Source organism: Artibeus jamaicensis, unplaced genomic scaffold (genome assembly GCF_021234435.1).
Source record: "Artibeus jamaicensis isolate MK-2021 breed Jamaican fruit bat unplaced genomic scaffold, CSHL_Jam_final scaffold_1964, whole genome shotgun sequence".
Lineage (NCBI taxonomy): Eukaryota > Metazoa > Chordata > Mammalia > Chiroptera > Phyllostomidae > Artibeus > Artibeus jamaicensis.
Window position 1 is genome coordinate 19,813,626 of NW_026522030.1, and position 70,306 is coordinate 19,883,931.

The window sequence follows — 70,306 nt, forward strand, 5'->3', positions numbered from 1 at the left end:
GGTTGGAAACCCTCACTTCTGAGCTATCCCTCCCAATATGTACCCACCACGTGTGAATGTGGGACTGCCTGTTCTGCCGCCTCCCTGCACCACTCCTGCAGCTCCGCCTCTCTCCCCATGTCTGCCCCTCCTACTTGTCTGGAGCAATGTGGCTTCTGACAGTTCTGGATGACATTTGTTTTGTAGACTAGTTGTAATTTTTTTTGTAGTTGTGTGAGGAGGTGAAGCATGTTTACCTATGCCTCCATCTTGACCAGAAATTGCCCCAACTTTTTCATACATTAAATTCTCTTACATAGTTATGTCTTTTCTGTACCCTCTGTTTTGATCCACTGAGTTGTCTACTTATATGCCAATATGATTTTTTTATTGTGGTAAAACAAATACATATAATATAAAATTTACCACCTTAACCATTTGAAGTATACAGTTTAGTGATATTAAATACATTCATAATGTGCAACCATCATACCATCCATTTCCACAGCTCTTTTCATATATAAAACTGAAACTCTATACCCATTAAACAACAGTCCATTGTCATTTCACCCAATTCTCTAGCAACACTCTACTTTATGTCTCTATAATTTTGACTACTAAAACCTAAGTAAAAATTTTTGACTACTCTAGTTACCTCATATAAGTAAACTCATACAGTATTTGTCTTTTTGTAACTGGCTTATTTTAATTAGCATAATGTCCTCAAGTTTCACTCATGTTATAACACACATCAGAATTTTCTTCCTTTATCAAAATAAGCCAGGTGGTGAAAGACAAATACCATATGATCTCACCTTTAACAGGAACTAATCAACAGAACAAACAGACAAGCAAGATACAACCAAAGACACTGAAATAGAGAGTGGGCTGACAGTGACCAAAGGGGAGAGGGGAGGGAATTACAGGGGAAAAGAGGAAGGGCTCACAGGAACAAATATGGGGGACACATGGACGGAAACAAGCAGGGGCAGGGTGGGGGGGAAAGGAGAGAGGTGGGGAGGGCTGGTGGGGTAGGCTAGGATGGGAGTAAAAGGTAGAAAACTTTACTAAACAACACTTAAAATAAAAAATAAATAATACATTAAAGTATTTTCTTCCTTTCTAAGGCCGAACAATATTCCATTGTATTTATATACCACATTTTGCTTATCCATTGATTCACTGATAGAGATTTCGTTTGCTCCTATATTCTATCATGAATAATGCTAATACGAACACAGGTGCACAAATATCTCTTTGAAATACTGCTTTCAATTCTTTGGGGTATATACCCAGAAGTAGAATTGCTGAATATGATAATTCTATTTTTAATTCTTGAGGAACTGCCATTACTGTTTTCCATAGTGGCTGTGCCATTTTACATTCCTACCAACAGTGTGCAGGGTTCCAGCTTCTCTTCACCTTGCCAACACTTATTTTTTATTTTAATTTTTATTTATAGTAGCCACCCTGATGAGTGTGAGGAAATACCTCATTGTAGTTTTGTATTTTGCTAATGACCAGAGATTTTGAGTATCTTTTCATGTGCTTATTAACCATTTGTGTATCTTCTTTGAGAAATTCCCACTTAAGTTGTTTGCCCCCTTTTGAGTTACCTTTTTTGCTTTCTGGGGGTAGTTTTAGTTCTCTAAATCTTATGGATGTTTATCAGATATATGATTTATAAGTATAATCTCCCATTTTGTGGTTTGCCTTTTTATTCCATGGGTATAGAACATTTTAAAGTTTTTGTGAAGTCCAGTTTGTCTATTTTTGTTATTGTTGTCTGTGTCTTTGGTATTATATCCAAGAAATCATTCCCAAATCCAATGTTATCAAGTTTTCATCTTATGTTATTTCCTAAGGGTTTTATAGTTTTAGGTCTTACATTTAGGTCTCTGACCCATGTTGAGTTGATTTTTTAAAAATCATGTTAACTAGCCATGGCTGGTGTGGCTCTGTGGATTGAGTGCTAACCTGCAAACCAAAGGACCCCTAGTTCAATTCCCAGTCAAAGCACATGCCTGGCTTGCAGGCTGGGTCCCTGGTGTGGGGCACGTAGGAGGCAACCACACATTGATGTTTCTCTTCCTCTCTCTCTCCCTCCCTTCCCCTCTCTCTAAATATATTTGTTTGCTTTTTTTTTTAAGATTTTATTTATTTATCTTTAGAGGGGAAAGGAAGGAGAGAGGGAGAGAACTGGCCTGCAACCCAGGCATGTGCCCTGACTGGGAATCGAACCGTGGTTGCTTGGTTCCCAGGCCCACGCTCAATCCACTGAGCTACACCAGCCAGGGCTAAATATAAATAAATAAAATCTATCCAAAAAAATCAATAAAACTTGTGTTATATAAGGGTTCAATTTTATTATTTTGTATGTGGATATCCACTTTTCCCAGTAGCATTTGTTGAAAAGACTGTCATTTCCCATTGAATGGTTTTGGTACGCTGTCCAAAATCACTTGATCTCATTATGTGCCAGTTTATTTCTGGGCTCTCTATTCCATTCCATTGGTGTACATTTGTCTTTATAACAGCACCACATTTTTGATTACTATGAATTCATAATAAGTTTTGGAATTAGGAATGTGAGTCTTTCAGCTTTGCTCTTTTTTTAAAATACATTTTATTGATTATGCTATTAATAGTTACCCCATTCCCCCCCCACTTTAGTCCCCTCTGCCCTGCACACCCCCTCCCACCCACATTCCCCTCCTTAGTTCATGTCCATAGGTCATATATATAATAAGTTCTTTGGTTTCTACATTTCCTATACTATTCTTAATCTCCCCCTGTCTATTTTCTACCTACCATTTTTGCTTCTTATTCCCTGTACCTTTTCCACCATTTCTCCTTCCTTTCCCACTGGTTATCAGTGATCTCCTACACATGATCTCAATTTCTGTGATTCTGTTCCTATTCTAGTTGTTTGCTTAGGGTTTTGTTTTTTTAGGTTCATTTGTTGATAGTTGTGGGTTTCTTGTCATTTTAATGTTCATAGTTTTGATCATCTTCCTTTTCTTAGATAAGTCTGTTAACATTTCATAAAATAAGGGCTTGGTGATGAACTCCTTTAACTTGATTTAATTTGGGAAGCACTTTGTCTGCCCTTCCATTCTAAATGAAAGCTTTGCTGGATAGAGTAATCTTGGATGTAGGTCCTTGCCTTTTGTGACTTCAAATACTTCTTTCCAGCCTCTTCTTGCCTGAAAGGTTTCTTTTGACAAATTGAGTGAGTCTTACAGGAACTCCTTTTTAGATAACTCTTTCCTTTTCTCTTGCTGCCTTTAAGATTTTATCCTTGTCTCTAATCTTGGGTAATGTAATTATGTTGTGCCTTGGTGTGTTCCTTCTGAGGTCCAACTTCTTCATGACTCGCTGAGCTTCCTGGACTTTCTCAAAGTCTATTTCCTTTGCCAGATTAGGGAAGTTCTCCTTCATTTTGTTTTCAAATAAGTTTTCAATTTCTTGCTCTTCCTCTTCTCCTTCTGGCACAACTATGATTCAGATGTTGGAATGTTTAAAGATGTCCCGGAGGTTCCTAAGCCTCTCCTCTTTTTTTTGAATTCTTGTTTTTACATTCTGTTCTGATTGAATGTTTTTCTTTTTTATGCTCCAAACCATTGATTTGAGTCCTGGTTTTCTTCCTGTCACTGTTGGTTCCCTGTAGATTTTTCTTTATTCCACATAATATGACCTTCATTGCTGCCTGGGTCTTTTTTATGGTATTGAAGTACCCAGTGAGTTCCTGGAGCATCCTGATTACCAGTGTTTTGAACTGTGTATCTGATAGTGGGCTCTTTGTCACTTAGTTGTATTTTTTCTGGAGCTTTGAACTGGTTTTTCATTTAGGTCATTTTTTTGTAGTCTGGTCTTTTTTTTTTTTTTTGGTCTGTTATGTAGTAAGGAGCGGAGCCTTAAGTGTTCATCAGGGTGGGGCAACCTACTTCATTGCATTGTGATACTGTATGTGGGGGAGGGGTCCAAGAGGGAACAGTGCCACTTGGTCTGCTCTCTGCTAGTTTTCAGTCACTTCCCTGGCTACCCACAACCAAATTGAGCCCTTCTGGTGCTGATTCTCAGTCGGTGGATTTGTGTACATTCTAGGACTCTGTGGGTCTCTCTAATGAACTCTCCTGTGAGGCTGAGAGTTTCTCCCATTGCTGCCTCAACCCCCACAGGTGTTTTCAGTCAGAGGCTTGAGGCTTTATTTTCCTGTGCTGGGAAATAGGAAAGTTTGTCTCTCTCCCATGTTGTTCCTCCCGGTTTTTATCTGCATGTGAATGTGGGACTGCCCAGTCTACAAGCTACTGCCTCCCCCGGTCTGCCAGCTGCTGCCTTGCCTTGAGTCCTCTCTGCCCGGCTGCCCATCTCCACCCCTCCTACCGGTCTGGATGAATGTTTCTTGTTTAACTGCTTGGTTGTCAGATTTCCAAACAGTTCGATTTTCTGTCAGTCCTGGTTGTTTTTTGTTTTTTAATTTGTTGTTGTCCTTGTTCTGGTTGTGCAAGGAGGCACAGTGTGTCTACCTATGCTTGTCTATCTTGGCTGGAAGTCCTGTTCTTTTTTTAATGGTAAAAATATATATGTTTATATTTTTCTTTATAAAAGAAGACATTTAATAACAACACAAGACTGGATTTAACTCCCCAACCCCCACCATGCCAGCTGGCACAGGTGCATTAAAGCAAAGGCTCTTGGAGAGGCATGTCCACCTTGGCTGTGGGCTAGAGACTCAAGATGAACACACTTCACTCCTTCAAGATCAGTAGAAAGGTTTCTCCCTCATATTCACTGAGCCATTCCGTATCCTGAAGTAGACTCTCTCAGACGTGTTCACCACATCTGAGATCGTTTTGATAGCTATGTTGTTTGCTTCACTTCATTTGTGCACCCACTCAAACTTCCAGTCCAGGATAAAATTACCATTATCTGTCATCATGGGACCTGCCTTGGTGACATCCTTTCAAAGTTTAACCTTACCACCAAACTTCTGAGTCACAGCTCAACTCCCTGGGACATAGCTCACTGGGATAACCTTCACGGGGATTCTTTTGTGCCACTGATCCCTAGGGTTTTTTGAATCTTCTCCTAAAACTGACGATCAAGATCAAGTGATTGGCATATCCCACTACAGTCTTATCCTGGGTCAGGTAGCCTCCAGTGCTCATGATGAGATTGAGATTAACATCTACTTTATCATCGCCATAGATGGTGAGGTCAGTCTCTGGGTGTTGGTCCAGGTCACTGAAAGTTAAGCTATACTGAAGGATGAGGTGAGAGGCCTTGAAGGAAGTGGGATTACCGAGGTCACATTCTATTATTTCACTCTTTCTGAACAGCATGGACAATTTGAGAACCACTTTCAATTCTCAGCACTTGCTTACTCTTCATGCAAATATCCACCTCTTCTCTGATTTCCAGCTTTTTGGCCTCTTTAGCCTTGGACATCATGGAGAAGGCTGGGAGGGCTCCGTTAGCTTCCATACCACTGGTGCTTTTTTGCTTCATGCTGCCGTAGGTCCCCAGACTGTGCTCACCCCAACAGCTGCCTGTGGGAACCTGGGATCCAACTTTGATCTTCTTTCTAAAGATCGTTTTGGCTAATTGGGGTCCTTTGAAATTCCATGTAAATTTTTTGGTGGATTTTTTGGGGGGGCAAAAAATATTGAGATTTTTTAATAGCAGTTGCATTGCATCTGTACATTGCTTTGGGTAATATTGATATCTCAACAATATTGTCCTTCAGTCTATGAATATGAAATGTTTTATTTCATATTCATATGAAATATGAATATGAAAATTTTCATATTCATTTATGCCTTAATTTCTCACAGTAATGTTTTGTAGCTTTTTATTGTATGTCTTTCACTTCCTTGTTTAATTCCCTAAGTATTTTATTATTTTAGAACCTTTTATAATTCTCATAATTTCCTTTCGAGATTGTTCATTTTAAGCATACAGAAATGCAACTGTGTTCTGTGTGTTGACTTTGCATCCTGGTACGTTGCTGAATTTTGTTAGCTCTAATAAATTTTTGTGGAATCTTTAGGGTTTTCTTTCTTTCTCAGATTTTATTTATTTATTTTTAGAGAGAGGGGGAGGGAGGGAGAAAGAAAAGGAGATAAACCCCAATATCTGAGAGAAACATCAAGCTGTTGCCTCTTACACACCCCCACCTGGCAACCTGGCCTTCAGCCCAGGCATGTGCCCTGACTGGGAATTGAACCTGTGACTTTTTAGATGGTGGGATGACACCCAATCCACTGAGCCTCACCAGTCAGAACTAGGGTCTTCTAAATATAAGATTATATCATGTGCAAACAGAGATAATATTACTCGTTTCTTTCCAATTTGAATGCCTTTTATTCTTTTTCTTGTCTAATTGCTCTAGCTAAAAATTCTAATATTATGTTGAAAGTAGGCATCCTTCTCTTGTTCTTGATTTTAATGTTGTCTTCAAGTCTTTCACTATTGAGTATGATTTATTTACTGTGGATTTTCATATATGGTTATTATGTTGAGGTAGTTTCCTTCTATTCCTTTTTTTTTTTTAAGGATGTTGAATTTTGTCAAATGCTGCCTGCGTAAATTGAGATGATCATTTCCCCTCTTCATTCTTTTTTTGTGGTGTATTACATTGATCAGTTTTTATATATTGAACTATCCTTGCATTCCAGGAACAAATCCTATTTGGTCATTAGTGATGAAGGAGCCATAGAATATATGTATCTTTATTTGTAATCCTCTATAGATGCATATTCAGCTTTTTTTTCTTCTAACAAAGCTGTGATCAACAGCCTCGTATACATTTCCCAAAATGTGTGTATTTAATCCAGGTTAATATGTGTATTTCAGAATACACAGATTTCTAGATAGGAATTGCCAGTTAAGAAAATGAATGCACATTTAAAATTTCGATAGATACTACTAAGTAATCTTCAGACACTGTGGACTATATAGGAGGGGGCCTATAGTACTACTAAGTACTGAATATGCACATCTTCTAAACTTTTGCTAGGTTGTAAATTTGAGATGTCTAGCTCACAACATTTTGTAAGGATCTCTCATACCACCTGGCTTATTCTCAGCATTCTTTATCTTTTTATTTCACTGCCCAATCTGGCAATAAAATACTTCTAAGGGCTCTAAAATGTCAGGGAATCTTAAAGAATAGAATTTACCATCAGATTTCATTGAGCCTTTAAAGAAAGAAACCCCAATAGCAATATTTCCAGCCTGTAACATCTTAAGAGATGCAATAGCTGTAATAATATTTGCATGTTAAGTTCTGAGGCAGCGGGGTCAATTAAAATAAAAATTTAAAAAGTCTACCCTCTCCATCCCTCTTCCCCAAAAGAAACTAGAGGCGTTCCCCAGCCTGCTTTGTCTCTGGAGCCAAACCGAGCTCCCAAACTGCTCCCTCACCCTGCCTCCCTTCCCGGCAAGGCCCCTTTGGATCTTTCCTCTCTCCCCTTCACCGGAGGAAGGAGGTCTTCTCCCTGCCCTAGTGTCCAGTGCCCTCGGAGGCCACGCCAGCCAGTCTCCCTTCAGGGTTCGGGCTCTCCATCCCAAAGTGCATCAGGGATCCCGAGAGCCACCAGCGATTGTTCTTTTCTGACACAAGTCTGCAACTATTGCACGTGTCCGATTTTTTTTTTTTGGGGGGGGGAGTTGGTTTTGGAGACTTTTGTTTTGGAGACTGGTCTTCTAAGGTCTTCTAAGACCTGTGGCTCGAAATGTGGAGCAATGTTCGAGTCCGAAGCCCGACCCGCTTGTCATTCTGACGTCACAGCTGCAAGAAGCCGCTCTTGAAGCTACTCCTGGGACTGGACTTGGGGCACTGTTGGATCCAACTGCCGTCAGCGTTGGATCAACCTTGTTCACCTGGATTTTGGCTAATTTATCCTAAAGAGCTTTTTTTGAATTTTATTATTTCCAAAGTCTACCACGTGAGAATTCAACTTCTAAGGCGGTGCGTGTGCGGGTTCCTCAAAGAGCACTCTCCTTCATCAGGGAGGTGGGGGTCACCAAAGGACCAGCACCAGCAGAGTGGGAAAATCCTTCAGGTCCGGTGACCATTGGAACTACCCTGAAGGCCCGCCTCTCAGCAGTCGGGAGAGTGATCCACGGAACTAGGCAGATAAACCCTCTTGCCTCAATCTCAAAGGGTCTTGACTGGCTTGACACACGTAAGCTTTTTCATAGCCCAAACCTAGAGCCGCTTAGGTGGTGGATTCCTCCTTAAAGGAGTTTGATAGCAGCTTTACGTGTTGTAAGAAACACGGAGATTGGTCGCGGCGCTCGCGGAATCGGTAGGTAGTAAACACAGAGACTCCCGGGACCGTGGATTGGCCACCGTTCCGAGGCCTGGTAAATTCTTCCGGATTCCTCGCTGGCTGGCTGCTCTGCTTCCCCGCCCCCGATGCCTCCCCTGCTAATTGGTCACTGTTCTGCCCTCTATTGCTCTGCGTCACTTCCGTTTACTGTCGGCCGCCGCGGTCCGCTCAGAAGACCGCGGCGAACGGGCCAAGGGAGCCGGGGGACCAGCGGCGGGGTGGGCGGGGAGGCTGGGCGGAAGGGGGAGGAAATCCCACTACCGAGACCCTGCCTGGACGTTCCCGCCTCCTCAGACACAGTGGAGTCTGATCGGAGAAGGGCCATTGCGGTCTCCTGCGGGAAGGGGGGCGGAGCCCGGCTCAGGTGAGGAGACCCTGTCAGCCTGAGTGGTGGTGTCTGGTGTGTGCTCGTGGGCTCGCTCTGGTGGAGACTGTTGAACACTGGGGGTGCTGGGCTAGCGGCGCAAGCAGTGTCGCGACAGGACATCTGGGGAGCGTGCAGACTCGTACTGGTGCCCCTCAGTTACCCTGCCTGTCTTTCTGAAAGGGTATTGTTACCCTACTGAGTGGAGGGGCCAGGAGGATGGGAGGCGGGTTCTTCTGCGCAGGCGTCCCCCGTGTCCTGACGCCCGCCTGCCCGGCTGTGTGTCTGTCGGGTTGGGCGGGGGCTCTTGCCCCCTTCGATCTGGGGGCAGAAGAGGTAGGTTACGAGGATGCGGTGGGATAGGTCTCCGCACCATCAGCCTAGAGGATCTGCTGCCCTGCGGAATGGGGTCGTGTGGCTCCCTTTCCCTCGTCTTAGGTCTCCTTAAGCGACAAGGTTTCCTTTCATCATAGCAAGGCCAAGGCGGTCTGGAATCGGGAACTGGCTGCTGACTCTGGAGGGGTGGAGCCAGTGTTTTGGAACGGCCCAACTAGTTATCAGAGGACTGAAGTGGTTATGGGCATTTATTGAGTGCCCACCAAGGGGCTTCGTGGAAGTATAGCCCCTCCACCTTCTCCTCGTGTAGATTTATACATGAATACGTAAGACTGTGAATTAAGGGGGAGTTGAAGTTTAGGAGGTTTTTTTTTCCTTCCAAAATGGGTCATTTGTTTTTAAGTGAGTCTGCATTCTGGAATAGTGGAAGGTACCGTAGAAACTAATTTCTGAAAAGAATACAAATTCTAATTTGTATTCTAACGTCATTTGGAGGAAATTTTAAAATTAAAGCCAAAGTAAAGTCTTACTTACCGATATACTCGGATTCTGGTTAATTTGAATGAAAAAAAGTAAGAAACTCTTCACATTCAAGAATTGAACAAAATTTTTTCCCAAAATTCGTTAATATATAGGGTGGAGCAAAAGTAAACTGAGTTTTTTTCTGTATTATTTGTTACTTGTATTATTTTCCATAGGAACAACTGTAAACCTACTTTTGCTCCAATCTGTACTTTTCAATTGTAGTATATAACATACATTGAGATTTTTAGATGTTGAAGTGCTTTCCTCATGATGATGGCTTGTTATTTTTGTATGGGCTCTTGTGCCTTAGATAATATAAAAAATGTGGGTTGGGTGTCTATTTTCTAAAGAACTTGCTTTTCATGTGCTAAAGTCTTAGGATGTCCTTGTTGAGGGTGGTTGGCCCTAAGCTAAAAGAGTAGAGGTTGTGGGAGGGCGGGGAAGAGGTCAGATGGGGAGAGAAAAAGTTTTAGAGAAAAGCCTCTAAAGGGAGCAGAGACCTCCCATTATTGCTTTAACTGCCTCTGGAGATTCCCAATCAGCAAACTTGGGAAGACTGGCCTGGCCACTGCAGCCAGCTTGATGACCTGCCAGGTAAGACTGATTGACTGGAAACTTGTTCTGGGCCCTTAATTTTGCTGAATAAATGAACCAGAACTTTTTAAGGAGTCCTGAAATCAACTTGTTTTTCAATATGCAATTTTCTTCTCCTAAAAGTTGTGTAAAAACAGTGTAATTAGCTGAAGATACTGGCAAGCTGTTTTCTGGTTCATTGAGGTGTCTCTAGCAAAATTCTGAGATTTGGAAGAAAGGCATCTTATAATTGAGTGTTTTTCTAAATTTAGGGTCAGCAATCTCAAAGGAGGCTTTCTTCCAAGACCCTCATGAGAAGTTGAGGTAATTTTTAAAAGTCACTGGATACAAAAGTGCATGTAAATGTTTTAGTATTTAAAGTACTTAGCATGAATTATATGGAGTTCTTCAGCATGGGAGAGACTGAGTACAATCTCGTATACAGTCAGATATGACAGTGCTTACTGTAATGCTGACAGAGGGTCTTGAATCTGCCTCAGTTTCTTGGAAGGGAAAAGAAAATCCCAAGGTATTGATTCCATGTTAGTTTTCAACTTTTTAGAAAAAGGTACATTTATTATAAACAAATACTTTTCCCCTCTGCCAGTTTTAAGCTTATGACTTCTATTTTACTGTACTTAACATTTCTCAAATGTGGATGTTGTCTAGTAGAGCCAGCTTTTGTTGGTGCAGCAGGTGGGATGGAATGTAGCACTACACAGCACCTTTTGTCTAAGTGTGCAGTGAACTTCTCATGCTAAAAGACCAGCTGTTTCTGAGTGAACTATTGTTCTTTACAGTTGTTTTCAGCATTCTCATCACTGAATAGTGGCTTTTCATCTCCAGACCAACTTGGGAGGAGGGGTGACTTTCTACATAATAGATAGATGGGTAGTTGATTTATCTTCCTGGCAGTTCAGACATATCGGGTATTGTGTTGAGCACTAACTTTATTGTAATATACTGGGCATAGATAACTTTCTTAGTATTCAGGATTATATTTTTGTCTGTAGATAATTTTCCTTCTGATCTTCTAACATATTTGAATGATATGTTTAAGATTCTGGTATTTCCTTGATTCTAAAACAGTTTTGCTCCCATTTTAATCTTGAAGACAGGATGCCATCAGTGAGCATTGTGCTATAGCCGGAATGACAGCTTTTTTTCCTTTCCTACTGTTACATGGAATACGTTGCATCTTATAATCACTGGCACCTAAGATTTAATGACATTTGGTACACTTAAAAGACTTTTGTTCCAATTGATTCACTGTAATTATAACCAATTCATTTTCCAAATTTGTACTCTGAAGAAAGTTTGTTATTACCCTGACCGTGTGGCTCAGTTGGTTGGAGCATCATCCCGGAACCAAAAGGCAGGGGTGGGTCCGGAGGCAGCCAGCGGATTGATGTTTCTCTCTCACATTGATGTTTCTCTCTCCCCCTCACCAAAAAGCAACAAACATTTTAAAAATTAAAAAAAATTGTTATTGAGGCAATCCTGCTGGAAGTGATACTTTTGTTTTCATATAAATGGAATTAACAAAGTGTTTGGTTTCTTTTACTAACTTTGAAGGATGTTTGAGGGGTGAATCTCTTTTTAAAAATTAGGCTTGGTAGTCTGTTACTTTGTGTACTTGATAACAAGTTTACAAATGCTGTATTTCCAACTTAAGTTTAAAATGATTCGGCTGAATCATGCTAAACACGATTCTGAATATATTATTCTGAACATATTATTTTTTTGGTGCAATTGACTTTTCACTATACCTTCATTAATCCATTATAATTTAAAATCCATGCAACAGTCTTCCTCTAAAAATGTAAGACCTTCTGTTTAGTCATTCTGTTTTAGTCTACTGCAGCAAGGTTTTAAGGAAAGATAGGGAGAAGAAAACCCACAGTTTTGGGGTTCAGTTGTGAGCGGAACCCACAGATGGTACAAAAATCTAAATACATTTAGTAACATACATTGTGGTCTTTATTTTGAGTGGAATGTATAAAGCAACTCAGCAGGAAAAGTATCAGTTTCTTGCTGAATGCTGTTGATTTGATAAGTGATTCTGAAGTGAAAGACTATACTACTTTGAAAATAAACTAGGTACAAAAATGAATGGAATCTATTTTTTTCTCTATTGGAAAGGTGCTATCAATAATAGTGTCTACAAAGCTTTGGCATGGCTTTTTTCTTGATAAAGTGGTTTTGTTTGTTCAGAAATATGTTTCTTGATCTGTCATGGTGAAAAGGCAATGAAAGCTTTTTTTCAAAATGATGAAAAGGTTGTACGTGGGGAGCATAACTGAGGGTGGCAGGCAACATTTTCTGAAAAATAGAGGAAAAATACAATTAGACTTCTTAAGCAGATGTTAAAATAGATACACTTCCAGATTTGTAAGTAGCTAAAACAAGCCATTTCTGGTTGGTCTTTTATACCTTTGTGAAGTTTGTGTGATCTTTAGAGCTTTAACTGGCTACAGATGTTCTTTTATCCCCCTAGATAATTGGCTAGCTGGCTATTCATTTTAAATTTTAGGAAAATGTAATACCCAGGAAAGGGAAATTTCTAGGCCAGTTACAGTATGAGTATAAAATTCTAAACAGGATAAAGCAGTGAAATTTGTCATAAATTACTTTTAAGTTTAAAGGTAGTGTTTTCAGTCAGTCATGTAAGTGGCTGTCCTGCGCATGCCCATCTTTCAGATAGCACTCTCTGCTGGTGGGCTGCCACCCTGACAGACCACCTCTCTGACAGGGTTGGACAGATCAAGATTTTCACTGTATGTCAGGGAAGCCTGCTGCCAGGAATGGTGACAGAAGGTACTCTGTCACCCTTGCCTTCTCCCCAAAGCTCTGATCCCTGATTATTGTTCTGCACCAGGCTCATGGAAGGCAGTGTTGGGGAGGAACCAGTAGGAAGAGGCAATGGGAGGAGAAGACAGAACTCATCCTGTATTCTCCTCACCTTCCAAACTGGGGTCTGTTAGCCATGGTGAAGGCTTGTCATTGGCATTAAGGGAGGATTTGAGTAAGAGAAGTCCCTCCTGCCACCTCTTCCACAACCCTTGCTCTAATTTTTACTCCAGTAGCTGTTGTTTTACACACCCGTCTTTTCACTCTCACGGACCTCCATCCTTGACCTTGAGCCTGCTTTTCAGCTTTATCTCCTTACCCCTTCAATCTCTTAATCCTTATTCCTAGCCTTGCTCACCCTTGTAACTACATACTCTTCTCTCCTGAGTATTCTGTTTTCATCCATTTAGGCTGGATCTTACTGGGGCCCTGTTTCCAATTCAGCAAAGTGAGGTTTTGTAGTTGGACTTGGGTTTATAACTCTTCTCTTTCACTTACAGTGCTGGTTGGGTGATGTTGGCCCTAGTCATGGGGATGACAGTTACTCCTTGACAGTCATGCATAAGAGATAATATATGTAAAGTATCTATACAACCTGGATTTTAGTAGGCATTCAACCCTTGCATCCCATCCAACTAACCCTCCACCCTCCAACTAATAAAATTATAATAATATGTGTGGTACATCGAGCACGTGCTTTGACAGTTTGCTACCATAGCACAGGTGACGGCATACTTTGTGATGATCTTGGAAGGTAATATTGCTGAAAAAATATGAGGCAATTAATTTCACAAAATTGAGCAGCACAATATATGTATAAATTGAAGACTGCCTTTACACTGTACTCTCATTTATCCTATATATTTGAAGAATGAGATTCCACATACATGCATTTTCCATATGTGAAACTTACTTATGTCAGTGATTTTTAAACTTTTGACTTCAGGATTCTTTTATACATTGAAAAATTATTGATGAGTCTGAAGAGCTTTTTGTGAGTTATAGCTATCAGTATCTAACATACTAGAAATTAAAATTGAATGCATTAAAAATAATAAACCCATTATATGTTAATATCAATAACAATAAAAATAGCTATCAAAAAATAACTATTTTTCCAAAGCAAATTCTTAGGGAAAAGAATGGCAGTTAAAAAAAAAAACAACCTGCTCTGGCCGCTGTGGCTCAGTGAGTGCTGGCCTGCAAACCAAAGCGTCACTGGTTCAATTCCCAGTCAGGGCACATGCCTGGGTTGCAGGCCAGGTCCCTAAGTAATGGGCCTGCAAGAGGCAACCACACATTGATGATTCTTTCCCTTTCTTTCTCCCTCCCTTCTCCCTCTCTAAAAACAAATAAATTAAAATCCTTAAAAAAAAAAAACCTTTATTTTTTTAGAACAGCTTTTGATTTCTAGGAAGATTGTGAAGACAGAATAGAGAGTTTCCATATAGCCACAGTCAGTTTTCCTATTATCAATGTCTTACCATTAGTATGGTAAGTTTATTATAATAAATGAACTATAACTGATACATTATTAACTAAAGTCCATTCTTTACTCAGGTTCCTTAGTTTTCACCTCTTGTTCTTTTTCTGTTCCAAGATCTCATCCAGGATACCACGTTACATTTAATCATCTTGTCTCCTTAGGCTGCCCTTGGCTATGACAGTTTCTCAAACTTTTCTTGTTTTTGGTGACTTAGATAGTTTCGAGTATTCATCATTTAGTTTGTAGACTGACCAGTTGGGGTTGTCTGATGTTTTTCTCATGATTAGACTGGGGGTGCAGGTTTTTGTGGGGGAGACCACAGAGAGAAAGTGCCATTCTTATCACATCAACACATGATGTCCACTAACATGCTTACTATGTTCATAGCTGATCACCACTGGTGGTGCCCTAGATCGCCGGGCCGAGAACATGTTTGTCAGGTTTCTCCACTGTAAAGTTACTCTTTGCCCCTCCCTTTCTGTACTGTCCTCTGGAGGGAAGTCACTACGCATAGCCCACACTTAAGGAGTGGGGAGTGTGCTCCATCTCTGTGAGGACACAGTAGCTACATAAATTATTTGGAATTCTTCTGTTCAGATTTGTCTCTTCTCTCCCATTTATTTATCTTACCACCATTTATATCAGTATGGTCCTATGGATATTTATTTTACACTTTGGGTTATAATCTAATATTATTTTATGTATCTTTTTGCTCAAACTATTTCAGTTTTGGTCTATAAGAGTATTTTCTCCTATTGGGTCCTGTCCCTTTCATATATTCCCATTATCATGTTTATTTGTTTGTAGCACTTCTTTACCTTCTGGCACTACAAGATTCTGCAGACTTATTTTGTATATTTCCTGCCTCAGTCCTAGAATCAGCCATTTCTTCATGAAGCCCTGGTTCCTTTTATTAGCGAATGGTATTTGAAACCAACATCTGCACACTGGGTATGTTCACAGTGTCATTGTTTTGCATTTTGCAAATTTCTTTAATGTCTACTTTAATAGAAGACAGGTTACTTGCAATGTAAAATCTGAAATTATATCAATGAACTTTTCGTATTCTGTTGCATGAAAATACATTAATTTATATCTTGCACTTTGAATAGATTTTTTTAAACCCATACCTTATTTTGTAACATAACCTTATGGTTACAACATTAGTCATTTGGAAAATGTTGATTCACTGAGTTTTGTAGATCTTTCAAATGTTGACACATTTATTATACAATATTTTTTAAATCACATTTTATTAATGTCACTAATGATCTCATTAGAAGAGCCCTGGGAAGCTATCAAGTTCACGATGACAGATACAGATATTCCAGAATTCTAATTTTCACCTGAAAGCTCAGATTTTGTCTTAGGCAAGAAATACTGGAAGTTGTTTTCTGTGAAATGACAAGCTCATTTTATTCATTTCCAAGAAAATGTCTGGCGAATGCTCAAGTCTGAATAACCACAGTTTGTCATTCATTCTTCCAACTAAAAAATACTGTTCTCTGAAAAAAGCAGTGAATGCTGCTTGCGACTCAAAAATTGAATAGTATTTATTCCTTGAGACATCTTATTTCAATATGTAGCACAATTACTCCCAAGTGTACTTCCCATTTTATCTCACATAATATCAGAAAAGACATATATATATACTCATGAATCAAGACTAAATAACAAGCCCTGGCTGGAGTGGCTGAGTGGCTTGAGTGCTGGCCTGCTGACCAGCAGGTCACTGGTTCGATTCCTGATTTCCAGTCAGGTCACATGCCTAGGTTGGGGGCATGCGCAAGGCAACCACACATTGATACTTCTCCCTGTCTCTTTCTCCCTCCTTTCCCCTCCATCTAAAAGTAAATAAATAAAATCTTTAAAAAGAAAAAGAACCCTGACTGATACTGTGCTTAAACATGAAAATATTTTTACAAAAACTATCTGTAAAGTGATGATAGTCTTTAGTTCAAAATTATGTGCCTCATGGCTAACTTTCCTGATGACTCACTGTAATCATTAACATCATTTAGGAGCATTCACTATCCAATACCTACCTTGCTACCCTTACCTGTTTTCCTGCCAGAATGGATACACAGCTCCCCCCACCTGAAACCTCTCCCCACTTTTACCTTTGTCTAGAATATCCTTTATATCTCATTTTATCCTAAACCAGTACCAACAGACCTTAGCTCTGTTGTCAGTGCCACCAGGAGTATGTAGTAAGGACTAGTATGTAGGAGCTCTCCCTGGAGCTTTGAATCTCAAGCATGTGATGTGTATACTGAAGGAACTGTTGTAGGCCATTTATTGCAGAGGAAGTAGCAGAGTTCCTTTGCTGTCTGATTATCTTCAGCATCCCAAGTCGTTGCTTTCTCCGATGTCTTTAGCCCAAGTAAGCCAGAGTTGGGTTCTCCTGGTTCTAACTAAAAAGCCTTACCTGACAGACTATTATGACTACATCTAGCTGTATTTTAATGACCAAATTAATTAGATTTTTAAAAATATACTTTATTGATTACGCCATTACACTTGTCTCATTTCCCCCCTTCACTCCCCTCCACCCTGCACACCCCCTCCCACCCACATTCCCCACCTTTAGTTCATGTCCATGTGTCATAAGTTCTTTAGCTTCTACATTTCCCATACCACTCTTGCCCTCCCCCTGTCTATTTTCTTCCCATCATCTATGCTACTTATTCTCTGTAATTTCTCCCCCTCTCTCCTCCTCCCACTCCCCTGTTGCTACTCTTCCATGTGATCTCCATTTCTGTGGCTCCCCTCCTGTTTTAGCTGTCTGCTTAGTTTGCTTTTGTTTTAGGTGTGGTTGTTAATAACTGTGAGTTTGCTGTCCTTTCACTGTTCATATTTTTTATTTTCTTTTTCTTTTTTTAAATATTTATTTATTTTTATTTTTAATATATTTTATTGATTATTTTATTACAGTTGTCCCATTTCCCCCACTTTATTCCCCTCAACCCTGCACACCCTCTCCCTCCCACATTCCCCCCTTTAGTTCATGTCCATGTGTCATAAGTTCTTTAGTTTTTACATTTCCCATACTACTCTTGCCCTCCCCTTGTCTATTTTCTGCCTGCCATCTATGCTACTTATTCTCTGTACCTTCTCCCCCCCCTCCTCCTCCCACTCCCCTGTTGCTAACCCTCCATGTGATCTCCATTTCTGTGGTTCTTCCCAGTTCTAGTTTCCTTAGTTTGTTTTTATTTTAGGTGCGGTTGTTAGTAATTGTCAGTTTGTTGTGATTTTAGTTTTTTATCTTCTTTTTCTTAGATAAGTCCCTTTAATATTTTCTAAAATAAGGGCTTGGTGATGATGAACTCCTTTTACTTGACCTTATCTGAGAAGCACTTTATCTGTCCTTCCATTCTAAATGGAAGCTTTGCTGGATAGAGCAATCTTGGATGTAGGTCCTTGCCTTTCATGACTTGGAATACTTCTTTCCAGCCCCTTCTTGCCTGTAAGGTCTCTTTGAGAAATCAGCTGACAGTCTGATGGGAAGTCCTTTGTAGGTTGCTGTCTCCTTATCTTTTGCTGCTTCTAGAAATCTCTCCTTCATTTTTATGTTGGGTAATGTAATTATGATGTGCCTGGGTGTATTCCTCTTTGGGTCCACCTTCTTTGGGACTCTCTGAGCTTCCTGGACTTCCTGGAAGTCTATTTCCTTTGGCAGATTGGGGAAGTTCTCCTTTATTATTTGTTCAAATAAGTTTTCCACTTGTTGCTGTTCCTTTTCCCCTGCTGGTACCCCTATAATTCAGATATTGGAACGTTTAAAGATGTCCTGGAGGTTCCTAAGCCTCTCTTCATTTTTTTGAATTCTAGTTTTTTCATTCTGTTCTAGTCGAATGTTTTTTTTTTCTTCCTTCTGGTCCACTCCATTGATTTGAGTCCCAGTTTCCTTTCCATCACTATTGGTTCCCTGTGCATTTCCCTTCATTTCACTTAGTTTAGCCTTCATTTGTTCATCTAATTTGTGACTAAAATCAACTAGTTCTGTGAGCATCCTGATCACCAGTGTTTTGAACTGTGCATCTGATAGGTTGGCTATCTCTTTGTCGCTTAGAAGTATTGGCTCTGGGGCTTTGAGCTGTTTTTCTGCTTGAGCCGTAATGTTTTGGTCTGTTCCCACCTATTACGTATGAGGGGCGGAGCCTTAGGTATTCACCAGGGCTGGGCAACCCAAGTTGCTGGGTTGTGAAGTTGTATGTGGGGGTGGGGTCAGAGAGAAAAAAATGTGGCACTTTGCTCCACACTCTGTTGCACCTCAGTCCCTTTCCCCGCTTCCCCCAAGCAAACTGGGCCTTTCTGGTGCTGATTCTCGTGTGGGTGGGCTTGTGTGTGTTCTAGGACCCTGTGGGTTTCTCCAATGAAGTTTCCTGTGAGGGTGGGAGTCTCTCAGCCCCAACAAGTGTTTTCAATCGGTGTTTTGAGTCTTTATTTCCCGGCACTAGGACCCTGGGTTGGGTAGTCTGTCTTGCTCCCCAGTTATCTGTGTGCGCATATGGGACTGCTGCCCAGTCAGCCAGCTACCTTGTGCACGGTGCCCCGCTTCTCAATCGCTGCCTCACTGGGTCTGCCCATTGCCACCCCACACCTGGGGTCCGCCAGCCACCGCCCCCTGGGTGCCCAGGATCTGCCTGGTGCTGCCTTGAGTGCCCAGGTGCCTTGCGCTCCTGGTGTCAGGTGTCACCCCTTCCTGTGCCCTGACCCCTCTCTGCTCAGCCACCCAACTCTGCCCCGCCTACCAGTCTGGATGAATGTGTCTATTTTAATTCCTTGGTTGTTGGACTTCCATACAGTTCAATTTTCTTTCAGTTTTGGTTGTTACTTTGTTTCTGAATTGTTGTCCTTATTTTGGTTGTTCAAGGGGGCACAGTGTGTTTACCTATGCCTCCTTCTTGGCCGCCAAAAGTTCCTTCTTTTTCTTAGATAAGTCCCTTTAACATTTCATATAAGGGCTTGGTGATGATGAACTCCTTGAACTTGACCTTATCTGAGAAGTTCTTTATCTACCGTTCCATTCTAAATGGAAGCTTTATGGGAGATTTCTTTAGTTATGTGAGAAATCTCAGTTGAGAAAGTATGTGGTGATATATTATTATTATTTTTTAAAATATTTTATTTATTTATTTTTCGAGAGAGGGGAAGGGAAGGAGAAAGAGTGGGAGAGAAATATCAGTGTATGGTTACCTCTTATGTGTCCTCTGCTGGGAACTGGCCTGCAACCCAGGCATGTGCCCTGACTGGGAATCGAACTGCAATACTCTGGTTCACAGCCCATGCTCAATCCACTGAGCTATGCCAGCCAGGGCTCAGTGATACATTATTTTGTTAATGACTTTTAAAACAGTATTTACTAATGTTTACTATGTGGGGCCACTTAATGCTAAGTGGCACCTTAGAATCAAAGAACCAAATTGAGATTTCTCATTAACTTAATTTTGGGACAGCGATGGGGGTTTGGGAATAAAACATATAAAGTATATATACAAAAATGCCCTTTCCTAACAGACAGAAGCATCTGTTTGTTTGTATGGTTACACAACTTTATTCTTCAGTGTTGCCAAGTGTGAGCAGCAGATACTGTCTGGGCTTTAACTGGATCCCCTTGGTCCCTTTTACTGGTCTGTGCACCCGTGGTGCAGCTTCTGTATGCTTTTGCTTCTAATGGCTTGCATCTGACTCTTAAGAGGACCAGGTCTTTGGGTGACTGGCATCACTTTGTGCATGGGCCCAGAGAGCTGGAAGTGCCTGGCAGTTTCCGTCCCCCTGGAGAGGCTCTTAGCTGTTGACGACTAATAATGCAGGGCTACAGAAGACCAGTTCCTTTGTGGTGAGCTGACTTAAACTCATTTATACTCCAGAGCTTCCCACCAGACCGGGCTTAGGCTGGGATTTTGCCCCAAATCACACCCTTGCTTGGTTGCTGCTATTTTCCTGTCATGCTCCCCACTCCTTGTTTCTCCTGGGAGCACCTCCTTCATAAATCACTGGCACTTGAATCATTCTCTCAAGGTCTTCTTCTGGGAAACCTTACCTAAGGTGGTATGAATCTAGCCTTCTTCATATTTGTGGCCTTTAGAATCACTTTTGGACATCATAGGAATGCCCTGCTATTTCCAATCAATTCTTGGAATATTAATGGTGGCATTTTGGGGTGGCCAAAACATATGTTTTGTTTTGTTTTTTTAGTTACTTTTCAAGTACATTTTTTTTTTAAATCTATTTCTCCCATCCCACCCCACCCCCCTGCCTGGTCTCCCCCCTCCCTCCCATCCCCCCCCCAGTCCTCATCTCTGTGTCTTTCATACTTGTTCCTCAACATCCCTCCCCCTTTTTCCCCTTAAGTTCCCTTCCCTCTCCCCTCTGGTCGCTGCCCACTTGTTCTCTATTTCAGTGTCTTTGTTTTTATTCTGTTTGCTTGTTTGTTTTATTCTTTAGCTTCCTGTTAAAAATGCTACTGCATCAGCCCCAGTGACGCATGCACTGGCTTGCAGTGCTTGCAGTATCATGGATGAGACATGAGACAAATTCATGTCTCCACGGACTACCAAGTCCTGTGGAGGAAAAGGGATGGCTCAGCTACTCCCTCAAGGGGGGAGTGCCTCAGTGGCCTGGCAACACTCTCAAGGGGAGAGTGCGCTGTTGCTGGACTAGACAGGCTTTTATTAGGTTTTTTGCACAGGAGTTCAGGTACCACTTATTAATCATTGCCAGGCAGTAAACAGTAGATAGTATACAAAGAACCACTAGGGTTTCTTCTAAGTCAGGGTCTTAAAAGGCTACAGAACTTTGGGAAAATAAACTCGTTTTCTGCTTGGACCTTTATCATTTACCTGAAAGCATTCTTAGCAAAGCAGACTTCACAGGATTGTTAGGAATTCTTTCTTATGCCAGATCACCTCGGATCTTGTTCTAGTGGGCAAAGGGCTGCACCGCCTTCCCCATCACAGGTTTTCAGGCTTAAGTGGATTAGAGCCAGGAAGCGCTTCTCCCAGAGGACCTGGGGACTGGGCTATGTCAGAATAGCTGGGGGGTGAGGGTCCATCACTCCCTCTTTGTTGCAGCCCCCTGAGTCCTTCCATAATGGCCTCCCAAGTGATCATGTCTGGCTTAGGTTGCCCCTCCTCTGAGGAGTCTGGAGTCTTACCCGTCATGGACTATCGACCATACATTGGGGGCAGGGGAGTAAATAGAGGCCACGTTTGCTATCAGAGACAAGCTTCGTCTCCTCGTGGCTCGCATTCCAGAGGTTGCTCACTCAACCTTAGCCATGGGAGGCAGTTACAATTCCTGAAACCAGGCAGAGCAGTTCCCAACACTCCAGCTGGTGTAGCTCTTCCAGCACTAGCCTGTGAATCAAAAGGTTGCTGGTTTGATTCCCTTTCAGGGCACATGCCTGGGTTGCTCACAAGGCCCCCAGTTGGGGGCGAGCAAGAGGCAACTAGTCAATGTTTATCTCACACACTGATGTTTCTCCCCCTCTCTTTCTCCCTCCCTTCTCCTTTCTCTGAAAATAAATAAATAAAATCTTTAAAAAAAAGTGCTAGTGCATCAACTGCATTTTCATGTGGTTTAACTCATGGCTTCACTTTTACCTTAATTGAGTTATGCACGTGTTACTGGATATTAAAAAGCTTCTCTTAAAAGTCTGTTAGTGCACTCACAGCAATAGATTGCCCTTCTCTGCATAACTCGTCCTTACCGATCCATTCAGAAATATTGATCAGTATATACTGTATTTAATTGCATTGCCTGGCATGTGATATAATAACTGTTTATTTAAATATTGGATCATCGGAAGCTTTCTCTCCTAAAATGCTTTACATAACATAGGAATTATCTTTTCCACAGCATTTAATAGATACTTTCTATAAAACTGTTTGGTACCAATGCCTTTTCAGGGGTTGGGGAGTAATACTTTGGCAACTTTTTCTAACTCCATGTGTGTGTGGTTCTGATCTGTTCTGGCTCTCTTCTTTTTAGATTTTAAGAACAAATTTTACCCAAAGTATATGTAGTTTGCTAAGTGAAGATCACTTAAAGAATCAAATAGTTCTATAAGATTTGTTAAGACAAACACCAGACCTTAGCCTCTCTGCTTTCCATTTCCTCTTCTCCAAGGCGGCTACCACTTTAAACTCTTAGCTAATTCGTTTGATAATTGTGTGCCTATCCCAAATTAATATGCTTGAAGCTACTCAATTTTTTAACTAGATATTATCTATTGGCTTCCCCTTGGTTAGAGATAAGAATTTTGTTTTTTAAATGAATTTGTTAATTTCTCCTTATAATTTCACTAGTTTTGGTCTGTCATTTCAATGAAAACTCCTGTCTCCATCTTCACAGTATACTGTATTTTTTTGACAGTAAGACATATCGGACCATAATATGCATCTAGGTTTTAGAGGAGGAAAATAGGAAAAAAATTTTTTGAAGCAAAAAATGTGGTAAAATATTTAATAACATAAATAACATAGGCCACCCCCCCAACAAGCTGGGTAAGCTACATTCGGACTATAAGACGCCCCCCCCCCCATTTCTCACCCAAATTGGGGGGTGTGTGTCTTATAGTCTGAAGAATACGGTAATTAGAATTTTCATTAGATTAGCAGTTCTCAGAATATACTCCAAGGACCCATAGGGCCCTCCGACACTTTTTCAAGGGATCAGTGATGTCAAAACATTTTTAAACAAGGACTTACTTGCTTTTTTCCACTCTCGTTCTTCCATTAGTGTACAGTGGGGTTTTCCAGAGGCCATGTGATGTATGGTATTGTAAAAGCCTGAATGTGCAAGCAGATATGAGAGTCCAGATGTCTTCTGTTAATGCAAAAAGTAAAAACACTGCCACTCTTCTCATTTTGAGGAGAAAATAAAATTTTTATAAAAGTTTAGATTAACGTGTAATTATTATTTTAAAATAAATTAACAAATATTTTATAATTTTATAATTTTCTTAGTTTTAAATTACCTAGAGCTTTTAAAATTTTACCCTAGCTTCTTTTTTTTATTTTTAAAAATATTTTATTTATTTATTTTTAGACAGAGGGGAAGTGAGGGAGAGAGAGAAACTCAATGTGTGGTTACCTCTCACATGCCCCCTACTGGGACCTGGCCCACAACTCAGGCATGTACCATGATTGAGAATCAAACCAGCAACCCATTGGTTTGCAGCCTGGCACTCAATCCACTGAGCCACACCAGCCAGGGCCACCCTAGCTTCTTATCATAGCCATAGGCGAAGAGGAGTCAAGGCTCAATAAATGCTAGTTGAAGATGTCTGCATTGCCTGCACATGTGTACTGGAACACCAGTTCTTCTGGTCTTCTATTGTTCTTGTGCTCTTCTGATGATCACCTCTTACCCAGTACAGTTGTGCATTTCCAAAGTCATCTGTACATTACATGCATGTAGAGGGGCTTTAGTTGTCAGAAGGACATTGTACTGGATAGTCATCATTTGCAGCTGCCCAGAATCTTTTGAATACCTTTTCCTTTACATTTGGATAGCCTGAAGATTGTGAGCCCACTTTCCCAAGGTAGAATCATAGTTTCAGTGCAGATATAAGAACTAGGTTCCCTTGGTCATATGTGCATTCAAATCCTACTTGAGTAAGATTTGGATACACATGTGAGCAATATGGAACAATATTGCACATTTAGAACTATTCTCCAATATGATAACCATTTAAATTAATTAAAAGTTCAGTTCCTCAGTTGCACTAGCCACATTGCAAGTGCTCATTGACACATATGACTAGTGCATAACATAGCAACAATGCTGATAACTTCCATCAATGTAAAAAGTTCTGTGGGATACTGCTGGTCTAGAAGGTGCAATGGCAACTACTTTTCTGAGCAGCTAATCCAGAGCAAGGTCTATGCAAATGCAGGTGGTAGAGGGGGCAGTGGCAGTAGCGAGTTTTCTAGAATGGTTCCACAATGTGGTTGGGTGCCCTGAGGCATTCAAGCATAGCTATCCCATCCTCCTAGAGATTTTGTGGCCTTCCCAACACCCCTTAATCATAACCTCTTTCTCCTAAAATCTGTTGAGTGGACTCTACTATGCTCAGTTAAAGACTCTGACTATACTTAAGGTGCTTTCTGACACTCTCGATGTTGGAAAGGACAGTTGAATAATCCAATTAGCCAGTTTTATGGCTAAGATTACCTTGATTTGGTGTATTTCATTTCCATCACTAAACCAAGTGATCATAAATTGACTCAAATGATATTGAGATAAAAGAATATTGCCATTAAGGAGAAATTAGTTTGAAGTATCTCAAGATGGAAAATTGCACACTGTTATTAACTTAGAGAACAAGTGTTTCTCTAGGTTTTGATCATCTCTAGGGTCACCGTGTTAGTTTCACAACTACCAGAGCCCTTTAAGAGAAAAGGAAGCCTTTGCTTTTATACTGCCCTGAAGATTACCTGACTACAAGGTATAGCAGGACATTCCAGGCATCTGTAAAGTGTTTTGAGAAGAACCTGAGTTGAGTGTTTTGAGCCCTTGATCTCCAGGGCTGTGTTATGGCATCTATTATAGAACTGACGATCTTTAGGCAAATGGGAAGTTAAATGATTGTATGGACTGTTTACTTGTCTTCCAGTAGTATTTCACCCTCTGCCTTTGTGGGGGTTGTGCTAAGCTACCTCAGGAGTCTCTTTTTGAAGGCCTTAAAAATTTTCCTCAAAATGATGCTTTCTGAGACCACAATATCCTTGCTGCTTACGCCTTTCCTATAAAAAGTTGGGAGTGAACCTTAAGAGGCAGCATTCTAGTGAATGACCTTTTGTAGAAAAGAATGATAGTTTCTTCTTAAACTCAAGATAACTGACATTTCAAAATATAAGGAGATTTTTTCCTTAGATAATCATATTTCTACTACTTGTCGAAAAAGAAAGGCATTGAACAGAATATCATCCTTTTAAATTGCTGTGCTTACAGCCCTGGCTGTTGTGGCTTGGTTGTTTGAGCACTGTCCCATGGTACGGAAAGGCAGCAGTTTCGATTCCCGGTCAGAGCACGTATCCAGGTTGTGGGTTCGGTCCCTGGTCGGAGCTCTTACAAGAAGGCAATCAACCAATGTTTCTCTCTCTTATCCTCCCCCTTCCTCTCTCTCTAAAAGCAACAACAACAAAAAAATGTTCTTGGGTAAAGATTAAAAAATTTTTTTAAATAAATAAGTAAATTAGTGGGCTGGGTTGAAATGCTATTTATTTAGAAAGTTAGTCTTTTATGTCCCCCTCTGGACATAAAAGATCCCCCCATCTGGATTGTTTATCTCTTGTTTTTCTTTCCCCATTAGTTTTTTACTGAGGTATAATTTATTGAGCTGTATTAAGGTATAATGTACATACCATAAAATTCCTTGTTTTAAGTATACAATTCAAATATTTTTAGAAAATTATGATTTGTACAGTCATCACCACAATTCAATTTTAGAACATTTCCACCCCCCCACCCCCCAGCACCCGCAAAATTCCCTCTTCCCATTTGCAGTCCTGCATCCTATTCCTAGCCCCGGATAACAGCTAATCTTTCTATTTCTATAGACTTACATGCCTTTTCTCTGCCACAGACACGAGCTTTTATTGCACTGTTTTTTATTGAAAGGATTTCCATCTAGTCCACCTGTCTTAGTATCACCTCCATTCCACTTCCCTTGGCATCTCAGCAACCAGTTCCTGAGTCTTTGTGTGGGTGGGGAGCTTGTATCAAAGTCAGGATGTTTTACCCACTGCCAGTTTAGGATTTAGCTTTCTGGGTATGTTAGTCAGTTGTCAGTCATTCATTTACCTGTTCTCCAGCTTCCAAAATGCTACTGATTCTTATTTCTCATTCTTTTTTTCCTTGTGGGTTTATACTTTCAAAACAAAACCAAAACCAAAAAAACTTTAGTGTATTTTTAATGGAGTTTCAGAAATAAGCATGTGTGGTGGGGAGGTAAATACATGTGTGCAATCTACTACCATTTACAACTAGAAATCTTCTTCACTAATACTGACTTACCCTTTTCACTTATTTAAGGTGACTTAAAGACTCTGGAATGTGCTCATTGTCCTTAAGGAATGTAGAACTCCAATTAACTTCCGAGGGATAGATACTCTATCGTGCACAAGTTGGTCTTTTCTAAAAGGGGCTCTGCATGTTAAAAGTGGGTCATGGGAAGGTGAAGGGGAGCCTGTTAACAACCAGTAGCTGACCCCACATGTGTGCATGCTTCCAGGGCTGAAGTTGAGTCAGCATTTGCTCCTTGTTTGACAGGTTTTTAGTCTATGTGCCCATTACCAAAAACATCACAAGCTTTTAAAGATCCACGCTTGGCCCTCCATAGCTTTCTCTTCATCACACCCTCTGTGCTCTGGTTTTGTCTTCAGCTTTTTTATGTCTTAATACTTTCATTTCCCATAGGATCATGGATTTTCCTGGACACTTTGAACAGATCTTCCAGCAACTGAACTACCAAAGACTTCATGGCCAGCTCTGTGATTGTGTCATCGTAGTGGGAAACAGACATTTTAAAGCCCACCGCTCTGTACTGGCAGCCTGCAGCACGCATTTCCGAGCCCTGTTCTCAGTGGCAGAGGGAGATCAGACCATGAACATGATCCAACTGGATAGCGAGGTAGTGACAGCAGAGGCCTTTGCCGCACTGATTGACATGATGTATACCTCTACCCTCATGCTGGGGGAGAGCAATGTTATGGATGTCTTATTGGCAGCCTCTCACCTGCATTTGAACTCTGTTGTTAAGGCATGTAAACATTACTTAACGACAAGGACACTGCCCATGTCTCCCCCCAGTGAGCGTGTTCAGGAACAGAGCGCCCGCATGCAGCGCTTCTTTATGCTGCAGCAGCTGGGACTAAGCATTGTGAGCTCAGCCCTCAATCCGAACCAGAGTGGTGAGGAGCAGCAGGCCCCCCTGAGCTCGTCGATGCGCAGTAACCTGGATCAGCGGACACCGTTCCCCATGAGACGCCTTCATAAGCGCAAGCAGTCCGCAGAGGAACGGGCCAGGCAGCGCCTCCGACCCACCATGGATGAGTCTGCCATTTCCAATGTTACACCAGAGAATGGGCCTTCGGGGGTTCGTTCTCGAGAGGAATTCTTCTCACCAGATTCTCTGAAAATTGTGGATAACCCTAAGGCCGACGGGATGACTGACAACCAGGAGGACAGTGCCATCATATTTGACCAGTCTTTTGGTGCTCAAGAAGATGCCCAGGTGCCTAGCCAGTCCGACAACAGCGTCAGCAACATGGCGCAGTTGTCCATGGCTTCTCGCGCAACTCAGGTTGAGACTAGTTTTGAGCAGGAAGCTGCAACTGAGAAAAGTGGCTTTCAGTGTGAAAATCCTGAGGTCGGCCTTGGTGAGAAGGAGCACATGAGAGTAGTGGTTAAATCGGAGCCCTTGAGCTCTCCTGAACCTCAGGATGAGGTGAGCGATGTGACCTCCCAGGCAGAAGGCAGTGAATCTGTGGAGGTGGAGGGAGTTGTGGTCAGTGCTGAGAAGATAGACCTCAGCCCTGAAAGCAGTGATCGGAGCTTTTCAGATCCCCAGTCTAGCACTGACAGGGTAGGCGATATCCATATTTTGGAAGTCACAAATAACTTAGATCATAAGTCCACTTTTAGCATTTCAAATTTTCTTAACAAGAGCAGAGGAAGTAACTTTAGTGCCAATCAGAACAATGACGATAATATCCCAAACACCACTAGTGACTGCAGGCTGGAGTGTGAGGCCCCATACTTGTTGAGTCCAGAGGCTGGGCCTGCGGGTGGGCCCTCCTCGGCCCCTGGCTCCCATGTAGAAAACCCATTCAGTGATCCTGCAGACTCCCATTTCGTTAGGCCTATGCAGGAAGCAATGGGCCTGCCATGTGTGCAGACATCAGGCTATCAAGGAGAACAGTTCGGCATGGATTTTTCCAGGTCTGGTTTGGGCCTCCACTCCTCCTTCTCCAGGGTAATGATGGGTTCCTCAAGAGGAAAGGCCAGTAACTTTCCATACTACCGCCGTATAGCTCCCAAAATGCCAATTGTAACTTCTGTCAGGAGCTCACAGATACCAGAAAACTCTCCCAGTTCCCAGCTATTGATGAATGGGGCCACATCCTCATTTGAAAATGGGCACCCTTCCCAGCCAGGCCCTCCACAGTTGACCAGGGCATCTGCTGACGTCCTGTCAAAGTGCAAGAAGGCTTTATCAGAGCACAATGTCTTGGTTGTGGAGGGAGCTCGAAAGTATGCCTGTAAAATCTGCTGCAAGACTTTTTTAACCTTGACAGATTGCAAGAAGCACATCCGTGTTCACACAGGGGAAAAACCCTACGCCTGCCTGAAGTGTGGCAAGAGGTTCAGTCAGTCCAGCCACCTGTACAAACATTCTAAGACTACGTGCCTGCGCTGGCAGAGCAGCAGTCTTCCAAGCACTTTGCTGTAACCCTGACCTCTTGAGATCATGCCGATGCCGGTTGTAGGGCCGAAACGAAAATATGTTTTGGTTAAGGGCTAATGCCCCTGGGCTTGTGGTTTCAGGCTGTCCGATGGCACTTGCAGATTTCCAGGACTCGGGGGAGAACTAATAGTGTGAGTGCTGCTGCATTTCTGGGTGCGACACAGGCTTTCAGAGAGGGACGCAGTCCTCCAAAGCACGTTCTTCCTTAGGGTTGAGTAATGCGGTGAGAGAGTAGTTTATAATTGATGTTAAAAGTGGCACATGTAAAAATTAAAAATTAAAGTGCAAAAAACTTTTTTAGCAATTTTTGTAAAACTCTGTGAAGCATTTAATTAAATTTCTTATACCCTCTGATGGGGATATTATATACCTGTACAGTGATATAAAACTCATTTATGTATAACCAGTGGCAACCTTGTGCCCGTCTAAAAGGCCCTTGAGGACGACATGCCTGTGGGCCACAGATGCTTTAAAGCCTATCAGGAGCAAGTCCTCAGCCTCAAAAAGTACTGTATTTTTTTATTTTTGTCTGATTTGTAGGCACAGACACTGCGCTTTGATGGTGCTGACACTGGGTCCGGAGTGAGCGTTCTCTGGGCTGTTGGGTGTACATACTTTTGAAAACATCACTGTTAGATGTTTTAACAATTATTGTGGTTTTAAAAACAAAGTTGTCAATGGAGTGTGTACTTGTAGGGAGTGACAAGTAAGATATTGTTTCTGTGTGTGCTGTTTTAGTATTTTAACCAACTCGTATACATGTTCCAATTCCATGTTTGGAAGTCAGAAAAGAGCTAGTGTTTGTCTTTGTTCTGATGATGTGGAGTCCTGTTTTGTGGGATCTGTCATAGCACATTCACCCTTTGCTCCGTCCAGATTTGGGGGCCAGTCTGGCCTGACACAGCTCACCCAGTGACACACCTGTTCCTTTTGCTTCTTCACCCTCTCACGCCCTGTATGGGCCTAGATTGCTCTTTTCGGTTACAAGCTAACCAAAAACCCGCAGGTGTCATTACTGTTTATACTCTGAAGTATAGAATGTGAACTTTGGTGGTTGTTCCGGCCCAGTACTGCGTGTTTGTAATCCAAACATAGCCGTGTTCATGTTATTTTCCAGACTTTATAAGACGGTTGGATTGCCCAGAACTAGAAGTCACCAAGTAGATTCCGAGACTGTTGGGAGAGACCTTTGGGTCACTGTCCAGGGCCTCTCCGTGTCCCACTGCCTCACCTCCCCAGCCCACCTTGCAGCCATCCGACCCCGTGCCGTCAGGGCTGCTGAGGCACCTGTGTCAGGCTGAGCCCTGGCTGAGCGCTTCCTGGGAACAGCACAAGTTACTGTGTCTCCGTAGAGCTCCCCAGGCCAGTTTAAATCATGCACGACCATGTGCTCATTTTTTATACAGCTTTTTAAGACGCCAACGATTGTGCATAATTGAGAGAAATCCTTTGGTTCTTCTGTTTAGAAAGCTAAATATGTGTAGCCTAAAACAAAAATTAGCCTTTTTCCTCTCAGTCTAGTGTGCACAGTTCACACACTGTCCATGGATGAACACCTGTCTGTGGATAAACTCATAGTGTCCATAGTTGGCTTAGCATTTCCTGCGAACAGTCCCAGGGAGGAGAGGACAACAGACGCCTCTCCTTTCCAGCAGCGGTGGGAGAGAGACCACTGGAGGACACGGTGTCACCTGTGAGATTCAGGGGTGTGTGTGGCTGATTGTCAGCAGTTGGGTTTTGACTCGATGTGAGGAGGCTCCACATCCACCCATCTACATGGCTCGGGGACCAGTGTCTTGTGAGATTGACCGTGGGAGACAGGTGGGTCAGCGGGACGACAAGAGGCCTGCCCGAGCCTGGGGAGAAGAGCCAGTGGCACCAGGAAGAGTGGTGGCAGCCCTTCTTCCCTTCCACCTGAAGGGGGTGGTGCCAGGAGGCTGCCCCCCACCACATCTCAGGCTTAAGTGGACTTTGCTTCGGGGCCGTCTCCAGCACCGTGGCCGGAGCCCTGCCTTTCCTCTGCTAGGTGGGGTCTGGAATTGCTCATCTACCTCTTAGTCAGTCAGTGTCCATGTGAGAGAAGCAAGCGTGCGGGCCGGTGTCCTCACACAAGCTGTAGTGCTTACACGGTAGTTCAGGGGCTCCCCGGGAAACCCGGCGGGGCTCCTGTGATCCCAGTTTCTACCTGAATTCCAACTGGTGTTGGGTACCTGGATTTTGATCAATTAGCCTTAATTATAGCCTGGCATAATCATTTCTGGTTATCAACTCATAAAGTTCTATCAGGGCATCTATGGCAGTGGTGCTCTCCTGATCAAAATTTGAGATTTTGAAATAAAAAATTTGTCACATTCATAATCTAACTAAATATGTGTTCTTTTTCTGCACTTAGGTTAATTTTAAAACAAAAAAATAAAGGGATATAGTATTACTTTCTCTGCTAATGCTGCTTTGACCGGAATATTTTTTTAAATCAAGTCTTGTAGAAGATACTCTAAAGCTCTCAGTAATGACTATTGCTCATTCCCCTCAGTTTGGTACCCTCTGCCTCGCCCACACCCTTTGTCTTTGGGCCGTGGGCGTGTGTGGGGTTTTGTTCCCAGCCCACCTGGTTTTATTGCTTAATCCCATGCCTTCTGCTGCTCTCCTCCTTGCCTCCCAGACTGAAAACTCCATGTGCCAGTTGGGCCTGGCTCCCTCAGCAGGAGTAGGACTGTGGCGGTGCTGCGGCCTGGCCCTGGGGAAGAGTGAGGTGGCGATTAGAACAGGGACATCCAGCTGGGGCTGGGGCTGAGATGGACAAAGGGAGCAAAGTGTGGCGGTGCTGAAGCAAATTTTAAGATAAAAATTAAGGAACTCACTTCCGGTTATTCTTCCCCGGTTCGCTTTGCCATGTATATTTAATTTGCCCCAGTGGTCCAGGCAGCAGATTCTAGTGTCACGGCCACCACTGGGCTATGGTTTTCCTGTTCTCGGGGCCAGACGTGTGAAGGAGAGCAGAGGATGAGAAGTAAGGTCTGGAAAGGTTCTCATACTTAATATCCGAGGGGGTGGGAACGGAGGTGGGAAGCTGAATGCGCAGGCCACTAGATGCCCTGAGTTTGAAAAGCAGATGCCTTACCGTTAGCTCCCCCCAGTCACAGGCCAACACAGTCTCAGAGAATTATTTAATAGTTACACACTTTCTGCCCCAGGGTTTCCAACCAGGAAAGCGGCAAGCACATCCAGCAGCTCCAGTCTTCCTTCTGCAGCATCAGTACAGACCAGGCTTGGCTCCCGCCCTGTGGGTCCGGGTCAAGCCTGCCACCCCTGACAGCATCTGGGCATTGCCTGCCTGGCCTCCGGTGTCCTGTCTGGCTACAGCATGAGTTCACGGGGCATTGGCTCCCCTCTCAGGCCGGCCAGCAAGTTGTTAACTGCCAACATGGACATGGTGTTTCGGGTTCTGTAGGTGGCACTGCCAATGTGAGGCAGGATCACTGGCAAGGAGAGGAAGAGAGGGAGGTAAGAGGGGGTTCAGGAGCCTCAAAGTGGACCCTGCTTTCATGGCTATGGCTTGCGAGTGAGAAGCAGAGAGCCGTCCTCGGTATTCCTCGATTTGCCTTCCCTCTTGTCCCTCAGCACTGCACTCCCCTGAGGCTGAGGGTCAGAGTGACAGGAAGAGAAACCCAGGTTACTGACACCCAGAAGCAGGGGAGACGAGAGAGCTGTATCCTGAGTATAAGAAAGGACATTAGCCTGAAGGGGCCTTGGGGCATACCTAGAGCTTAGCCCTTCAGTTACCAGCTAGTGAATGGTGCCAATTTTAACTGCTCGTCCATACCCTGCACCCCTGAAAGTGATGCCACAGGGCTTCTCTCTGGAGAAATAATGACAGGATGAAACGCAAGAGAGCACAGCAGAGCAAATGAGGTCACTTCCAAAGAGTGCCTTTTGAAAGCAGTACCTGGGCACTGAACCGAACTCCAAGGCCTTGGGGGGATGGGGGCAGTTTTCCTGGCTGTGGTCAGGGGCCTGACGTCATAGCCAGTGTTCCTCTCTGGCTGGGGTGGGGGTGGGAACAGTAAAGCTTCCAAGGGCTACAAGAATGGGAGCATTCATTTCAGGGAGGGCAGCTAAGGACCTTCCGTTCGGGTTTCCAGTGCAGAATACAAAGAAAGGACAGACACTGGCCCAGACAGCCCACTGCCCTAACCAGTTATATATTAGTGTGAGAAACCACACCAACTACCTGAACAGAGAGCCCTTAATATAAAGAACTTAGGGTATAGAGTTGCTAACTAGGTAACAGGAGGCTAAAAACACTAGGGCAGTAGTTCTCAAAGGGTGGTCCCAGGCCCAGCAGCACTGGCGCGGGAGCAGGGTAGACCAACTGCAGCAGAAACCTCGGGGCCCAGCACCCTGTGTCTGACCTGTCCTTCCAGGGGACTGAGGAACACAACAGTTTGAGAACTACTGCCCGTAGGTATCACAGAGAATGACTGCCGGGGGCATCGCCCTCCCTAATACCAGGGGCTGAGGGGAAGGGTGGGATTGTTCACGCTGAGCAGACTGAAGGGGGCCCCTTGGGAGCTGCAACTCCGACATCTGTGGCCAGGACACTGCCTGGCTGTGGCTCGTCTGAGGGGGCACAATGGTTAGGTTAAGCACGTATTGGGAAAACTGCAAACCGGATTTGTTAGCCACCTTGGGGGAACAGCTGCAGCCAGTGAAGAAGTGTTGCTGCGGCTGCACTCGGACAGACGGACAGACGGGAAGGTGGGAGGGAGCCCAGTCCCGCTGCCTTGGCCCCGCAGAAACTAGAGAACCAGCCCCTGCACCACAGAGCAAACCGCCCAGGGGCAGGTTTGCAACAGCTGAATACTGGCCCAGGTTACAAACATTAGCATTGTAATTTCACCTGTGACTTCCCACACTTAAGTGGTGACAGCAAATGTATACTAATGGGTCCTACCCATGACAGCTTCGGATAAAAGACACCCAGTGAACCCATTCTCTGTAAACAAACCCACTCGGCCCTACCTCCATTCACTCCATTAGGGACACAGACCCAGGCAGGCCGTGCTCAGGAGGCCCCGCCCCTGTTGTTACGCACCAGTGCCTCTAATGGCATTAACATTATGGTCCCTGGGTGTGTCCCTTTGTGTTTGTGCTGCTCAAGGTAGCTCTACACGGCATCTCCTGGCCACCTCTAACTACTGTGGTCCCACCAGGCAGCGGATGACTGCAAGGCAAAAATTCAGTTCTTACCACAGTTCTTCAGGGTCAGCAGAGGGTGGTTCGTAGGCAGTGGTTCCGGGGTCGTCACATCCAGTCCAGCAGCTGCAATCTGACCGCTGGCCAAGGCCTGGTACAGGTCGTCCTGGTTGACCACATCTCCTCTGGGAACGAAGGCAGTGATGTGGGTGCCCCGCACCTCCCTCCACTGAGGCTTGCCTTTAGGGCAGAACCACCCACGCACAGAATGAGTTTTCCCACCAACCTGGCACTTGGCACTGAATTCTAAAGCAGTAAGTCTTACAGTCCTTACTTTCTGTCTGTAGAGCAACGCAGGCCTTATAATGAGGGAACCCCGACTCTGGCCCTTTCTAGCTGTGTCTCCGGTCCCTCCTCTGTGAGACAGGAGGAACCTACTAACTCCTGGGGGTGCCGGGAGGATTAAAGCTGTACCTGTCAGACAGGTACGACGCATGAACAAGACCTCATCCAGGTGCTTCTGAGCTGGCTGCTCCCCAGACCACCCGCCAAGAAGCAGGGCTGCCTGCTGTTGGTCACCTGCCTGACCAAGGGCAGACGTGACACACCCGACCACATCCATCCGCGTGAGCGGCCTGACCTCCCATGACGGAACCACCGAAGTAAAGAATTAACTTGCTGGGGACTTCACATTGGGCACTAAATAAACTTGTACAATAATAAGTGACACAGCAGCCTGCACAGTTCTGGGACCGTGTGGGTGCTCGGTAAACAGAAGCCGTCACACCGTCAGCCATCAGCGGGAGCCCTGTGTTCACTCACCTCCAGGCCACCCCCTTTGTAGCTAAACGTCCGTAATTACAGGCACCTCTGGGGTGGAGGGCCTTGGCGGGGTGTGGGGGGGTGACCTCATCCACACTCTTCCCTCACCTTTATTTGCCCCCAAACTGATTTCAGCAGGTTCAAAGGGCACCAGCTAGGAAGGGTTTACAGAGGTTGGTCTGTTCCCATCGTATGCCCAGTGGCCTGAAGGCACCCTGGGGACATTTTGAGGAACCAAGGCAATTTGAGTTCTGGGTCTGGCTTCCCAGAAGCTCGAAGTCGTGAGCTGTCACTGACTCACAGAGACAAACTCAAGTTCAGTGCAATGGACGGTCAGCCCTGAAGGGCTGTGAAGTCGTCAGGTCCCATGCTTTGTGGTTCAGAGGAACAGGGGCTGCCCAAGGATGCCTGCGAACCTCATGCCCTCACGTCCTCACTCCCTAACCCCACGCTGTGATGTGCCCGGCCACCCTGAGCAAGGCTGCGGGTACTGCTGGGCTCCAGACAGGCCAGGCCCTGCTCTCACGGATCTTCCTCCCAGCTGGGACACTCTCCACGGCCTTCACTGTATTTCTGAGGTGGCTGGTTTGTGAGGTTATGGGGAGCGTCAAGCTCAGCCTGAGGGCTCCTCATCTACCCTTGGGGGAGAAAAACCTCAGATGGCAGTACCAGGGACAGCCCCTCTCTAGGCTTGCCCGGGGACCCAGGGATGTCAGGCAGCCCCAGGATACCTGCTGATGTTGACAAACACAGCTGTTTTCTTCATCCGCTGGAAGAAGTCCTTGGTGCAGAGCCCCTTGGTTGCAGGCGTTAAGGAGCAGGAGACAACCACGAAATCAGACTCAGCAGCCAGTTGGGGGACGGACACTGAGGGAGAGCAGGGCCCCATCAGACGAACACTCAGTGCGGTGACAGACAGCAAGAGGGTAGGAGGCCGGATCCCTCCTCCCCCTCCCATAATGGAAACTCCCCGGATGCTTCCTGGAGGCGCTGTTTCGACACGCCCGACTTGAAATTGTACAGCTGATAGCCACTCGTGGGACCCTGGTGTTTTTCACCATTCGCCCAGCCCCCTGGTCTAACAGATGGGGAGATTGAGGCCAGAAAGGGTCAGGAACTACTCAGGGTCACACAGTGGGATCTGGGCCACTCTGGCTTTCACTAACATCAGGGCCCAACAGGCCGGGGGTGGTGAGGAATGGCTGGAATCCAGCCGGTCCTGCGTACTGAGCCGTGCACCCTGCCAGGGCTGGATCCACCTGGGCCGGGGCTGGGGGTGAGTAATGCCCACCCCCAGTTTCAGGAAACTGAGTGCAGTTCCCAGCAGCTCCTTACCTCTGTCATCGTCCCTGCTGCTCTGCCTGCACCATGTGCACTGGGGACAGGGACTCTGAGGCAGTGCTCTCCTGGCACCAAGAGAACTCGCTGCATGGCCTGGATAAGTCCCTGTGTCCCCGGAGTGGGCCTCTGTCCAGAGGCAGGTAGACTGGATAACACTAAGGGACACGGCAGGCCCTGGACACACCTGGAGTCCCTGTGTTCTGCCCACCAATTCGGCCATCATGGAGCACACGCTGGGCTCCTGTGGAAATCAAGGTTTTACTCACCAAACTCGGCCTGGAATTCTGCTGCTTCCTGAGGCCTGGGCTGGCGCCCTGTGTACAGAAATCTCTGGACCCCAAATGGTTTCAGACGCCGAGCAATGGCCTGGCCTAGAGACAAGGAATCGGAGTCACGGCTTGACCCAACCCCTCATAAAGCAGGGGCAGTGGCTCCAGGGACCGGGAGACCCTGGGGGCAGGGGGCAGATGCTCTCATTAGCACGGTCCCAACGTGAACTGGTCCTGCCTCAGTATAGCCAGCCCGCAGCCAGCCCACACCGCCTGCAGGGGTCCACGTGACAACCCTTCAGAGACCCGGAGACAGCACCGCAGCTCCCCTGTGCTGTCTGCTGTCCCCACAGGGTCCCAGCCACCTTGAGGCCCATTTGCTGACCTTCCCTGCGAACTGGACTGGCATCCCAGAAGAGGTCTGACCAAACAGTCCCCTTCCACCTTCCTGGGACCTTCTGCTTCTGCTAATGAAGCCCCAGGCCCCCAATGACTTTTTGGTGGTACTGTCAAACTGCCAACTTGCCGCAAATCTGTAAGACTTTGTCATGACTGCTGTTCCTGAGACAGGCCTGGGCAGTTGGGTTTTCAGACTCCGCACGTGCCCCAAAGCTTGTGGGTTTCTCCAAGCAACTCTCTAGCGTAAGAGGCAGGGCCGCCAGCTGGCCAGACAGGCCACACGCACGCCACGCCCTTCTCTCACCTCCGCACCACACAGGGTGCCGGAGAACCCGACCGCTGCCTGGCTGAGCCCAGGCCATTATGCCAGGCTTCTCCAAGTGGGGGCCAGTGGAGGCAAAACAGCTCCGCCCCATCTGCAGAATCGCAGGCGAGCTTGGCCCATGGGAACCCTCTCGTTCCTGAGTTACGTCTGCATGAGTCGAATGCCTTCTAGAACCCAGGTCTTGGGGAGCACAGTCTCCCCACAGCAAACCCCTCTGACAGGCCTCAACCCAGCCACCCCTGTGTACCTGTTCTGTGTGGAGCCACCATCATAAAGAACCCTGGCTCTTGCAACTTGCTTCCATCACTAGGTGAGCTCTTAAGAAACTCCTGTGTTTCTTTTTTATTTCTTTTTGCCTACATTTTATGAAGCTGTATCTTCTCATTAGAGATACACCCACTGCATGCAGAGCTGCGATAACCCTTCCCAAAGGACTGTTGGCTTCCAGACACGTGGCGTTGGAGACCTAAACCAAACCACGTGACCTGGGATGGGCAGAGGGCAGGTAAGGGCCTCACCTATGCGTCCCAGCCCGATGATGCCGACGGTGCTCCCCGAGAGTCCATAGCCGCACATCCACAGGGGCTTCCACGTGGTCCAGCCACCACTGTGGGGAGGGACACAGGGAGGGTGAGAGGCCCACTGAAAACTTACAGACCCAGCACCCATAGGCAGCGGCTGTGTTCCCAGGAAGAGGCCCTGCCCTCCAGGTCAAAGGACTGAGAGGTGCCAGGGTCCGGCCTCGGCAGGTCTCAGGGTCCCTGAAGGATGGAAGATGCAGGCGATGAACGAAGAGTCAGACACTCGGTTGGATGCTGGAGAACAGCCAGCCTCTGTGGGTCTGACCAAACTCTCAGAGTTTGATTTAGGCTTTATTTTTATAGAGATTGATACATAACATTAAAGGAACAGGTACATGGCATGATCAGTTAAGCAGAAAAAACAAATACAGAGGTAACCAGGAAAAGTACAAGAATTTCCATAGTTTCAGTTATGTTAAACAAAGGTTGTTTTGACCAGGAAAGCCATTAATCAGACAATTAGAAATAGCTGTATGTACAGAGTTTAAATGTCTTATTGTTTATTAAAGTTCTTAGAATTTGGCATGGGGCAAAAGGATACGCTAGACTGAGCGGAGGTGCTAGAAAATTTATGAGGCCTTTGTGATGTCTAACTTAGCTATCTATCTTTCTGTTTAAAATGTTACTTTATGTAATATGGACTCTGACTCCTTGGTAATTGTTTCTACATGCTTAGTTTATAATAGTTAACCAGCTTCTCCTGCTTCTTTACCTGTCTGGAATTAATTAATATATATTCCTGTCCAAGGTAGAGAAGGGGCTGTTATCCATCAACTTTTAGCTATTCAGGGGCTACTTCATTAGGGGGGAACTTTGTTCTCTAGCCAAGAAATTATTTTGTACAACTTCACTGGAATTATGTGGATCACTGGGCTTGAAATGCAGGTGTCTAGAAATCCCACCACCTATTAATCACAAAAACAAACATGCAAGGGAGAGACAGACAGGAAATCCAGCCACAGTTGCCTCTGCTGTGCAGATGCATATCACGCATCCCGACTGTGCCAAGGGACCGGTGCCGCTCAGCTTCCGACAGAGGCATAAGCCGTACCCAGGGCCACTAAGCGCTATGGACAAGCAGCAGGAGTGACTCTCCCTTTAAAGCCGCTGGGGACCCAGATCTCAGGATCTAACCAACAACATGTAAAGCCACGGGCCCAGCCCCTGTTGCCTGGGTGGGCAGGGGAACAGAGCCAGTCTTGAGTCACCTCCATTGAAGGTACAGACCCTAACCCCCACCCCAGGTAGAAGGGTGAGTGGGATTTTCAGCACCATATCTAATCAACCCCACAATGCTGTCCAGCTCTGCCCCTGGGCTGCCCACAGCCATGCTCCCAGCGTGCTCCTGGTCTGCATTCTCAGAGGGGGGACTGCTTTTACTCAGGCCAGGCCCTGCACCTGGAATGCCTCCCCTGGCTCTGGATAAGCAGATCCAAATTCCTGATCCCAAACCCGCAAGCCAGATTTCAGAAACGCACACGCTATGTTCTATATAACCCCCTCAGCAGCATGTGGGGTGGTGCACCGTACCCAGCACCCTGGTGTATCTGCGAGACACAAACATTCACACTGATTTGGAGAAATTAAAACCACTAAGCAGCCTCTTGTTAGTTCAAGTTTTGCTGCCAAAAGATTCATGAAACAACCTTCAGTTGTCAGAGCCTTTGTATTTTTGCACCAGGTGTGAGGAATGGGGCTCCACCTGCTGCCTCCTCTATGAAGCCTTCCCGGATCCACACTCCTCCCCCACCTCCTCACTTCCCTTGTCCTCTTCTCTCACAATTTGCTTTCCTGCCCTGTTTATTTCAACTCTGCCTTGTACTGTAGTACTGTGGCTAAGTCTGTCCCCCCTCACTAGATGGGGCATATCTGGGGACAGGGATCACATCTGGGCCAGCATGACACTGGGCACTCAGAAGCCAGCTGCTGAGCAGAGCCAGGTGTTGACTTACTTCTTCACTTCTTCAATGGCTTCCGGCAGCCGGCGACAGGTGGTGAGCAGCAGGGCGACAGCGAGTTCTGCAGTGGCATCTGTCAGGACATCTGGGGTGTAGCCCACACGGATCCCACTACGAATCAAGCATCTGGAAGTAACACTGGCTTCAAGCACCTTCACCAATTTCTATCACCGGGACATTCCCATGGCGCTGCTTTGTTTCCTCTTTGCCCTGCCTGCCAGGAAGCTTAGAGCTACAAATGAGCACTGAGTAACTGTCAGCCCTCATTCCATTTTGATGATCTCCCACTTTCGGAAGATGGGAGACCAGGATCTGAAGTCTGGGGCAAGTAACTACTTAACCTTTCTGAATGTCCTCATTTAAAGAGGGAAATAATAATACTTGCCTTTTCTACTTCAAGGGGTTATTGTCGGGGGTCAAAAAAGATAACGAATATAGAGGGGTGCTACTTGGCCAGACACGTACCCGCCCTGTTTCTGACCTAGGCTTATTTTAAGTGCCTGTGTACATATAGACAGACTTTATCATCAGCCACTTCACATTCCCACTGAATAGTTAGGAATACAAAATAAAAACAAATGAGGACTCAGCTCCTCCTCCTCCATCTCTGCTGGTCACCCCTCACACCCCAGGCCCCCTTCTAGAGCCCATGCTGCATTTACCGCTTCTTGATTTCATCCAAAGCCAAGTGGTCAACACCCACAGACATTGTACTGATGACTTTGAGATTGGCTCCTGTTGTGTAGAAAAAGCATCATTCTTACCTTTCCTTGTGAGGTTCAAACCCTCCCACATGGTGTAGATCAGGGGTCCCTAAGCCCCTGGCCGTGGACGGGTACTGATCTGTGGCCCGTTAAGAACTGGGCTGCACAGCAGGAGGTGAGCAGCAGGCCGGGGAGCAAAGTTTCACCTGCATTATAGCCTGAGCTCCACCTCCTGTCTCCCGCATCAACCCCCCGACCCAGGTCTGTGGAAAAATTGTCTTCCATGATTCTGTCCCTGATGCCAAAAAAGGTTGGGGACCATTGCTCTAGATGGGTCCAGAGGGGCAGGGCCTTCCTTGCTGGAGGTCAGAAACCAAGGCTGTGGCAGGACCAGACAAGGGCCCGGGACCTTAAAATGCTCTCCCGCACACCTTACTGCCTCCATGCATGGTCTTTGCCCCTCTAAAGTCTCCCTCTAGGGAGTCACCAGCAAGAGAGAGCAGCCATGCATGTAGCGATGGAGCTACATACAACTGCTCCCTCTGGCCAACCTGCAGCCAGTGCCCTCAGGATGCAGAGAGGTCACTGCTGATCTGCTTGGGGGAACCAGTAGCGGCAGGCGGACATGGCCTACAGGCCAAGACACCACCCAGACCTTCCCAATGCACACACCTGCGATATCCAGGAGCCTTTTGTCTATGCGTTCACTGAGGATGCAAAGCAGGCCATGTGCCCCGGCCACGCCTCGCTCCAGCTCCTTGTTGGAGATGGGCTCATCTGAATCCCATTGCTCCACCTTGCAGCTGAGGCAAAGGAAAGACCACTTAAGCAGGGCAGCCCTGTAGATCCTCCCAGGTGCCCAAAGTCCCCCAGCCTCATCTGCAGCCCTCAGCTCAGAGTAAGAAACATTGCCTTCTGCTTACGGGCCTCAGACTGCCTGAAACTGGCTGAGGGGAGTCAGGGTCATGTACAGACGACTTCAGAACTGTCCTGAGCCCTGGCTGGTGTGGCTCAGTGGATTGAGCACTGGCCTTTGGACAGAAAGGTCACCAGTTTGGTTCCAGGTTAGGGCACATGCAGGAGGCAACTGATGTATGTTTCACACACTGATGTTTCTCTCCCTTTCTCATTTCTTTCCCCTCTCTCTAAAAGTAAGTAAATAAAATACTTATTAAAAAAAAAAAAAAAAAAAGAACTGTCCTGACAGGGTGGCTGGAGGGTGAAGTTTTCTCACAGCACACAGAGGGCTGACAAGGGCCTACCCTAAAAGGGAAGTCATGAGGACACCTCATCTCAACACAGGACAGCTTTCTCACCCTCCTCCGCTCCCTGGGGCCAGGTGGGGGCAGGGGGTGGAGGTTCCTGCAGCAAATGGGATTGGATTCCATGTCCTGTTGCATGTCCTGTCCTGTTCTGTGAGTCCATGAAATGGAAAACTCATACTTGGACTTGGCCAGAAAGGACATGATCGAAGAAAGCCATGCAACACGAAGGGTGCAGTTATGGGCTGAGTGTCTCCTCATGGGTGCTGCCCAGTCTCCCAGCCCTGAACACTTAATTCAGTGAAGCCAACACAGATGGAGCATCTACATGTGCCCAACACAGGACAGCTGCCGGCACCTGTGTCCCAGAACACCCTGCTGCAGCATGTGGGCAACCGAGCCGCGCCCCAGGTCACCTTTTATCCTCCTTTCCATGAGCATGGTGCTGGGCTGTGCTACTGCCATTACTGCCATTGTTTCTGCCTTCCCCTCTTCCCCCTCAATGCTGAGTACGGACAAGTCCTCAGCAAAGATTTTGTTGCACTGAACAAATGAGCAAATCTCTGAGGTTGGGTTCCACCTTCTGCCTGGTTGTAGGCAGTGCAGACCTGTATAATGCAGTGTTCACACTGCAGTCAGACAGACTGAGTTCAAATCCCAGCCTTGCCACATGCAGAGCTGTATGACTTTGGGCAACGTACTTAACCTCTTCCAGCCTCAGTTTCCTCATCTCTAAAATGGGAATTACAGTACAACTTCAAAGTGTTGCAAAGGTCAAAAGAGTTTATGTATATAAAACACTTGGCAAGGTTGGCACGCAAGGTTCGATTTAAGAGGTGCCACCAAAGGCCCCTGCCCACCGTGTGAAGGACCAGACTGGTGACTGCCAAGGTTCCTGACTTTGCCGAGTGACCTTATAAGTTAAAGGATTAACAGCCCGGACATTGCTTCCTGAGCGGGTTTTCCCTCTGGCCCTAGCCCACTGGGAGGAGTTCCAGCCAGCCCTTTCTCCTCACCCCCAATGCAAGCAGCAGGGGAAGTGCAGACTCACGCGTCCCTGCAACGGGCCTGGAGAAAGCTAGGCCCCATAGAACTTTCTCTAAGCCTCCCCCAAACACCAAGACCGTCCCGACCGGGCTCAGGTTGGAAAGCCCAGTCAAGGCCCAAAAGCAGAATGCTGGCTCTCTCGTGACCCTCTGAAGGCCCGGTTCTCCCCACCTAGAGTGACGAGGGCCTCTGGAGAACGCCCCCAGCTCGCCCTCCCGGGCGCCCCCAAAGTAGCTCCCGGAGACGCTGAGACACCCTGCGTGCGGGGGTGCCCCAGATCCCGGGAAGGTGCCTGGGGTTCCGCAGCCCCTTCCCCGACACCACTCCAGCCCCACGCCGGCGGTGCAGGGAGGCTCGGCATGCGGAGAGGCAAGGGGCGTCGGGCTCTTACTCGGTGGCCCGGGCGAGCGCTGCACTGCCCTCGGGAGAAATCCTGCAAGTGACGAACACCTTCATGAGTCGCACTGGCCTCATCCGACCTGTTCCCGCTGGACACTGACTCGGACCCCGCGGGCCGGAAGCTGTACTCAATCTAGGGGCGGGGACTCGGAAAGAGCGGGCGGGGGCTGGAGGGGGCGGGGCGGATGTGGGCGGGGCGAGTGAGTGCGCGTTCCTGCACGGGCAGTGGGCACCTCTAGCCGGGGTGGGTATGCCATCCAGCCTTAATGGAGCTGGAACTGGTTCTGGGGCCCTTTGACCCCAGGCCTCCCTGTGAGCACTCATTGCCCCAGGAGCTCGGGGACTGACAGGGGTGCCTGGAGGCTGGAGTGGGTAAAGGGACCCAGAGTCCTGTGTGAGTGACTCGGAGCGTCTTTCCGGGTGCCTACAGCGGTCAGTGTGTCTGTTCCTGGGCCGGGGATGTTGGCAGGGACTGTCCGTATTTCTAGGGCCCAAGTGCCCTGACTACGTTCCCAGGTCTGTTCTATCATGGTCCCACTGTTCTCAGCAGGGACCTTTGGTAGCTCAACTGGGCTCTGACCCTGGCCTAACACAGAAGGCGTGAACACAGAAGGCCGGATCAGGGCCTCTGAATCCAGCAACAGCCTCTTTAACACTTGCTGCAATTCTCCATATGAAACCCACAGTTGGGGGGTGGTGTTTAATTGGTCATGGGCCGCCCAACTTGCTTGTCACCAGGTGACTGGCAGGTCAAGAGTAGGGCAAGGGCCAAGGTGCTGGGTGGGGCCTTGCGGAGTCATGGGACGACCAGGAGTTTTCAGTCAGATGGGACTGGGTCTGAATCTGTGTCCATTTGCAAACTGCGTGGTCTCGGACAGCTCATATTCTTCCTAAGCCTCAGTCTGCAGCTACACAATACGGTTATGAGCAGTTACCTCTGCTCATACCATGATTATTATTAAACAAGCAACATGTGCATGGGCCCCGGGCTGTTAGGTGTCCATCAAGCACAGAGGTGGTGGAGGAGAGCTGTGAGGAGCTCAAGCTCTGAACCCAGACTGTCTGGTTTTCCCAGCTCTGCTGCGTATCAGCAACAAGTCATTAAACTTCTGTGTGGCTCAGTTTCCTCACGTGTACAATGAGTAGTACCTGCTTGACTCATGGCTTCTTGAGAGGATGAACTATGTACAGTGCTTACGATAGCAGATAACACAGTAGGTGCTTAGCAACCAGTACCACATCCTAGGAAACCCACACGCTGGTCCCCCAGAGCCTGGAGTTGGGCAGAAATGCAGATGCTGAAGCCAGTCTCAGGACAAGTGGGAGGGCCCAGGCCTGTCCCTCAGCTTTGCTGCCTTTCTCTCTGCTGGAGGCTGTTCCTGCGCTTGCTCCCAGGCCTGGGAGCACCGTGAGGGCAAAAGCCCTGCCTGGTGGTCTCTCCTCAGCTCAGTTTATTTTAATCCATTCTGCCTCCTCCAGGCCCAGACAGGAAACAGAGACAGATACGAGAGGTGACATCTTCAGCTTAGGGCTGCACAGCAAGTTTCAGGAGAGGCCAGAGCTGGCGCCCCAGGTCACCCAGAATCCAGGCCAGTGCTCCACTTTGCCATCTCCCTCTCTTAAAGTAACACATTAATAAATGTCATACCCACACACCGTCATCTGCACCGCTAGGCCACCGCAGGGACACTTTTTGAAATACCTCAAACATTGACACAGTGAGATGTTTTTCAGGCCCCAACCTCTGTTAATCAGGAGAGGCAACTGGGCCCAGCTCCTCCCACACACCAGGACAGATGAGGACACAGGGAAAACTTGTCCACCAAGAGCAGAAGGGGGCGTGACACATCGGTGGGTCCCCTGCCCCAAAGCAAAGCACCCTGCTGGTGCCCGAAAGTGCTAATGGATGATGGGCAGAGCCAGAATGTGGAGCCAGCCTCGGGCAGAGGAGGAGGGACTGGGTGAGGGGTTGGGAGGGGGAGGGTCTTATCTCAAGAGGAGTCAGAAGTCTGGCCTGGCTTTCACCGGGTAAAGCTGATCATCTAATTCATAGCTAAGATTTAGGGAGCTCTTAGCAAGTTCCAGGCACTGTGCTAAGAACTAGAAGTAATAGCTCACTACAATTTAAACGTGTCACGTACTGTTACTCTTCCCACTTCACAGACGAGGAAGCTGAGGACTAGAGAGGTGAGAGCACTTATTTAATTAAAGTCACACAGCTCATAAGAGGCAAACCTTAGATTCAAGCCTGGCACCCTGACTCCAGACCCAAGCTCTTAACCCCTGTGCAAGCCCGTGGGAGCGGGGAGGTGTCTTAATCTATTGGGGCTGCTGCAACAAAATGCCACAGACCGGGTGGCTTAAAGACAGATGTTATTTCTCACAGATTCAGTTCCAAGTGAGAGCTCCCTTCCTGGCTTGCAGAGGGCTGTCTCCTCAGTGTCCCTGCCTGGTGGAAGGGACAAGAGAACTCTCTGGGGCCTCGTTTATTGGTGTACTAATCTCATTCATGAGGGCCCAACCACCTCCCAAAGAGCCCTCCCACTAATATCATCACAAAGTCAATATCTGAATTTTTATTGGGGAAGGAACACAAACATTTGGTCTGTAGCAGGATGTGAAGGGGACAGGTGAGGGACGACTTTTAGGCATTGGCTTGGGGAGGACTCTTGGAGGAGGCTGTCACTTTGGTGGATATCCAGGGGGTGTGCAGGCATTGGGGGTAGTGGAGAAGGCAGCTGAGTTCAGCTGGGCAGGGGCTGAGTTTCCGGCTGTTCAGGGTGCTCAGGGGGAGGGGCCTGGGAGGGGGTGGTTTAGAGTCTGAAGGTCAGTGACAGGCGGGGGCTGGGGCTGCTGTTCCAGAGTCATACATAGGCTTGGAAGTGGCAGCCTGGGAGACACCTGGGCGACTGGGTGAAGATCAGGGTCAGGTCCGGCAGGGGACTTGAAATGTGCAGTGTACAAAAATTCAGAATGACAGTAGAAAAAGAAGTTTTTGTGGGACTTTTATAATTTCACTTTGACATTTAAATCTTGGCTCCACTTGAAACTTTTTGTGCATACGGTTTGAGGTGGGGCTGTTCTTACTGTTTTCCAGATGGTTAACTAGTTATTCTGGTACTATTTTTAAGTGAATGTTTTCTTAGTTTTTGAAATAGATAATAAGTGAATGAGCTACGCATTCCCAAGGGTGCAAGGTGAAAATCCTTTCCCTCCTACCCTGTCTCTCCCCCACTCAGGCCCTCTCCCCAGGGCAGCCACATTTTTCAGAGGTGCTTCACACACACGCACACATTTGCACATAAATGGAAGCACATACACTTTGTATTTCCCAGTTTTCTCACTGAAGTGTGCAGAGTGGTACCTCTTTGTATCGATGCAGAGCATTTCACTGGGGGAGTGAATAACGCACCGTCCCTACGCATGAACACTCGGGTCATTTCCATCATTACAATTATGGCACTGCAAGGATGAGTCTTTGGCAGATGTTGGTTTGCGCATGTGTAAATACATCTGCAAGATAAATTCCCAGAAGCAGAATTGCTGGGTCAAAAAGCATGTGCACTATGAATTTTCATAGATACAGATAAAATGCTTCTCATAGAAATAGTTCAAGGTGTAAAGAACGCATGGACAAAGCCAGAGGGGGTAGGGTCAAGGGTGGGAGGTGGGGATGCATGGGGAGTGGGCAGGGGAAAGGGAGACTACTTCACATGAACAACAATAAAAAGGGAAAAAAAGGCAATGATGAAAAAAAAGAAAGGAAGTTGTTCAGTTTACACTCCTACCAGTAATGTGTGAAAGCACATATTTCTCCAGGGTATTGTTTTTTAAATGGTATATTCTTGCAATTTTAATTTGTGGTTTTCTTTTGAGCCCAGTTCAGCACTTTTTATTCATTTAAGGGCCATTTTCATGTCTATAGACTACATTACTATAAACTGGAAACTATGATTGATGCCCTTTGCCTGGTCAAGTGCGTTGGGGGCATCCCTGGCTTGATGATTTGTAGGAACTATTTGTACAGTGGAGAACAAGCCCTTTGTCTGTAAATAGAAGTTGCAAATATGGTCTTTTTCCTGGTTTGTTTGTTGACCTTGTTGATTATTTTTAATGCAGAAATTTTTTATTCTAATGGCTTCTCGGGTTGGCTGCACTTACTGGTGGTGTATCAGGCATCTGTTACTGCATAATGAAGGCTTCTAGAACACAGAGGCTTAAAGCAACAGCAACCATTGTGTTACCATCTCTTACAGTTCTGGAGGCTGGCTGGGCTCAGCTCCAGGTTCTTGCTCAGACGCTTCCAGGTTGTGTAGTCAGATGGTGGTTGGGGCTGGAGTCCAGCGCAGGCTTCTTCACTCAAAGGTTGAAGGTCGATGTTGGGCTGCTGGCCTGAGCAAATACCTACGTGGGACCTCTGTGTATGGCCTGGGCTTCCTCACCACCTGGCGCCTGGGCTCCAAGCCTGGGCCATTCCAAGGGACAGAAAGGGGAAGCTGTCAGTCTCTTAAGCCCTGAGCCTGGAAATAGTGCTGCGTCACTCCCGCCATATCCCATTGGTCACACGGTCACAGAGCCAGCTTCCGGGAGGGGCATGGTGCCGCCTCTTCGTGGGAAGAGTGTGGAAGAATTTGGGGGCCATGATCTAAAACTGCCACACCTATAAAAAGCTTCTTCACATGGGGTTGAGTTAGAAACAAAACAAAACAAAACAAAACATATCTCTCATGCTTTGTAGGCCTGGGGCTTTTATGGTTTAATTTTTTATACAGATGTTGATCTCTCTACTTTTTTCTGACAGCCAGCAAGTTGTTCAATACCTTTTATGAAATAACCCATCTTTCCCCCAGTGATTTGAAATTCTACTGTTATCACACCCTAAACTGGAGGTTCCTAGGGTTTGTTTCTGAATGTTGTGTTGTGTTCTGCTCTGTGGAGCTGTCTTATCTAATCCTCTGTGACAGAGAGACAGGGAAGGGCTGCTGTTCTAAGCCTCGGAGTGTGGGGCTGTTTGTTCTGCAGCGGTAGCGCGTTGATACAGGCAAGGACACATCCAAAGTCCCCGTTAGAAGCAGAGGTTAAGTGCTTGTGTCTTGTGTCACTTCTGAGGCTTTGTGAGAACAAGGTTGACTCAGAAGCCCTGCTTTGGTTGCAAAGTGACTGGGTGACACCAGGCAAAGCACATCTTCTGTCTGATCCTTGGTTTCCAAACAACAGAATGGGGACAGTCTTTTGTTGCCATGGTGGTTGGTGTGCACCAAGTGCAGTGGCGGGGCCCCAGGGGCGTCCCGGAAACAGGAACAGTGGGGTGGACTTTCAGCCTCACTCCTTTGGCCAGGGTAAGTAACAGGCCCAAGCCACGGCCATGTCGGGCACTGCCTGCCGCCCTGTCCCCACCGGCCTTCCCTCCCATTAACTGTGGCACTTGCTCCTCGAAGCCCCCTCCCCTGATCCAGGCCCTGAACACCCCCTGCCCTTGGTCAGGGGTGTTCAGTGTTCAGGGGTCTTGGCTGAAGGCAGCCTGGCTTAGGGGGGTCTGCTTATCCCTTGGGCATCTGTTCTGGTAGTCTGGCCCGATCCCCACTCGTGACTTCTGAAGTCTGAAGCTTTGAAGGCCGGAGCCGACCCAGTGATCCTCTGGGCCCCAGCCAGCTGTCCTGGAGACCTGCCCCACTCTCCTCTCCACTGGCCCCCAGCCCTGGCTAGGGTCCAGCTTTGGTCCTCTGGGTCGGAGTCCCACCCCAGTGCCCCAGGCCTGACCTGGTAACCTAGCCCCCTCACCCCACCCACTCAGGCAGAGAATGACTCGGTCCTGGCACATGGCCCAGAGACACCTGAACATCAAACCGCCAGGAGGCAGCTGCAGGGTGGGAGCCAAGGAGACTGTGGCTGCCTCCCAGGCCACGGGGAAGGGCTGCAGGAGGCAGCAGATGGGAAAGCGCGCCCCCCCCCATGCTGGGCACAGCACTGTCGCCCCCAACTCTGAGGCAGCCTTTGTGTGATGCTGACGCTTCTGGTCCACGAGCTGCATTTTGGACAGCAAGGGGCTAGGGATTTCCGACTTGGCCAGGCTCTGAGAGCCTTCAAGTGATGCTTTGATTATCCATCCTGCTGTTGGTTGGAGAAATGCTCATTCATAGGTCTGGATACAAGCAGGCCCCAGAGTTTTTTTTACGGCCCTCATGGCTGCCTCGGGTTTCCTTGTTTCATCTATTTCCTTATTTTTTTGTCTGCCCCCTCTTACCCCCTTCTCCACTAGAACATAAGAGCCTCGAGACTAGGGACTTTGTTGCTTTGTTTACCTCTGACGTGCTACAGCCTTGCACGCGGCAGGTGCTTAGTAAATACTTGGTGAAGAAATGAATGAATGAGGGAGGGATTGGGCTCCCCTTTTTTTTTTTTTAATCTTCCCCGCTGGGAATGTCATTTTATCACCACCTAGTGGGCACTTTCCTGTACTGCGGAGCAGGGGAGGAAAATGCTCTACGGGTGTTGAGTTGGACCCAGACCAAGGTAGAGGAAGCCACTGTGGGTAGAGAGCAGCCCCTTGTGGTGGCCCTGTCATCTGTGTTCTTGTCTAGGGCACAGAGCTCCTTGGAGAAGAAGCTTCCTGGAGGAGGTGGCATTTGAGCTGATGAACAGTGAAGGTGATAGGATTTGGAACGGTGGGGATGAGAGAGGGAGAACAGGCATTTCTGGCAGAATGAGCAGCATCAGCAAAGGACTGGAGGCTGGAAGGCACGGGCATGTGCCCAAAGAGAGGAGAAGAAAATAGAAGCAGCTGAGGTGGGTGGATGCCCAGCAGGAGGCCAGATGATGACACAGGAGGAGGGGGAGAGGCCCCAAGACAGGGAGTGAGCGTTGGCACTTAGTGAGTGCTGGATCCGGGCCGAGCCCTCCGCACACCAAGTTCATGTCACTCCTGCGAAGCCCAGGGAGGTAGATTTCAGGGCCTCCACTTTACTGAGGAAACTGAGGTACAGATGGGTGAAGTGACTTGCCTGAGGTCACATAGCTGATCAGGGTCAGAGGTAGATTCTCTCTAAATTATCTGTTCCTCTCTTCCCTGACCCGGTGCCTGCCCCAGTTTGTGTTTGGAGGGGAGACATGTTGGTGGGGCATATAGGGGGAGCTAGGGGCTGCACCCATAGCCCTGAGCTCTTGGCTCCTCTTCACAGTCTCAGGACTCACAGCACATCATTCAGGGCCCTCCCTCTGCTCGCCCTCCTGGTCCTAGAGCCCCGGCCTGGGTCAGATGCCTGGGCTCTAGTCTCAGCTCTCCCTGGGCTCCCTTCCCCTTTCTGGGCCACAGAGCACAACGGCTGTAATGACCTGTAAAGGGACCTCAGAGATCTCTTACTTGCCCATTACACAGATATGGAAGCTGAGACCCAGAAAGGAGAAAGAACTTCCCTGGTGATGCCCACCGAGCTAGGTGCGATGTGGCTTTCATCCTGGCCCCTGCCTGGGCTCCCGTCCGGCAGCTGGAAGCTCTCGCTACCATACGAGGGGCCTGAGTCCTGGCTGCAGAGAGTAGTAGGGCCATTTGGAACCCACTAGCCAGCCCAGGCCCCTGGGAAATATGTTTGAGTTTCGGTTTGGAGTGAGGTGTGTCCCCAGGGATGGGGTGAGTGTGTAGAACCTCAGGCCGAGGGGCCAAGGCCTCCCTGAGGAAGGGTGGAGGCCCAGCTGGACCTGCACCACGGGCTTTCTGGGGGCTGGACTCACCGGGGCCGAGGGAGGGGTGGGAGGGCCACCTTGTTTTCCTAGCTCAGCCGCAGACCTGGGTCACCCGCACATTTAGCTCTTCTCCAGCCTCCATCCAGCCCAGGAAGCCACCTGCCTCTTCTTCAGCTCCTTGTCCTGCTCTTCTAGGGGACAGAGGGCCCAGCCTGGGGGACTCAGGGGTGTGGGGTGCCACCTCTACCCAGACTGAGCTCAGCCCTGCATTGGGCTTCACACTGTGGTCTTCACCACCAAACCGAAAAAAACTGTGAGGCTCAGAGAGGTGGAACCACTCAGCCAAAGTCACTGAGTTTGAGCCGGGCCTCAAACCCAGGTCACACTGACACCGAAGCACTTGACCACAATACCCATGACTGCCCATGACCCAAACCACCACCGCCTCTCCAGCTGCTGGTTCATTCATGGCCTCAGATGTCAGGCAGCTCGGGGAGCATCTGCTCCTGCCCTAACCCTCACATGCTGGCTGCAAGCCTCAGGTTTTGTGCTCATGTGGCCCCTGCCACACACACCTGGCATTGTCCTCTGGCCCTCACTGCTCCCCCACCCTGCCCATCTTGCCCACAGACCAGCAGCCACACCAAGGCTGAGGCCCCAGGCCCCTGCTAGGGTGGACACAGGGTAAAGGTGTTCTCTGTGAGTGAACCTCTGCAAAGACGAATACTAACTGCATTTTTCAAATGGAAAAACTGAGAGTTGGGGGGGGTGGGGAGACACTGACCTGCCGGAGTCACCAGCAGGTTCTGGGCGGGGCAGCAAGGCCTCTGGCTGTCTGGACTCAGGTTCCTTCCTCGGGCAAGTCAACCTAACAAAGCTTCCCCGGCAACCGGGCGGCCGAAGTGCTGCGCGAGCGTCGGAAGGCTGCGGCCTCGGGTCCTCCTTTTGCCAACCGGGCAGAGGCAAGCGCCCACAAGCGGCCGCCCCTGTTGGGGTGCAGACGCCGGAATGCGAGGGCCAGGAGAGGATTACCAGGATTACTGCAGTCAAATTTCCAGGGCTCCCTGTGGCGGGAGCATGTTATTTCTGCTAGGGATTTTCACCAGAGCCGGTTCCTTAATCCTTCTCAGGGCACGGCCGAGATTTAGTAATGAGCTGTAACAGCCAGAGTATAGGGTTCTGTGAGCGAGGAACAACTGTTCATTCTTAAACGAGCTGGCTCCTCTTTTCTCAGATAGTTCAGTTTGGGGTGGGGGCAGGGAGCTGGGCTCCAGGACCGGAACAGCAGTGCTCACCCCGGTCCAGCGCCCCGCACCCCACTAAGCAGATGGACCCACCGAGGCCCAGGGAGGCTGTGAGGTGGGTGGGCAGCACGATTCCAAGTGCAGACCGGACTGCAGGTGCAGAGGGGTGGGGTGGAGGGGAGCTCGCCTCTGAGGAGGGGGGTGGGGGGAGGAAGGGAACCAGGGATGTGGGCGGGGTGTGGGGTGGGGGGGCGTTTCCTCTGGGAACTTTCCTGCAGAAGAGAGGTTGGTGGGGCCTGGCGGGCTCCATTCTAGAGTGTGATGGAGCTGCTGAGGCGGGTGGTGAAGACGAGCTAACTAACCACAGGAGGAAATTGTGGGATTTTGTCCTGGTCGGTGCCCCAGAAGCAGATTTAGATTCCTGTGCAGCGAGGCACTCAGGAGGTGCTCCCAGGACAAGCCGGGAAAGGAGCGGGATGCAGGAGAGGGGAGGGGACGACAAGCGACCCCATTTCTGGCCGAGTCCCACAGAGGGGAGCTACGGTCTGATTCTGGGGGGGCTCTTGGTAGTTACATCTCCAGTTTGTCAAAACCCCAGGCAATGGAGCTGGGCTTCCATGCTCCCTGCACCCCATTAGTCAGGACCATCCAGGGAGAGCTGGGCGGCTTCCTGGAGGAGGCGGCATGTCCTTGCAGAGTGATCAGTGATCACCCAGCATGCAGGGCCTGAAGCGGAGCTCGGGCCCACTGCTGGAAGGACACAGTTGGTCTTTCCTACCCAGATGAGGACCAGGCCCCACCCCTGATTTAGAACAGGCCAGGGAGAAGCATGGAGCTCGGAGGAATGGGTCGGCTCCCTATAAGGCTGCAGGTGAAGTTCACTCAACTATTTCAGCAAAAGTCCCATAAACCACCTCCGGAAATCCTTTTGTCATGTGCTGCTGTTTGGGGCCAAAACCCTGAACTGTGACGAGGAGAGACAAATAGCTCAGGTGCAAGATAGAACTGTCCTATTCAGCTAAAACCGGTCAGAAATGAGTCACCGGCCCAACCTGGGCCCCAGAGGCCGCACGAACCTCAGCTCAGAGCCCTGGGCAAGGCTGGCATCAGGCCTGGGCCCCAAGGGCGGAGCTACAATGGACAGGGCCCAGGTGAGTCAGGGTAAGTGGCAGCTCCTGCACCTCTAGTTGCCCCTACTTCCTTCTCCCCGCCCCGCCCCTCCCCCAAGGCCCCACCTGAACCTCTTGGCTTCCTGCCACCCCTCCTACAGTCTAGCCTCCTGGAACTGCCAGGCAGTCTCTTCTGAAAAGCAAACCTGGTCCTGTCCCTTCCCTGCCTGCCGCCTTCCATGGCTCCCCATTGCCTTCAGGAGAAAGCCCCAGTGTTGCCCTGAGTCCTCTCCTAGTGATGACCCCACAGGGACTGGGAGCGGCAAACTTCAGGCAGCAATCAGAAGTGCCAGCAGCCTTCAGAGCCTGCGGGGCTCGCGGCCTCAGCCCAGCTGTCCGGGCAGGGCTGCCCGGGGCCTCCCTCTCAGGCTTTGCTTCAGTAACCAATTTATGAAAGGCGTCTAAACTTCCAGTCTAATCTCATCTAATCCCATCGAATCCCTGCCGCCCCAGGAGGAGTAGTGCCCTGGAGGTAGAGCTTTTCTTACAGTGATTACATGTGGTTTTACTTCTGCAAAAAACAAAACCAAACAAAAACTTCAAAACAAAGCACTTAAGTTCTTACACCCACAGTGGCCTGCAGAATGAGGAGGCTCCCAAGTGGGCAAGGTCACCAGGGACCTTGCAGTCCCGCAGCACCGGAGGGCCCGCCCTGGGTGGGGGGCGGTCCGATGGGGGCAGCGGAGAGCACCAGAAAGTCTTCTGGGCCCTACCTTCAAGCGCACCCAGAATCCGACCTCTTCTCCCCTCCGCTGCCTCCTCCCGTCCGAGCTGCTGTCGCCCCTGCCATGAGCTCCCGGGCGACAGTCTCTCTGTTTTGACCTTGCCCCGCTCCATCGGGTCTCTGGCTCCTACCTCCATGCATTACCTTGCCCACAACATGCCCTCTGACCTCTCCCTGCCCTCCCCTGCTTCCCTGGGCCCTTGCAGTTTTATACTCGGCCCAGTGAGCCTGCAGGGCCCCAGGGCTTGTTCCCCTCTGGCTGGGACATTCTTCCCCAAGTTTCCTCCAGATCTCACACTCACACCGACCAACCCGACACAGCTTTCCTTCTGTTTATTTAGTTTATTGTCTAGTTTCCCACTAGAATATAAGCTCTGAGACTTAGAGATTTGTCTTGTTTGCTGACATCTCTAGTATGCAGAGCACTGCCTGGCACATAGCAGATGCTCAATACTTATTGAACGAACAAATGAATGAATGCATGAAGCTCATCTGTCCTTTGACAGAGAAGGTGGGCAGAGCTCCCAAAGAGGTTCTCAGGTGTCCCCTCTGGGGGACTGGAGTCAGCCTGACATTCCCGCCTATGTGAAATCTGCTGTCCAGGCTCTCAAGGGACATTCTGGTGGCCGGCAGCAGCTCTGATCACTCAATGGGCCTGATTTTCCATTGGTGCAAACGCCACCTCCTCCTGGCAGCCCTCCCAGAACCTTTCCCCACCATTAGGAAAAGTTCCTCCTGCTGGTGCCTTACCTGACCCTCCCCCCCTGTGATCTGCACTGGATGGTGAGCTCCCCGCGGGCCCTGAGTCAGCCCAGAGCACACCTGCAGCACCTGCTGCAGCTGCTGCGGCCTTCCTTGCGCCCTTTTCCTCCTTCGAGCCTCACAACAGGGCTCCGAGGCAGTCACTGCTCTCTCCATTTTACAGATGAGGAAACTGCGGTCGCAGGCTATTTACCTCCGGCTGAGAGGTGACTTACCCGGACCCCACACAGGGTGTAGTGGAGCCGGGCTCCGTGGCCCCAGGGCAGCCCCACTGTGTTCACAGTTGGTGCTTGAGAGTTTCTGGAGAATGAACGAGGGGCAAGTCCGAGTTCTGGGGCTCCCGAGCGATCAATGAAGGCGCCGTGATCACAGCGCACGCGCCAGTCGCTGCTGGGGGCGGGGGGGGGGGGGCAACGCAGCTCATCCCACGCTCAGCCGCGCCTGGGGACCCAGACGTTCCCGGAGTCCTAACGGCGAGGCCCAGGAGGGCTGAACTGTGAGCCAGAACTTGGGAACAGGTCCGGGACCACAGGGACCTCTCGACCTCGGTGCTGCCTGTGCTCGCTACCTACTTCTCTCATCACCGCTACATGCCTAGGGCCTGCGCCTCTGCTTTCCCGCGGTAACGTCGTGGGGGTAACTATCAACAAGGGTCAGGGATTAAAGCAGATGGCGCAAGCGCCCGGCAGAATGGGAACTCTTACTAAATGAAGTGTGTGCTTATTCACGGGTTCCAGAGAGGTGTGTACATGACATATATAGGGCTTCCTCCTTCCCCACCTTACCAATGGACCTCGCAGGCGGGGGCCGGGCAGGGGGGGCTGCAAAGTGGTAATTAGGAAAAGTCCTGTTTGTGTAGGAAAAATAAAGGGTGCCCGGTGGTAGAGACGGTGCGCAAAGCCAGCACGTGCAGCAGGGTTGGGCGAGCATTTAAACACGCCAGGTAAATATTTTGTCAAATGTTAAATACGAATCAAGTCTCGTTTTGTCTGAATTCTCCCTGCTTTTAAAAGGTATGTCAAGAAACGAAGAATTTCGAAGCTGTCCAGTTAAGGGAGCACAGACTGGATTTACAATACGGCCAAATGAGGTGTTTTTAAAACTGGTAAACAAGTATAAACGTCTCCTTCTGTCTTTTTCAGGATTAGTTGTGAATCCCACCTGTTCCACAGCAGGTCGCCAGGCCGACCTGTGCAGCCAGCAACTTGACAGAGTGCATCGGGAGCCACTTGCATACTTTGACCCGTTACTCCCTCTGGGATTTGTCCAAGTGAAATAACTTTTGGAACACAAAGCATAAATCGAAGCCCAGCCCTGGCCTGGGTGGCTCAGTGGACTGGGCGCCGGCCTGAGAACTGAAAGGTCACCAGTTCGATCCCCAGTCAGGGCACATGCCTGGGTTGTGGGCCAGGTCCCCCAGCTGGGGGCACGCGAGAGGCAACCGATCGATGTCCCTCCCCCCCAAAAAAATGAAATTTAAAAACCTTCATTAAAAGAATTAAAAAAGTCAAAGCCCACGAAGACGTTAATTGCAGCGTTGGCGGCAGAGGGCAAGCACACCCAGTTGTAACCGCAGGGACGGCCGAGTGGGTTACACTCGAGGCCTTGCTGGTTCTTCAGCCAAAACAACGATCCATTTGGGAGCGACCGCATGTTCACGACGCTTATGTTCAAAGATTTCCCATCGGAGGGAAAAGCCGCGTGAGACTCCGGGCCCTGCTGCCGGGGCACTAGTCTTTCCTTCTCCGATCCTCGCAACGGCCCTGTGAGGTGGTCCCGGGGCCCGGGGAAGAAACCAGGCGGGGCAGTGAGACGCCACAGGGCCTCGGGTCCAGCACTGGGACACTTCCCAGGTCTCCTGACGCAGGGCCCGGTGCTGCCTCCAGCAGCCTGTCCCTGACACGGGGACCGGCAGCAAGCCCCCAGAGCCGGGAGGTGGGAAGAGAGGCCCTCTGTGCCGGGGCAGCCCCCAGCTGGGGGAGGGCAGTGGGAGACAAACCCTGTCCTCAGCTCCTCACCCTATCCCGTCCAGCAGGGGTCACCCCCTGGGCTGGCCCTCCCGCTCTCAGGCTGGGGTTTCCCCCCTCGGGAGATTTGGAAGAACCCCCAGCCCAGGCCCCACCTTGTTCTGAGCGGGGCTTGCAGGAAGCCCCTTCTGCACTCTTGGCCCATGACATCATGTGGGAAAACCCTACACACTCGAATGCCCAGCCCAACGCAGGTGCTGGCTGTTCCTATTATTAAAAAAAAAAAAGTTGTAATGTAAAAATTTTCCATTATGCAAAAAAATGGTGATAATATAACACATACTGTCAACTCCCTGACAGGGTCACTTGAAGGCTCCTGGGTGTCCCTTGCTGGGCCACCCCCCACCTCTGTCACAGAGGCGACCCACGGTTAAGTAGTATTGTTTTGCATGCTTTTTAAACTTTCAGTATTTGGTTTCATACTGGGTTGGTTTGTTTTTTTGTGTGCGTGTTTTTTAATTTTATTTATTTATTTTTAGTGGGGAAGAGAAGTAGAAAGAGACGGAGAGAAACATGTGTGGTTCCCTCTCACGCACCCCCTCCTGGGGACCTGGCCAGCAACCCAGGCATGTGCCCTGACTGGGAATCAAACCAGCGACCCCTTGCTTTGCAGACCGGCACTCAATCCTCTGAGCCACACCAGCCAGGGCTGGTTTCATACTGTTTTGTATTTATTCCACAAATTCACTCAATAAATATTTATTGAGCACCTACTATGTGTGAGGCACCAGGCTAAGCTCTGGGAACTTTGGTGAAAAAAACAGAGAAGGTCACTGTTTTTGTGCTGTGTACACTTCTGTGGAGTAAGCAGAATAATAAGCAAAGTGTATGAAGTATAGATACATCATGTAATGTGTCAGAATGTGGGAGGCGCCCAGGGGAGAGTAAAGTCAGAGAGGTCGAGGTGGAATGTTGCAGTTTCAAGTAGGACCATATCCTTCCATATCTTGCTTCTTTATTCAATATTATGTTTTTCTTTTTTTGTGTGTAAGTATCATCTCATTTCCTTGTCAATAAATATTTAAGATGTTTGTGGTCATTATAAATATTGCCATAAGCATTCATTTAAGTGTATCTTTGTACACCAGGGAGACATTTTCTGGGCCATGTAGAGGCTCTGGTATAGATTTGCTGGGCCCAGGGCATCTTCATCTTCCCTTCGCCGGGTGGTGCCGATGGTGTCCCAAGGTGGTTGTACCAGTGCCTCTCCCACCAGCAGCCTACGAGCCTTCTCGCTAGTCCAACTCCTCTCCAACACTTGATGTTGTCCGATTTATATAAATACTTGCCAGTCTGATGAGTGTAAAATGCTGTATCTTTGTTTAAATCTCAACCTCCGAGATAAGTACAAACTTTGAGCATATTTGCATGAGTTTATCTACCATGTGTGTTTCTTTAATGACTAGAAATTTCATTGACTTTTGCCTATTGATATCATATGTGCTAATTTTGCTGACTATTCATTGGTCTGTAGATTTCTTGGAGTTTTCTAAATAAACAATCATATCACCTGACAATAATGACAGTTTGTTTTTTCAAATGTATGCCATTAATTTATTTTATTTATTACTTTACATAAAAACTTCTGCCATGAAATGTCTGAATTTATTTAAGAAAAATAGATTCAAAAGTACGATGTTGAATAAAAGTGGGCATCCTTATTTTTTTCCTGATTTTAAAGAAAGTGTCTTTTGTTAACGTATCAAGTAATGTTTTGTTTAATTTTTTTAATAGAGAGCTCTTATTAGGTTAAGGAAATTCCCTTCCATTTCCAATCTGCTTAGAGGTTTATCATCGATCAGTGCATCAGTCACTGAACAGCACTTGGGGTCCCACTGCCCACCGCTGGTCTCCAGAGGCAAAAGTTTAGTGATACGGGAAAGGAGTCTTTATTCAAAAGCTTCACAGTTTTGGAATAACAGCTTTCCACATGCTTTAGTCACTTAGGTCTCCCAATTAAGGTCAAACTCTTGAACTCTTTAGTTACAGCTTTAATCACTTAATACTATCAATTAAGACTAAACTCTAACAACTGAGTTCTATAATTTCCTGTTAGTTTTAATTACCTTATTTGTATAGGGTTAGTTCACAATCTAAAACAACATAAATTACACAATTTTGGAAGAATGGCAGACTTCTGTCTCAGAGCACCCTCCAGAACACCTCAAGAATAACCCTGCCACCCTCTGCCAGGCCAGCCTGACCCTGGGCTGCACCTGGAGTTCCTTCCCATCCAAACTACTGTCCATTGTCCATTGGGAAATGCAGGCATCATTGAGGAAGAGAGCCAGAGAGCCAGAGAGCCACAGGCAGAGCCAACCAGCACCCCAGCGCCCCTCTGAAAGCCCAAGAGCACTTCTTTTATTTCCGGTCTTCTCACCCATAATTCCATGCGCTCTGGAGGCATTCAGTTTCTCAGCCAATCCTGTCCTAGGCTGTTTATCATTGTCTCAGCAAACTCCTCCTACTGGCCTTCCCAGTGATCTAATCAGACCGCTCTGAATTTAAGCCAGCTTTGCATTCCTGGGATAAACTCAACTAGGTTATGATACATTATCTTTTTTACGCACAGTTGTATTATTTTAATAATATGTTATTTAGGATACTTACATCTATGGTCTTGAGTGAAATGGCCTGTAATTTTTCATTCTTAGGCTTTCACTGTCTAATTCATTCACTGAATGAATTTGGGAGTATTCCTTATTTTTCTATTTGCCAAGAGAATTCATATAAGATCGAGATTATATATTCCTTAAAATGTGGGTAGAATTCACCTATAAAACCATCTGTGCCTTGAGTTCTCCTTGTGGGAATGTTTTCAATGATCGTTTCCATTTCTTTAATAGTTTTAGAACTATTCAGAATCTCTATTTTTTCCAGTTTTAGTAGGAACCTATTTCTACTAAGACTTTAAATTTGTTGGCATACAGTTTTTGACAGCATTCTCTTACTAATTTTTCTTGATAACCTTTTCTTTGCAAATATAGCCACACAAAAAGATAAAATCTCCAGACAGTTGGCTGTCTTTACCCGATTATCTTGTAAACCTCTGTTTACACTATAGTTATGTTACCCTCCATGTACGAAGGGGTGTCATTGACTTGTATCTCTTTCCTTGCTCTAGACACATCTAGAGATGTGTCTATTTTTCCCCCCAAAGAATGAGCTCTTGGTTTGGTTGATCTGTTTTTTTAAAGATTTTATTTATTTATTTTTAGAGAGAAGGGAAGGGAAGGAGAAAGAAAGGGAGAGAAACATCAATGTGTGGTTGCCTCTCACGCGCCCCCTACTGGGGTTCTGGCCTGCAACCCAGGCATGTGCCCTGAGTGGGAATCAAACGGGTGACCCTTTGGTTCCCAGCCCGTGCTCAATCTACTGAGCTACACCAGCCAGGGCTGGTTGGTGTTTTTGATTGCATTTTTGTTTTCTATTTCATTGAATTCCATCTTGTTTATCATCTCTTCTATTGTTTGGGGGTATATTGCATTAAAAAAAAACTTCTTAGATTGGAACACTTAGGTCATTTACCTGTCCTGAGAATATTTGCTTTCCACCTGAACCGAGCTGAACAAGCCTTTGTGAGTGACTTGCGGGGCTGGGCGGGACTGAGGAGGAGGCCAGGAGCCCAGCAGGGAGGATGGGGAGTCTAATCAGAGATGCTTCCCGGGAAGCAGGACTCCAGAGGCCTAACCTTGGTGCGATGTTGCTTCCTCTCCAAACTAGAGTAAACTGATTTAAAAAAAAAAAAAAAAAGTAAGGAAGAAGAGAATAATACAGCAGTCATCAGCATTTTGTAAATTGAAAAATACATGGATTTAATAGGCCCAAGAAAGCCAAATCCCAAACTTGAAAAAGAAGACTATTTAAAAAAAAAGATTGTATTTATTTCTAGAGAGAGGAGAAGGGAGGGAGAAAGGGAGGGAGAGAAACACAATGTGCTATGTGTTTTGCACACTGATGTACAAAACATAGATTATTTGCCTCTTGCACACCCCTAACTGGGGACCTGGCCGGCAACCCAGGCATGTGCCCTGCCTGGGAATCGAACCAGTGACCTTCTAGTTAGTAGACCAGCACTCGATCCACTGAGCCACACCATCCAGGGCAGGAGTTTGACTTATACTGCAGAACCTTGAAGAGACCCCGGAACCAGGCACACCAAGTATCTCAGAACTGGGACTAATTGGCATGGACAGAGAAAAGATCCTACAAGTTTGCAGAGAACAAGCAGATTGTAGACAGAGAATCATGGTGCAGAACGGCACTGGATTTTTAAAATAGCATTGGTAGAAGCCAGAACACAATACAGTGATATGTTAAAAATTCTGAAAGAGAGTTTGTAGTTAAACTGGTGATAAAAATGAGCAAACTAAGCCCTGGCTGGTGTGGCTCAGTGGTTGAGTGCCAGACTGTGAATCAAAGGGTCACCTGTTTGATACCCAGTCAGGGCACATGCCTGGGTTGCAGGCCAGGAGCCCAGTAGGAGGCGCGTGAGGAGCAACCACACATTAATGTTTCTCTCCCTCTCTTTCTCTCTCTTCCCCTCTCTCTAAAAATAAATAAATAAGTAAAAAATAGCAAACTAAGCCAATGATAAAAACAAGTCAATTATTAACTCCAAGGAAAATGAAACATGCAGGAAAATAAAATGACAGTATCCTATACTGCTCATCTGACAATAAATTTACAGTCAAAATAAGGCAAGTAATACGTATTGATCTAATCAGAAAGACAAGTATCTATATCGGGAGGCTGATGGCCAGGGGTTGGGTGTGGGGTGGGGAGTAAGGAGGGTGGAGTCTGTGTTTGTGCTTTTTGGGGGGAAGTGTCAAGTGGGAGGGGTTGGTGAGAAAGTTCACCCTCTCCTTCCGTGATGAGATGTCATTAGATAATGCAACAATCTCAAAAATGAAGAAGTAGCATGATAAGCATGTTATTTAAAGAAAAACACAGTAAAACCCAGAGGATCGAAAGCAGTTTCTCTGGGACGGAGAAAGGAGGAGAGGAGGGGCTTCAGGGAATTGCCGATTTTCGTAACAAACCATGCAGAATTTTTCAGCTTTTAAAATTACGTGCATGGGTATAACTTAGCTAAAAATAACTAAATTTTAAAAAACTACCCTGACTGGCATGGGTGGAGCATTGTACGTGGGTGGGGCATCGTCCCCCAAAGCAAAATGCTGCCTGGGATTGTGGCCGGGTCCCGGTGGGGGATGTGCTGGAGGCGACCAGATTGGTGCCTCTCTCAAGCCCTTTCTCCCTCCCCTCCCCTCTGTAAAAATAACAGCAATAAAATAATAAAATAAAAATAAATGAATCGAATCTTACAACCATAGCGCTGAATAGTGCACCCTTCTCACCCTTCCCGAGGGGTAAAAGTTTCTCAATTCAAGTCCTTGCAAACACCATTGCCAACGTTCAGGTCCCTGCCACTTTGGTGTTTTTTTTAAAAGGGTATCATATTGTGGCTTTAATTTGCATTTCTTTGACTACCAAATAGTTTTACATAGTTAATATATTTAACCTTTTTTACTTCTTCTTTGATTAATTTCCTGTTGCAGTACTTTGTCCTTTTTTATCTTGGAGTGTTCATCTTTCTTCACTGTTGGTTCATAAGGCCTCTTAAAATAGTAAGTGTACTAATTTTTTGCCTATCATACGTGTTACAAATATTTCCCCCTCAACGGGTCCTTCTGCTTTTACCTTTTTTTTTTTTAAGATTTTATTTATTTATTTTTAGAGAGGGGGAAGGGAGGGAGAAAGAGAGGAAGAGAAACATAAATGTGTGGTTGCCTCTTGCACACCCCCTACTGGGGACCCGGCCTGCAACCCAGGCATGTGCCCTGACTGGAAATCGAACCAGGGACCCTTTAACTCCCAGGCCCATACTCAATCCACTGAGCCACACCAGCCAGGGCTAATTTTCTTTTTGATGTAAGGGATTTTTCATTTTTATGCAGTGAAGTCTCTCTTTTGCCTTCAGCCTTTGGGATGATGTCTGGGAAGCCCTTGCTCATCCACAGGCTTTTACAAATACAGCCTTTCTTACAATTTTGTCTAGTATTCATATACAGTATTTCATTTATTCGGAGTGTTTCCCATTTAAATCTCTGAAACTGGACTGTGTTTGTAAGCGTGGGTGCTCAGGCAGAAGTCATGGTCTGCCTTCCCACAGTGAAATGTGCAGAAATGGGGGCACCTTGCAAAACAGTCTTGGGGGAATCGTGGGGCACTCATTAAGAAATGCTGCATTTTCACCTGCTTCCTTTTCCTCTTGGGCACAAAGCTAGACTACACTTCCCAGACCCCCTTGCAGTTAGGGGTGGACATGTGACTGGGTTCTAGCCATTGGATTATGGGTAGAAGTGATGTATAGGGCTTCCCTGCTTGGCATTCCATCCTCGCTTCTCTTCTCTTCAGGTGTCAGAGGATGAGCAGAGGCCGTAGGTGCTGGCAGAGCCAGGAGGCCGGAGTCTACAGTCTTGAATGGTCACACAGGAAGTGCCTCCTGGCCGGTACCCCTCATCGTTCTTTGTACGGACAGGAACACACTGCTACTGTGCTAAGCCATTGAGATTCAGGATTTAGTTTGTTACGGAGCAGCTGGCATTGCTGATACCTGACTGACACCCTTGTCTTCCTTTGGACTCAAATCTGAACCCCTTGCACTGGAGTTGAGTGCTTTCTTGTTGAGTGTGATGTTGGCTCTTGATTTTAGATAAATGCACTTCATCTTGTGCCTTTTTTTTTGTAGATCAAGTCTTGGAATTCAAGTTCTTCTAAGTGTGTAAAAAATTAATTGGAGTTTTTAAAGTTTTTCCTAAGCTCTGGAAAGCATAGGCTATGTAATTTTGATAAGATTCACGAAACTTTGACAAGATTCATCCTGGGAATGGCCTGTATCCTTTTGCAAAAGTAGTGCTTGAACAAGAGTTACTTTCTTTTTTAAAATTAATTTTTCGGTGTTTATTTTTTCGGAGCAGTTTAGGTTTACCAGCATGGTGTAGTTTTAACCAAAGATGAATCTACACTAATGCATCATTTTTGCCCCAAAGTCCATAGTTTATATTAGGACTCGCTTCTGGTGTTACCCGTTCTGTGTGTTCGGACGACTGTATATGGCACATAGCTGTCATTACAATACCATACCAAGTACTTTCACAGCTCTAAAAACGCCCTGCGCTCCATCTATTCATCTCTCCACACTCTCTCCTGCCCACCCATTGGCCATCAGGGATCTTTTCACTGACTCTACAGTTTTGCCCTTTCCAGAATGCCATACCGTTGGGATCCTGCAGTATGTAGGCTTCTCAGGCTGGCTTCTTGGGAATATGCATTGAAGTTTCCTCCACGTCTTTTTATGGCTCGACAGCCCGTTTCTTTTTAGTGCTGAGTAATGTTCCATTGTCTTGGACGCACCGCAGTTTATGCATCCATTCAGCTACCAAAGGGCCTCTCGGTCACTTCTCGGCACAGCAGACATGGGTAAGGCTGCAGACGTCGGTGTGCAGGTTTCTGTTAGCGCACGGTTCCAGTTCCCAGGACAGCAAGTGCCACATCCTGTGCCAGGAGTATGTTTAGTTTTCTAAGAAACTGCCAGACCGGCAAATCCTCCGAAACTGCATCCCCACCAGCCACGGGTGAGAGATCCTGTGGCTCCACATTCTCGTCAGTGTTCGATGTCGTCTGTGTTCTGGCTGTTCTAGTGAGTGTGTAGTGGCCCCTCTCATTTTTGTGTTAGCTGCATTTCCCTCATAGCATATGGGGCGGAGCATCTTTTCATATGCTCATCTGCCATCTGTACGTCTCCCTGGTGAGCTATCTCTCTGTGCAAGTCTTCGGCCCGCTTTTTAACTGAGTCGTTTGCCTTCATACCATTCAGATTCTAGAGTTCTCTGGATCTTCTGAGTAGCAATCCTTTATCAGAGCATCTTTTGCAAATATTTCCTCCCAGTCTACGTCTTGTCTCTTGGCCCTTGATATTGTGCTTTGCAGAGCAGAAGTTTTAAGTTTTAATGAAGTCCAGCTTATCAATGATTTCTTTCATGGATTGGGTCTTTGGTGTTGTAACTGAAAAGGCATCATCCTACCTGAGGTTGTCTAGCTTTTCTCTTCAAATTAATTCTTTTCCTGAGTCGTATAATACAAACAAGAGAAAAAGAAAGTTACCCATAATTCTACCGCTCAGGGACAAATATTGATAGAATTTCGATGTGTATCCTTTCAAATGAGCACTCATATTCACTTACGTAAATGGGATAATTTTCTACACATACCAATTCGCAATATGCTTTTAATACTTGATGTATCATACACATTTTCCATAATAATCTATTTAATTTTTATATACTTATTTTTCAGATTTCAAGAGAAACATGTATTGTATAGTTCAAATATTACAGAAACACACAACACACAAAGTGGAAAATGTCCCTTTTCTTCCATGGCCTCTTTATGCTTTCTACTTTTTTTGAGTCAATCTTGTAAATATTTATTTTCATAGAAAGTCGCCCATTTTGTAAACCTTTCAAATTTATTAGAGTTACAGTCTTAAAAAAAAATCTTTACAAAAAAAAATCTCTACCACATTTAAGATCCCGCCCCTTTCTCTGTCTCCAGCCGGAGAGAGCCCCCAAGGGCCCCTCACACCGCGCCCTCCTCCGCCCCAACTCCCAACGCCCCCGCTCCTTCAGCTCCCGCTCACCTGCAGTCTCCCCTGTGCCTGCTGCTCCACCCCCACCGCCCCCGTGCGCACTCTCCTCACTGCACCTAGACACCACGAAGGACAGCGTGGGGTGGAAAGAACGTGGACAGAGCTGGGCCTGCGTGGGAGCCCTGCCCCTTTCCAGCCGGGGACTTTGGGCGTCAGTGCTCTCATCTGTAAAGTGGGGTGACGATCACGCCCACCTCCCCTGGCTGAGGTGAGGGCCGAGTGGGATGCTGCGTGGAAGCTCCTTGGCACTTAGTCTGTTTGATGTGTGAGTGTGTGTCCCACTAGGGTCTTGGAACCACAGAAAACACTGCCTCTGGAATCCACAGAGGAAGCCCTGAGAGGCCGGGTACAGACCTGTCAGGCGGGCGCAGACCACTCCAAGGTCGGGTTTCCCTCTGGTTGAAGCCCCCAGGATTCCCGGTGAGCCCAGAAACCTCTGGGTGAGGGCTGCTTCCTACAGCTCCCACTCGCCACCGCCTTGGCCTCCGGCCTTAGGAGTGGAAGAAGGACAGAGATGATACATGAGAAATGCTTCCACTGAAAACGTTAAAAATAGCATCACCATAGGACCCAGCACCTCTTGGGTTTATTCATTTTTAGAGAGAGGGGAAGGAAGGGAGAAAGAGAGGGAGAGAAATGTCAATGTGTGGTTGCCTCTTGCACACCCCCACCGGGGGGGACCTGGCCTGCAACCCAAGCATGTGCCCTGACCGGGAATTGAACCAGCAACCTTTTGGTCTGCAGGCTGGCACTCAGTCCACTGAGCCACGCCAGCCAGGGCATGTCAGTGTTCAATGGGCGTGGAGTTTCGGTGTTGCAGGAAGAAAAGCATTCTGGGATGGATGGCGGTGGCGGTAGCACAGCAGTGTGAGTGCACTTACGCCAGGGGGACTGTCCGCTTAAAAATGGTTAAGATGGTTAAATATTATGTTATGTCTTAACTATAATTTTAAAAAGTGCTTCTGGGGTGTTGTGGGTGCCCAGGCTGGGGATTTCCAAGCCACCACTTGGAGGTCTGCGCCCGGTGGGCCCGAAGGCTCGGGGTCCTGAGTGCCCATCGCCCCCCACTGCCGCCCAGGAGACTTCACCTCCTGCCCTCTCTGTGGGCCAAATCCCGAGGAGGAGAGGGAAGTGTGTGATGTCCGAGCTCCCTCCCGGCTCTGGCTCTGATGAGTCAAGATGAGAATTAGAGAGAATGGAAACATAGGCTTTTAAAAAGTAGAAAGAGAATTAAACATACAATAGAAAATCACTCTCACTCTTCCAAGATTACAAATATTCTTTAGAAACTGGGCTTTATTAGACGACATGCTTCCTGCTCCGCGTGGGAGAGGAGGGAGCCAGGTCACCGGCACCCTCCATAGGGGGCAAGCAGGTGAAATGATTATGAAATATTGTCAAATAAATGGTCCTTTTTTTCTCCCTAGGAGATAAGAAAAGGTAATTTGGTCTGTCAGTCGCACACACAGAAGACGTCATGGTCAACTGCATTAATACTGAACACTTTGTCCAGAGTCACAGAGCTAAAAGAAATTACAGAATCCTTCTCCTGTGAATTCTGGCATGACTCTCAGCGGACCTTTCCCCACCTGAATTCACAAGGCAGATTAGTAATAAAAGGCAGGGCCCTCAGTGGTACCCAGAGCCTGCCGGCTTGTCCTGGGCACCGTGGCCAGAACCCAGCTGCCCCTCCGGCCCCACCTTTCACGGCCCCACCTTTCACGGCCTCCTTCCTGTGTCCCGATTCAGTCAAACACGACCCTCGCTATTTCCTGTGGGTCACCTGTACCTCTCTGCCTCTTTCTTTGCTCTGGTCCCGCCCTTATCCACACAGTCAACGCCCACTGTCCAGGGCTCGCCTCTCCCCTGCCTGCGCCCCACCCTGCACACTCCCTTCTTTGTGCAGCTGTTACGGGAATTTCGTGTCTATACCTTCTCCCCCCTGACCTCCCAGGCCTCCTAGCAGGGAGACTCGCCCAGCTGGCCCCCCTGCCTGTCCAGCCCAGGGTCTGCACTCATTGGTGGTGGGGCCGAGCGCATGAGGCCTCTGCGCCTTGCCTCCTCAACAGTCTAAGATGTGTACAGCAGGTTTGCTCTTTTTGTTCATTCTTTTTCTTTTTTGTTTGGTGATGGTGAAGGGGTGCTGTCAGGGCTGGGATGGACTTTGAGATGCGCCCTAAATCCATTGTCAAGTTGTGGCAGTTCAGGAGGCTGTCTTCAGCTGCGCCCTCTCCAGCAGGGATCAGGAGAAAGCCTCTTTCCTTCTCTGCTCCTGGGGACTCGGCGTCTATGGAACAATTAAATCTCTTTTGATGCACTAATGTAGTAAGTTCTGCACTGTTTTTAGACTGTTGTACTCAATTAATTTTATTACCAGTTAATTGTGTATTAACATTCTAAGAAAATGACTGGTTGCCCAGTTACTTAAACTAAATCGTTAAGTATGTATTTGCTCCTTTCGTACATGCATAGCTGTTCTCTCCGGCCACTGGCGCCTTTGAAACAGACCCTTGCACAAAGGTGCCTTCTTGGCTGTATGGGCTGGGCTCCTGGGGGCTGGGTGGGGCCTGGAATGTGAGGCCCACAGCACGTGGCACCGACCTGGGCCTCACCGGGGAGTGAGGGAGGCCACTGTCGCACGGTCACAGTTTGGCAGAATTTGGGGGAAGTCAAACTCATGGGGGTTTGTGAACAAGACGCCCGCGCCTGGAGGGTTATGGGTCAAGAAACAAACTCCCCCCCACCACGCCAGGCAGCCTGGTGAGGGCCTCCTGGGGGCGGGCACGTCCAGTTCCTGTGGGGGCCAGACTTGTCACAGCGTGACAGTGTGTGGCCGTGGCCGTGGCTGGCTCGAGCAGCTTCAGTTCCCTGGGTTCGCAGCAAGAAGGTTGTGCTGTGTGGCTGCCCTCACATGCTGGGAGCCTGTGAGTCACTCGGAGGTCGCCCCAAACCTCCCATCCACGTGGTGAGGGCAGGCCAAGGCCCAGGCTGCTGTCCCAGGTGACAGTGGTTCCATCTCCGGGACCTGCCACTGGGGGAGCAGTGCTGACTTACCCAGTGTTCCCTGTGGGTGCAGACACCTGACCAGTGATGGGCCACACCAAGGGTCAGCAAACGAAAGCACCGGGCCACATCCTGCAAGGTCCATGTTGTTGTGTGGTTTGAGAGGTGAGGATGATTTTTATGTTTTCAAAAGGTTGAAAAAATTAATATGAATATTTTGTGACACATGGAAATTATATGAAATTACAGCATCTATGAACACAGGTTTTACTGGAGCACAGCGAGGCTCATTAGTTTACGTTGCCTGTGGCTCTTTGGTGCTAGCATGCAGAGTGGGGCAGCTGTGACAGAGACCATGGGGCCACAAAGTGTACAACACTATCTGGCCATTTACAGAAAAAGTTTGTCGACTCCTGATCTGCAGTACTTTTCTGTGGCAATTAAAAGGGGAATTTTCTTTACAATAAGCTAGATGGGACATCCCAATTGTGTGTGGTAGTGAGAATTGATTATAATTCACTTAATAAAAACCTAAGCACTTCTTGGTTGGGTCACTGGAGAAAAAGAAATTAATGAGACCTAGTCCCTACCCTGAAGGAGCTCCCAGTCTGATGAGGAGACAGGCAGTTGTTTGTGGTAATGTAAGTTACACTACAGAGAGATTAGCTCTGCGTTGCATATTTTTTCCAAGGAACTTGGAAAACGGAGGAGGGTGTGACTGGCTTTGCCTGGAGAAATCAAGGAGGGCTTCTGAGAGGAGGTGATGGTTGAACAATAATTGAGCACCATATTGTAGCCAGCAGAACAGACTGTGTATTATTTAAATTTAGGGCACCCCCTGTGGCTACACAGTACAAACCTGTATAACTGTATATGGCAGCCCTGTTCAGTGGGTTTTGGAGGATTCTTGGTTGCAAGTGAGAGATACCTAACTCACTCAAAACTAGGCAACTAAGGACTTCATTAGCTTCCGGAAGGAAGAAGTCTGAGGGCAACTAAACATGGGCAGATGTGAGGGCTCAGGCAGTGTTGTCTGGGCCTTGTCTGTTTCACCCCACCTCTCCGCTCCACTCGGCTTTCTTCCTTGCAGGAGTTAGGGAAGAAGGTGGTAGGCAACCCAGATACCCTTCCAGCGAGGCTAGACTACCCCGAGGAACTTCCCTTTTTCCCAGGGACTCTGCAACATTCCCAGGAAGGGATTCTGATTGGCTGTTTGAGTCACATACCCATGCCTAAACCAATCACTGTGCTAAGGGGTGGGGCACAGTTATCCTTGCAGGGGTGTCCAACTTTTTGGTGTCTCTGGGCCACACTGGAAGAAGAAGAATTGTCTTGGGGCAGACATTAAATACATTGCAACATGTAATCACAAAAAAATCTCAATGTTTTAAGTAAATTTATGATTTTGTGTTGGGCCACATTCAAAGCCATCCTGGGCTGCATGTGGCCTGTAGGCTGAGGGCTGGCCACCCCTGCCTGTGATCATCTGTCTCAGAGGGCCAGGGTGGGGGGGGTGGAGCCACCATGATTGACAGCCTCATGGAGTTGGAGAGGAGTGGTTGCAAAATGAAACTTGCAAACTAGATCAGAGGTTCACCACAAGAAGTCAGAAAGACCTCTTCCGGCAGACGAGGCAGGAAAAGTCTGCAGCCAGGACTTTGCCAGAGCGGTCCCAAGGGCCTCTCCAAAGCTTGAGGCCATAGTGAGCAGTGGCCCCTGAGATGTGCCACTGGACAGCCTGCCTGTTCTC

General features: G+C 47.3%; 2 protein-coding genes, 1 long non-coding RNA gene and 1 pseudogene across 6 annotated transcripts; 1 reads left to right on the forward strand and 3 right to left on the reverse strand.

The window, feature by feature from the left end:
• Positions 1-4,744: 4,744 nt before the first annotated feature.
• On the reverse strand, positions 4,745-19,042 carry LOC119048774 (ribose-5-phosphate isomerase-like; annotated as a pseudogene).
• ZBTB5 (zinc finger and BTB domain containing 5) lies at positions 8,561-31,355 on the forward strand. Of its 4 annotated transcripts, none has more exons than XM_037144546.2 (3): positions 8,561-8,682; positions 10,389-10,440; positions 26,882-31,355. In XM_037144546.2, exon 3 carries the CDS (start codon positions 26,886-26,888, stop codon positions 28,914-28,916), a length of 2,031 nt encoding a protein of 676 aa, XP_037000441.2. In that variant the 5' UTR covers positions 8,561-8,682; positions 10,389-10,440; positions 26,882-26,885; the 3' UTR covers positions 28,917-31,355. The 4 variants fall into 4 exon arrangements, with proteins under 4 accessions (XP_037000441.2, XP_037000439.2, XP_053512268.1 ...); XM_037144547.2 differs by lacking the exon at positions 8,561-8,682 and adding an exon at positions 8,969-9,018; XM_037144544.2 differs by lacking the exon at positions 10,389-10,440.
• A 729-nt stretch (positions 31,356-32,084) lies between these two features.
• GRHPR (glyoxylate and hydroxypyruvate reductase) lies at positions 32,085-43,355 on the reverse strand. The gene is made up of 9 exons (XM_037144548.2): positions 43,227-43,355; positions 41,199-41,329; positions 40,485-40,557; positions 39,817-39,933; positions 37,802-37,890; positions 36,557-36,661; positions 35,681-35,816; positions 34,182-34,312; positions 32,085-32,410 (listed from the first exon to the last, which is right to left on the reverse strand). Exons 1-9 carry the CDS (start codon positions 43,307-43,309, stop codon positions 32,289-32,291), a joined length of 987 nt encoding a protein of 328 aa, XP_037000443.2. The 5' UTR covers positions 43,310-43,355; the 3' UTR covers positions 32,085-32,288.
• A 2,440-nt stretch (positions 43,356-45,795) lies between these two features.
• On the reverse strand, positions 45,796-52,314 carry LOC128626005 (uncharacterized). Its single transcript, XR_008389891.1, has 2 exons — positions 51,699-52,314; positions 45,796-47,699 (listed from the first exon to the last, which is right to left on the reverse strand). It is a non-coding gene; the product is annotated as an uncharacterized LOC128626005 (long non-coding RNA).
• Between the last annotated feature and the right edge of the window lie 17,992 nt (positions 52,315-70,306).

What these genes read in the sequence shown, in the direction of transcription:
- ZBTB5 (XM_037144546.2), top strand. Translation starts at nt 26,886, where the DNA reads ATGGATTTTCCTGGACACTTTGAACAGATCTTCCAGCAACTGAACTAC.
- GRHPR (XM_037144548.2), bottom strand. Translation starts at nt 43,309, where the DNA reads ATGAGGCCAGTGCGACTCATGAAGGTGTTCGTCACTTGCAGGATTTCT. An exon ending in GTGTTTGTCAACATCAGCAG is followed by an intron (nt 34,313 to 35,680) that starts GTATCCTGGGGC and finishes CTTCGTTCCCAG; the next exon opens with AGGAGATGTGGTCAACCAGG. An exon ending in GCTGACCCTGAAGAACTGTG is followed by an intron (nt 32,411 to 34,181) that starts GTAAGAACTGAA and finishes TCTCCTTGCCAG; the next exon opens with TGATCCTGCCTCACATTGGC.